The following is a 72,089-nucleotide window of genomic DNA, read 5'->3' as shown; positions in this document are numbered from 1 at the left end:
TTTTATATTTTTATGGAGTTGTCTATCGAGTGTGTAATGTGATGTTTACTTGCGATTGATTTTGCATTGTTGTGGTTATCGTACAGCTTAAAGTGTGAGTCGTAATAACCTTTAGTAAATACTCTTATGTACAAATATTTGAAACAGTTGTATTTTCCGTATACGTAACAACGATACGCCGAATCTATTTAAAATATGTTAACCGTTTGGTTATAACTATTATAATATATATATATATAACTATTGTAATGTTTGATTTCGCATTAAAGCACTAAATAATACAATTAGTTCAGTAGAATTTGACATAACAATCCGTTCGATGAAATATTTAGCATTTAAAACAAAAATAAGCCTTTAATTTCCGTGATTGCACTTATTATTAGTATTTCATTTTTAATTATCTTAATTAATTACCGCTAATTTCTTAATTCAATTGATTAAATTGCTAACAAATATTGTAAATCAAAAACGTTTAGTATAGCCTGACCAGGAACATAAAAACCCTGGCTTAGAGGCGCGTCAATTGCATTTGATAGTGCAACACTGGGTACAGTCGTACCTGTATTAAATTAATAGGCTAACTTTATGTATCAGGATTCAGGATTATAGGCTTATTTAATATTTTCATAAATTAACAAAAACGTATTATATTATAGGTAAACTGGTTTAAATAAATTAAATGAAACCATCAATCGAGCAAGTAGGATTTTCTTATTATTCATCAATAATCAAATTCTGAACTTGAATATTCAACTACAATGTCTGCTCATGAACGCTTCAAACTCGGTACTTCTTTCCCAATTCCATAAAANCATAGTAACAAATGCTAAGGCGGACGTATTCTGTCAGACTACAGCACTTTTTTTTATTGGCCGACACTTTTGATTTTGAACAAAAAATGTATGAATCGTCGATGAATTTCAGATCTCAAATACTCGACGCACAGTGGTGCTACAGCTTTGGTGCCATAGTAACAAATGCTAAGGCGGACGTATTCTGTCAGAATACAGCACTTTTGTTTTTATTGGCCGACACTTTTGATTTTGAACAAAAAATGTATGAATAGTCGATGACTTTTAGATCTCAAATACTCGACGCACAGTGGTGCTACAGCTTTGGTGCCATAGTAACAAATGCTAAGGCAGACGTATTCTGTCAGAATACGGCACTTTTTTTTGTTGGCCGGCACTTTTGATTTTGGACCAAAAATATATGAAACGTGGATGATGTCCTTTCTTAATTCAATTGATTAAATTGCTAACAAATATTGTAAATCAAAAACGTTTAGTACCTAACTTAAACATAACTGACGAGGGATTCTTAAATTGTTATGTAAATAGACTTAAAACTAACAACCCCTGCATCTTAGCATACAATCTGACTTTGAGGCCTCGAGTGTGGACCCGTGTATGTCAAAACGATGCCAGATGATCATGAAGCATGACACCCTGTACCTACTTAATTCGCTGTAAGTAGGAAAGATGACACAGATAATAAGAAGAATAAGACCAGAAGAAGTACTGTTGGAGCAAGACCAGTTGTCTTAAAATTATTAGGGTGCTTTAAATTTGGCAGTTGTTATCACTTTATTTACCGTTGTTTTATTTACCGTGTGCGGTCCTGCAAACGCACAACAAACGTCCGACACGAAACGTCTAAATTAAAAGCGCCCTTAGAGGAACCTTTTGTCCAGCAGGTTAAAGATGAAAATTTTAAAAATCTTCTCACCACTCATGAAAGCCATGTTGACGACCCCCTTCTGGTAGGTGGTCAACTGCAGCTCGCACTTGGCTGCGGGCAGCACGTATGCCACCTTCTCGGTTTGAATATCGTCGCTTAAGCTTGTGATAAGACGATGGTTGATGCTACTTTTATAGGAAAAAGAAAATTCTTCTCACCGCTATGAAGGCCATGTTGACGAGCCCCGCCTAGTAGGTCATGAGCTACAGCTCACACTTGGCCGCCGACAGCACGCAGTTCTCAACGCCAGTCGTAAAAACTGCTTCAGTGAACAATGTTCGGTCACACTGAGAACCAAAAAAAAGCCGGGGGCCACGGCATATTATGCTGAGTGGGGTCCCATTGCGATGGGCATCGCTGTGCGACAGGGTGGCACTGCTCAGTTTACTTTCTCTTCCATTGTGTGTTTTATGTCACCTCCGTCTTATTTGCTTTTTTTTTATTTACCTCTTTTGTTTTTTGTGATGTCCGTGGCAATAAATGTTTCTTTCTTTCTTTCAATGTAGGTAAAAATAACAAATATGGTTCTCACCGCTCATGAAGGCCATGTTGACGAGCCCCGCCTGGTAGGTGGTCAGCTGTAGCTCACACTTGGCCGCCGGCAGCACGTACGACATCACGCAGTTCTCGACGCCAGTCGTGAAGAACGCGCACGCGCACGCCCCCAGCGCGCTTCGGCTGAAGTGCCCGTAACCTGCAAGACGGTCACAACTACAACGAAACTCTAGAAAGTTGGATCGTGTATGGAAAGGAAATTCACAATTTGAAGAAAATTTGGGATAGCATATAACCCTAAAGCCCGGTTTGAACCAAAACGGGGCAGAGCAGAGGAGTTTCGGGTGAACGAATTTTTCTATAGAATTTGACAGCGTTGGCAGCACTGTGCGGAGCGAAGCTGTGCGGAGTGGAGAAGACTTGTGGAAATAATGAAATCCGATTGGTTATTCAAAACACTTTTCTGCTTCGCTCCGCCTTGGCGTGGAAACCGGGCCTCCAGACCTTCAAAACTAGTGAACAGGCATCTTTTGGACAAGTTTGCTCTACCATCGCATCAGAATCGCAGTGAAATTGTAAGAGCAAGCCCAGCCCAAACTAAATAAATAATTAGTAAACTAGAATAGAACTACCCCCTACTTCTCTTGTAGATCTCGTAAGAAGTCAAAAGACTAAGGGATCGATTTTTTTATAACAACTTAATCCTTTCCAATAGTTTAACGTGTGGAGTGTAGGACAAATTCATTAGTTGCCATTAGTGCTCAAATTGGAGAGGTCGTATTCTTGCAGTAAAGACAAAGATAGGATGATGATGATGATGAAAAAAATACAATATACATGAGTCCCAGAAGGTCTCCTTAACTCTCCTTTTAGGCTGCCGTTCCCTATTACTAAGACCTATTATTAAGAACGCTAATAATAGTAATTGAGAAATAGCTATCGCTAGACAGTTTGAATTTTCAAAGATTATATTAACATTTACTAAAGAAATAATAAATAGTTTCTTTTCCACACTCCACAAACACTTGCTCTTACATAAGTGTCGTAAACTTGCGGTCCAATAAACCGCTATACATAAAGTGTAGAGCAAATTGCCCGTTAATAGCCGCCATTGTTTTATAGTGGTTTTATTGCATGTGGGCAGTAGCAGACAAAAGGCGCTTTTTCAAAAATGAGGAAGAAAAAACGTTCATCTGGCTAAAATTCTAAATATAGGCTTTGTCAAAGTCAAACTTTAGGCGCTTTCGTTCGTTTCAGCCAAATGACGTCCACTGCTAGACAAAGGCCTCCCCAAGGTTTTCTACAGTGAACGGTCCTGCGATGCCCGCATCCAGGCTCTTTCCGCGACCTTTAACCAGATCGTAGGTCCACCTAGTAGGAGGCTAGCCCACGCTACGTCTTCCAGCCCGTGGTCACCACTAGAGAACTTCAGGCGCTTTATACGTCGCAAATAGCTTGCCCTACCACCACTTCAGGGCAACATAATTATGGGCTGGTGCTGAGAAGAAGTGGCGGAAGAATTTGATAATTTATACCTAAATTATTATTGTCTAATATTTATTTTTCAGTCATCGTATTACAGCGTTTAGTTAGATCGATGTACCTTTTTCCTTAAAAAATACGAAGAGGAAGTAGGTAGTCTAAAAGGTATCCTTCCGTTTGGCCAAATTACTTTTCGCCAAATTTCACTTCNTATCAACATAAATCAAACAAACAAAATTAGTTACACTATTTAATTCGAAACTTCACAGGATACATTCCTATCGATAAATGAGTAAACACGTGTTTCAGGTTATTTTAGAATTCAACCCCTAAAAGGGGGAAATTGGGTAAAAATGTCTAAAAATCAACATGAGTATTTATTACTGATACATGGCTTTGTCCGTTTTAAGTGACATAACATTTGTAACCTTGAAATTAATGGAAAAAAATAGATATTTTTTTACAGTTTTGGCAATAACCGTCAGTTTTATTCGTTAATATTATAAAATCAATCAATAAAGCACAAGAACAAGTGTAATACCTACAGTATTGCCACATTTATCAAGAGTGAAAACTTGACATTACTGTTGCATTTATTCAAATGTCTTTATTTTTAAAATTCGCGGCTTTTTATTGAACTACAGCCCCGTGTTTCACATAAAATATCATGCTTTTTATAAAATATCCCTTGAAAGTCGATAAATTGCTTTAATTAAATTCTGTAAGCAATTATTTGACATGTCCTTTAAAACGGACAAAAACAATTTAAGGGTTAAAAGCGCCCTTAGAGGAACCTTTTGTCCAGCAGGTTAAAGATGAAAATTTGAAAAATCTTCTCACCACTCATGAAAGCCATGTTGACGGCCTCCTGGTAGGTGGTCAACTGCAGCTCGCACTTGGCTGCGGGCAGCACGTATGCCATCTTCTCGGTTTGAATATCGTCGCTTGTGATAAGACGATGGTTGATGCTACTTTTATAGGAAAAAGAAAATTCTTCTCACCGCTCATGAAGGCCATGTTGACGTGCCCCGCCTAGTAGGTCATGAGCTACAGCTCACACTTGGCCGCCGACAGCACGCAGTTCTCAACGCCCAGTCGTAAAAACTGCTTCAGTGAACAATGTTCGGTCACACTGAGAACCAAAAAAAACCGGGGGCCACGGCATATGCTGAGTGGGGTCCCATTGCGATGGGCCTCGCTGTACGACAGGGTGGCACTGCTCAGTTTACTTTCTCTTCCATTGTATGTTTTATGTCACCTCTGTCTTATTTGCTTTTTTTTTATTTACCTCTTTTGTCTTTTGTGATGTCCGTGGCAATAAATGTTTCTTTCTTTCTTTCAATGTAGGTACAAATAACAAATATGGTTCTCACCGCTCATGAAGGCCATGTTGACGAGCCCCGCCTGGTAGGTGGTACAGCTGCAGCTCACACTTGGCCGCCGGCAGCACGTACGACATCACGCAGTTCTCGACGCCAGTCGTGAAGACTACTTCAGTGATAACAAAACAATGCAGGTACAAATGACTTACTTGACTTAAGGTCCTTTGTCCCCTAGATGGGGCAGAGGGTGTCCACAACAGTCCTCCATCGCGTTCGGTCTTGAGCTTTGCATTTGATTTCGCTCCAGGTCTTTTTGATTTTCTTCGCCTCCTCTGCTACACTGCGCCGCCAAGATTGCTTGGGACGACCACCTTTGCGTTTTCTAATAACAAATACCAGCAATTATAAGATGGTTCTCACCGCTCATGAAGGCCATGTTGACGAGCCCCGCCTGGTAGGTGGTCAGCTGCAGCTCACACTTGGCCGCCGGCAGCACGTACGACATCACGCAGTTTTCGACGCCGGTCGTGAAGAACGCGCACGCGCACGCGCCCAGCGCGCTTCGGCTGAAGTGGCCGTAACCTGCAAGACGGTCACAACTACAACGAAACTCTAGAAAGTTGGATCGTGTATGGAAAGGAAATTCACAATTTGAAGAAAATTTGGGATAGCATACAACCCTAAAGCCCGGTTTCCACCAAAGCAGGGCAGAGCAGAGGAGTTTTGGGTGAACGAATTTTTCTATAGAATTTGACAGCGTTGGCAGCACGGCGCGGAGCGAAGCTGTGCGGAGTGGAGAAGAGTTGTGGAAATAATGAAATCCGATTGGTTATTCAAAACACTTTTCTGCTTCGCTCCGCCTTGGCGTGGAAACCGGGCCTTAGACCTTCAAAACTAGTGAACAGGCATCTTTTGGACAAGCTCGCTCTACCATCGCATCAGAATCGCAGTGAAATTGTAAGAGCAAGCCCAGCCCAAACTAAATAAAGAATTAGTAGAGTAGAATAGGACTACTACCCCCTACTCCTCTTGTAGATCTCGTAAGAAGTCAAAAGACCAAGGGATCGATTTTTTTTCATCATCATCATTTTTCGTCCACTGCTGAACATAGGCCTCCCCCAACTTCCACATCGCACGGTTGGTAGCGGCCTGCCGCATAGTACGCAGAACTGACGGCCGATGGGGCAGCAAGGTTCTGGAATAGAGGCCACGTACCGGAAAACGCAGCGTGTGACGTCCACGCACAAGGTGGACCGACGACCTGATAAAGGTAGCAGGAAAGCGCTGGATGCAGGCCGATTTTTTTTTATAACAACTTAATCCAACAGTTTAACGTGTGAGTGTAAGCCAAATCCATTAGTTGCCATTAGTACTCAAATTGGAGAGGTCGTATTCTTGCAGTAAAGACAAACACCTGATGATGATGATGAAAAAAATACAATATACAGTAGTTCCAGAACTCTCCTTTAAGGCTGCCGTTCCCTATTACTAAGACTTCACCATCTGTCTGATAGCTAGTTGAAATTTTCAAAGATTATTATATTAACATTTACTAAAGAAATAACAAATAACCCTGCAGTTTCTTTCCCCCTTCATAAACACTGCGCTTACATAAAGATTCGGCCAAACCAACGCAATCAACCGGCGTGCAGCGATGGCGAACAATGCATTTAGGTCTGGTCGCCATCGCTGCACGCCAGCTGATCGCGCTGTGATCGCGTTGGTTTGGCCGAACCCTAAGTGTCGTAAACTTGCGGTCCAATAAACCGCTATACATAAAGTGTAGAGCAAATTGCCCGTTAATAGCCGCCATTGTTTTATAGTGGTTTTATTGCATGTGGGCAGACGCAGACAAAAGACGTTTTTCGGAAAAGGAGGAAGAAAAAACAAAACGTTCATCTGGATTAAGTCCTAAGTTGATATTTCAGTCAATAAATAAATCCCATTTCGCTTGGTAGTTCGCTTTGCATCATTCAAAGTAAGATGATGACACAGTGCGGCAAGATTTAGGTAGATTGATATACCTTTTTCGTAAAATAAAATGCCTTGAAGAAAAAAACATTCCACTTTTTAAGATAGTACAATAGGCGAAGTGATGTCTAATGCACTTAGGGACAATATTACTTCTCAAAAGTATCATTATAAAAAGCTCATAAATATTTGTGCAAACCTCGAAAAATCCGCTTCTTAGACGCTTAATATTATTTCATCTCACAATCGTTATGTAGATACGAATAGTTACTATTTGTTGTGTACTCTAACTATTCAAGAATGTGCACTTTAAAACGTGCTATTTCTAAAAAAAATTCTTTGTTATTAAACCAGCATGTTTCTTTACGCGGGTTCTTAGGAAATACACCGCTAACTATGTTTTCTTATCGTTACTGCAGTACCGACAGCAAACGTCATCGCCTGAGCTCTTGTTTGCTGACCCTACCCCGTGCACTTTCGTTGTAACTTGCTTCGGAAGAATACAGGTACAGACAAGTCAACAGAAAAGTTGAAAATAATTCGAAGCTCGATTAAACATTAATTCTTCTTTCTTTGTAAAATTCTAAAATTAAAAAAACATTTATGAGTCATTAATACGAAAAATACACTATTTATGTAATGCCACGGCTGTTATTTTGTTGTCCTAATAAACTACTGTAGATAAGTCACTTCTGAACATACGAAGCAGTAATCTATTATGAATGATATCACATCGAGGAGTAATAAATAAAATAACAATTCTCTAACTTTCTCCACAGGACAGGCAATGCCTAAGAGGTGGGGGTCAGTCTTTTTGTCTTGTATTTATTATATTTTTATCTTGTATTAAATATGGCAATAAATATTTTTCATTTTCACTTTAAGTGCATGCTAAATATGCTCCTTTATTCCATTTAGTCCTACCAGTAGTTCGATAGTCGAACTGTTTGGATTTTTTTTTCCAAATTGTTTATTTCAATTAATTAATCTATATGTAAGATTTTCATGTAATTACTTTGTATGTAATGTTGTTGGTATACCGTAATAAATAAAATAAATAAAATAAAATAAAAATTGTTATACCTACTGACGGATCGATCATTTTGGAAACGCGCATTTTATTCCAAATAGAACTACTATGAATATAATGGTATAGTCAATATGCTTTCATTTCTGGGAAAAGAGAGCCAGATATTAAATAACCCTAACTGGGTCCACATTGATCTGCTTGAATTGTAAGACCTAAATGCTAATGTGGTGAAGCAAAGTATTGAGTATTAGGATACTGAATTACCATTTAACTTCTTGTAACCTATCCCTTTGTACTTTGACAAAAACAAATCAGTCATGGCTGTTATAGTACATCTCAAAAGTCAACAATATTTATACAGGTGCCAGGAAGTCTTACATTCCACACATTTTGTCATAGTATTATTATAATAGGGCTTTTCATCAAAGATTATTTGGATTTAAAATTAGGTATGGCCAAAAATAGTCTATGTTAATTATTGTCTTGAACAATAGTTATTATTATAATAGGCTAGTGTTTATATTATAATAGGTCACAAATACGCCGATTGTTCTTTTGATAATAACAGTTTTTGTTAATAAGTATAACTAATTAAGTATATTGTCATCGCATGACTTGATGTCATGGATCAATCTAGAATCAACGTTAGAAATACATTTAGAAAAATGTATTCCGTATTGATTTTAAACATTTTCTTTCACATAAACCTTGTTTTAGTACTATTATAAGTTAGAGTATATAGTTTTGTCATTATTTTTTCTCGAGAATACTCATATACTTCACAATCTATTAGAACATCTTATAAAATAAATCATGGTTTTCACATGCTTTAATAAAGCAGAATCAAAAGGAAGTGCCGCCTTTGTTCAATGTTTCATTTCAGTTCAGAGAGTTCCAGAGGCTATCAAGTTAAATAAACACATCAGCTCTTACACAGTCGTATTAAGGGCGATTTTACACCAAAGGTTTTCTTATAAGCTGTCTCTACCCACATCTTGCAATCTCCATAGTTATTGTACGTACATACAATTCGATCGGTGAATAGAATGTTTTTGTACGGCACCGGCTGATATTGTAATTTACAATAATATTTGAAATTGCACTCGCTGTTACAATAACATCGTTAGGATAGGGTACTCGTAAGCTATTCGGCATAGTGTTTGGAAACAACGGAGTGTGTCAATATATGAATGGGGCTGAGTAGAGATGAGATGACGTTACTCATTATAAACATCATTTCCGGTTAGGTCGATCCATGCTAGACATAGGCCCACAAGACAAGATCTGCCAACTAAGGTCGTCGGTCCATCAAGGAAGTGGGTGTCCTATACTACGCTTGCCATGACGTGGTCTCCATTCAAGTAGCCTTTCCGGATACTCATTTCGTGATTAAACTTAGATGAGGGAAGGAAGCAGGAGAACCAAAGTAACCTACATAGCTCGCAGAATTGCTAAAATCAAGTGGCAGTGGGCGGGGCACATAGCTCGTAGAGACGATGGCCGTTGGGGCAGGAAAGTTCTCGAGTGGCGACCACGGGCTGGAAGACGTAGCGTGGGCAGGCCTCCTACTAGGTGGACCGACGATCTGGTGAAGGTCGCGGTAAGAGCCTGGATGCGGGCAGCGCAGGACCGTTCATTGTGGAAAACCTTGGAGGAGGCCTTTGTCCAGCAGTGGACGTCATTCAGCTGAAACGAACGAACGAGGGAAGGAAGACTACTTTTAAGGGTCCCTTATCCAAAGGGTGCTAACGGGACCCTTTTCATTCCGCGTCTCTATCTTTCTATCTGCCTACAACGCGGAAATCTTCGAGTGCGAATCCCACATGTACTTCACTGGTTTATTAAAATATGAAAGAAAATGATTGAACATTGTTTTTTAAAATTGCACGTCTTCATCTGAGAACACAATAATAATTGTATTCTATTTAACTATGATTATCTAGTCACAACAAATCGTACGGTATTCAGATCATTCGCATGATGCGACGCGACCGTGCGCACGCGGCGGTGACGTCACACGCGTGCTGCGAGCGCAGTCCACACGAGCGGGAAAATCACGTTTAGGCCTTTTTTGCCTACTGCGCTGGTCTAGATTTGATCTTAGAAGATAGATAACGCATAATTGATATCTAGTTTAGATAAGGCATAGATCTGTGCTGATTTGAACAATTGCCAATCTATAGATAAATAATTGTTAGTTGGTTATATTTCGCTCTTGGCAGCTCTGTAAAGAGAAATTGGCCTTTTTATTGTTTAGCAAAAAGACTAAAAAAATTAAAGATAATGTTAAATTGGATAGCCATTTCCTCTTTACTTCACATGACTATTCTAGCTAGAGGACAATGTTATACCTATTATGGCATTTAGTTTGCTTTTTGTTCAATGTGCATTTTTTTTAGATAAGTTGTTTTTTATCATAAGTCCGCGTACTCCTAATTGTAGTTACCGCCAAAGTATGGTCAATAAACGGAAACCAATAGTAAACAATCCAAACAATTTGTTTGTTTATATTGTCAACTTACCAGCGGAATCCAGCGCCGTCTCGTAATCCGCTACCTCCTGTGTCTGGCTGTCCGGTGCATCGCCCGCCGCTCGGTGTGCGGCTATGAAACAAGCGGATTTACTTATTTATTTAGATTACCAACAAGGAAACATTAGTCAAAATTTACAGAAAAAAAGCACTAGTTGCCAGTAATAACACAAAAAATTGCTAAAAGTAAAGTCAAAGTTCTGCCAGTTCTGCTCCTATCACGGGGATTGATGGCACCCTAGTGTCAAACTTTCTTTTATTCAAGACCACATTAGGAAGAATTACACAAAACGGCAGTACTATCTAAGATTTGAACCCAGACGAGAGTCCGCGAGAGCTCTTAAACTTATTCACGGGAAGGTCAAGTGAAAGTAAGTATGAAATAATGTATTAATAAGAATAGCTGAAAACATGCTGAGTTTGATATTTGTAAAGAGTTGCTATAAGTTGATATGACTTCAATAGAATCCATGTCACTGTGTTGTTGTAACCTATAATTTGATGAATTATCTTGTTAAAAATTAAATTATCGATCGAATTTAGAAAACAATTTCCTACCAACAAATTGTGACCATGTCAAATTCGTCAGGAAAATAATATAATTTTACAATTTTCCCTTCTAGAATCGTAATGAGAAATACCATTTTTGGTAAAATCTAAGTATCCACTAAAACTGTTTCAATTTCTTGGGCAATTTATAATTTTGGTCTAACAAGCAGTGTGTAACAAAATAAAATGTTTATTTAAATGAATTTAATTCAATCAGTTCTTTCTTAACTCTAAAATGTCGTTTGCAATAAATATTAAATGTCAATTATATCTGTATAGCCTGACCAGGAACATAAAAACCCTGGCACAGAGGCGCTTCAATTGCATTTGATAGTGCAACACTGAGTACAGTCGTACATGTGTTAAATTAATAGGCTAAATTTATGTATCAGGATTCAGGATTACGGGCTAATTTGATATTTTCATAAATTAACGAAAAATATTATTAAAGATAACCTGGTTTAAAAAAATTAAATGAAACCATCAATCGAGCTAGTAGGATTTATTTTATTATTCATCAATAATCAAATTCAGAACTTGAATATTCAACTGCAATGTCTGCTCATGAACGCTTCAAACTCGGTACTTCTTTCCCAATTCCATAAAATTCAAAACTTAGAAAGTGACAAAAAACTTTAAAATAGGTAGTTGAAACAGACTACAGCTAATTTTCATAGTGGACTGTACCATACGATAAACATGTCAGTCAATTTGACAACCTTTGTCGGAAACATTATTCAATGAAAATATTGTCTGAACCCTTAGTATTTCTCTTCGACAAATACATTAACACATCGTGAACCACTTTTCTTTCACGACTATAAAAATATTTTAGCAATTTAATTCACGAAATCAATTGCACACATTTAAAATAAAGTTTGTTTACACTTTGACAACAATAGACTGACATGCATGGTGACATGTGAATGAAGTTTTCAGTTACTGTTGCCATTAAAAGAAATTAGTACCATTAGTTTTCCGCAACATGGCGAGGGTTTTTATGTTCCTGGTCAGGCTATAATTCAATAAATCACTTTCGTGTTCTGTCAAAATGCTTGAGTAATTTATAAGATGTATAAAATAATAAGTATTAAGAAACGAATCGGAAATGATTATAAAATTTTTTTGGGAAATATGAATAAAGCGCAGTCTTCCTTATTTTAATAATGAATTATGAAATTATAAGTGATGTGAACTAGCGATACGACTCTATGTATTACTAGCGACTCGCCCCGGCTTCGCACGGTTGCAATGGAATTTCCCGGCTTTTCTCTTCTATAATATGCATGTTTATACTGTCTTATAAACCTTCCTCTTGAGTCACTTTATCTATAAAAAAACTGCATCAAAATCCATTGCGTAGTTCTAAAGATCTAAGCATACATTGTCATAGGGACCATAGGGACAGACAGCGGAAAGCGGCTTTGTTTTATACAATGTAGTGAAGTATCATAAAGTACGTAAGTACCTATTTAAAACTCTGGTTTGTACTCCAATTCAATTTGAGGTTTTGGTAATTAAAGGTAATAAAATATTATTTCATTCATGTTTATTGCAGTTATATGTGTTAATCGCATCATTCAATACGCCGCATTATAATCAGAATTTCTTAATTAGGTATTATTCAGCAGTTTTTATATATATTTATTGCTCTACAAACGTAAGACGTAACATTTAGTTTTTTAGATTTATAAAATTATTTTAAAAAATGTGCTGCTGTTGCCAATATTTATAGAAACAGGTAGTATACCTAACTGTTTAGTTGAATTGACATTTGAAATAATAAATTCTCAAACTTTTCTTTTTCATGAAAAACTATTACGATTAACTTTTAAAAGATTTGAAACGTGCGTTTTGAATTTTTTTTTTTCTAACATAAAAGTTTGATTGACAACTGAAAATTTCATAAAAACTATGTTATGTAGGTACTTAGTAGTAGGTAAAAAAAAGTTGCACATATTAAGCATCTATTAGTAATTACTAGTTATTATTAGTAGTATTAAGTAGGGTACCTACTTATAATATAAGTAAACAGAGTGTCCATTAATTATTTCTTACTGATTGCAAAAAGCATATTTTAATTAGACGTTATCACATACATAAAAGTTATGATATAGAAATCATTGATCCCTATCACTTGCAATAATTTTACCAATAGTTTTTCAGCTGATCGATAGGTAGTTTTTTCAGCTGAAAAGTTACGAATTATTTTACGTTCACGTTGTTTTATGCAATAAGAAAAAAATGAAAGGTCAAGGAGATAATTTAGTGATAATGAGCGTTTTTCTTGTCTAGAATGTCTTGAATAGTATTTTCTTAGTAACTTTGCTCGTAGTGTTCATTAGCTGATCGTATAAAAAGCCACTTAAGTGCGATCCTCACATGTGGCCGCCGATGAAAGTAATGCTTAACATTTAACGACGTTTTTATTACAACTATCTGTAGCTGAAGCGAATCAATAGTATTTTATCAACCTTTTTCATACAACTTACAATTTTTATATTTTTTTGTTACCTCACTTATAAAGTTTTTGTTTATACGTGATTTTAAATAAAAATAATATCTGCCTGCGATCGACGTTCAAATCTTAATTATTATATTCGATTATGCTAATATATTTTTTGGTTTCGTAATTGCAAATCTAAAAACTTGCCTAGTTACCGTAAATTATTATTATTTTGTTATTAATGATATAATTATTGTTATGATCGATTTTTCAATAAAAAAAAAAACAATAAAAATCGAAATAAAATTACTCACGACTGTTAACCTTCGGGACAACTTTGCACACCATTTTTAAAACTATTATGGCACAACTGGGGTATATTTCACTTTACTCTTACGTCTACCGCGTCACCGCAAAATACTCGGTGGACGCGCGCGATCGGTCTCGCGATTCGATTCCGACTGGGGGCGCGGGCGCTCGCTCCAGGCGAACAAACGGTACTTACATTGCAAAGCCTTAGCACATAGCTGAGTGTGGTCTTATCTTATTCCCTTTGGGTTAAACCATGTATGCTAATCATAGGTAATGTTACAGACTGCCCATTAGAGTCTACATTTTGTGACAAAATAGCAGCTATGGCAACTACGAGTACATACCTAAGAAATCACAGCGTTAAGCTTGATATCAATTGGCTAAACTTATACAAATATCAAAACACTGCCTACATCTATACTAATATTATAAAGAGGAAAGATTTGTACCTATTTTTGTATGTTTGTAATGAATAGGCTTAAAAAGTACTGGGCCGATTTAAAAAATTCTTTCACCAAACGAAAGCTACGTTATTCACGAGTAACATAGGCTAAATTTTATTTTGGAAAAACATAGGGTTCAGGGGCGCACGCGCGCGAAGCCGCGGGCGGAAAGCTAGTAATGTATAAATAAGTGCTTCCCATTTTTCCCTGATCTATGAACGCGGGAGTCCATTTCCTATTTAATCTAAGTTATTAGTTTGCCATTATAAAAATTGTCATTTCAAAATAATGATCGATGTTTTCTTTTATTTTAAATTCTATTTTGTAGGAAATCCTCGCCGGAAGTATAGATTCCCTATTTTCAGTTTGAAAATCTGAATTTCAAATAAACCACTATCAAAGTAAACACACTAAAATTATTTACTCTATACCTATCCATAAAAACTAACCCTTCTACTGCAAGTTTTCCTCACTATCTTATTTATGCTCAAGAGATTTGACACAGTGTAAATATGTACAAGCAGTAAGGCCCGGTTTTTTGATTCATAGTTAAAATAACCAATGGTCAAATTTGACAGATGTCAAATGACAAGTGGTTAAATATCAGAGAAAAATGTTTTTCGAACAATGGTTAGCTTGACTTTTAGTACATTTTGAAACTATTTGTTTACATTTTGTTAATATTTAACCATTAGTAGCAAAATTTAACAATTAGTTATTTTAACTAAGAATCAAAAAACTGGGCCTAAGTGCATCTCGTACCTACTCCGAGTAATTGAATGTAAGCGATCGCATGTAAAGATGTAAGTGTCCTTTTGGCACTACTTACTTTTTTCTTTTTATGCAAGACAAGGCAATTTGACTGCAATCGCACCTTAAAGAGCATGATAAAAGCCAAAATAGTGTCTTTCTTTTATTTATTTACTATAATTGTGTGCAAGTATTTACCTAACTTTATTTCTTTCAGAGTGGCATCACAGTACGCTCCTAGGATTGCTATAGAAAGTTTGAATTTAAAAATCTAAAGAGAATAAGACAATACAGACATGAAAGATGAACCGTATGGCTCACACTGTAAAATTGTTATCAGATCTCATGTAGAGACAAACTTCACTCAACACTCCCTAAAACTACACCGTAGTCAAAATGGCTCTCCTTGGGCAGCGCTTCGAGACCAACACTTGCCAATGTCGAGATGAAAATAAAAAATATCCTTGTACATTTTACACTGCGTCTATAGTACCAAACTAAGCAATAAACTTGTAGTAAGATAGTTATTTAATTTTTAGCATTAAGAGTTGCATCTCAAACTAATTTGAAAATTATAAATAACTTGAAAAAATCGAACTGCTCAAGGCAGGAATTGAACCCACGACCTTCCGCTTGCTTGTAGTAAGATATTACGCCTTTTTTTAACGTCAGGAAGTAATGAAATTGTGTTCTTCTGCTTACACTTTAGAAAGACATGCCTACTGTTCTACTCTTTGACTGTAGCGGGAGCGAGCGCTAATTGATCGCAGCGGTCAGGCTGCATTTCACTCCATGCGCGCGCGCAACCCGTCTTATAAAGCATTTCGCTACGAGGCAGGGCTGGCTTCGTCATTACTCAAATTAGATCAATATTATGAGAAAGTAGGTATTATTTTTTCCTTTTCAGAACTTCATAAGTAGTTTTTTTAATGCAATTATGAAATAACTTTCAAGAAAATTTACCATCTTTACATCAAAATCTACTTTAATTTCGCTTCTACTTTGCCCAAAAGGTAAAAAACTTAATTTGACGTTTGTAGAAAACTGTTTCTTTGCAGTAAAGTTTTGAAGGAGTTTATCGTCTTTTTGAATTGGTTAATGAAATTTCTTAATCTAACTAATCAATAGTAACATGGTAGAATGTCACCACGAATGTTGGTGGTGAAGGAAAGATTCGCCTAGCCATTAACACTGGAATGCTAATATCCTGAATTTAACGAAATTCTTCAATTAGGGTTGGGTAGATCTAGTATGGCTTACTATACAACTTGTCGAGTAGTTGTACAAAATAATGCAAATGTTGACAACCCTAAGTGCCCGTTCTGCGCCGGAGTGCCGAAGATCGCAACAACCGTCAAGCTTTCGTCAGATTTCATGACGCCATGACAGGTTTTATTGGAATACCATACCATAGCCTACTTATGCTTAGTTATCATGTCATGTCGCGATTTTTGCTGAGAGGCGCCTCTTCAGCATAATTCATTAACAAAAAAATACTTATGCATCTTTAGTTAAAATGATGCTGAATAAGTATAAAGTTTTTTTAACTTATTATCCCTATTTCTTGACTTTTATTGGTCAGATGGCGTGGTGTGGAAGTGGTCTCAGACCAGACCTCAGTTAAGTTTCCAATAAGTACTTAATTATGTTCAGTTTTCAAGTTTTTCCTAATTCGGGTTACTTTATTAGTCCATTGCTTGACACTGAGGCCTACTGCTCAACCATTTTTTTCTGGATAGTATTTATTATTTTTTGAATTTTCTTTTTATTATTTTTCTGGTGCAGCGTTGGCATTTAGTTTCATTACTTTTTCAGTCGTTTTTATAAACGCAGTCTACTAATTTTATTGTTTTAAGTGTGTAATGGTGTGAGTCACGTACCGGCCAGCTGTGGCTGTGGGTTTGAATCCTGCGGAGGACAAATTTTAGTGTGATGAGCACGAGCATTTTATTGGTCCTTAAATGTAGGTTTATCTTGTATTAATGTTATTAATAAATAAATAAATAAGATCTTTATTCTCACCATAATCTTACAAATAAGGTAGGTACTACATAGACTATTATAAAAAGAACATTTTGCCGATTATGGCGGGTTGACACCTTAACTAGGAAAGATCCTGTATGTCACTTCTATAATATCGCAAATAAACTAATATTGTCACGCCGCTATAAATCGTAATGTGACATGCAAAAAATTTAATTTGAATTTGAAAAATCCATCAAAACTTTAAATAAGTACACTTTTGTGGAAAAAGCATAAGACCTACAGTAAAAACTCTTATAAAACTCATTTATTTTTGCAAATAGGCTTTTAAAAAGCACTTTTACACGTCCCAAGGTGTTTACTCGTATCTTGATGGGCTGATCATGACGATGCCGCGATGATCCGTACAAGATTTTCTTAAAGTGATTACTAATTTGAGGTGACATGACAGTTGAAATTTCACAATTTCCAAACTACCCTCATTATCTCAGTTGTTTTATTCCAAATAACCAAATGGAAATATGATGTGATTAAGTTATTTTTAACACCAAGGTCGGCCATTTTGACAAAAAGAGCCACAACACACAGATAATGTAATTTGGATATTAGCTAACTAGAAGCGGAAACGGGCAAAAAATATAATTGTAGGACAAAGACGTCAGTGATTTAGCTTTCAAACAAGTCTGTCACATCCGTGGACAATTACCCACAGGTTGATATGAATTTTGAGAGTGATATCTAAATATTAAAAACATTATTACTTCAAATTGACTAGGATGAGTAACAAAGGGTAATATTTCATCCTACCTACCCTCTTTCTTTGTGTTGTCTTTTTTGTTTTAGGTACTCACACAAATAATTTTTCTTATTATTATAAATGTTAAATATTTTTGTTTTTTGTAAACCCTGATACTTTGTCAAAGCTGTTTACGTGACATTGGCGAAATCAGAGTTCTCAAAACCAAGTCGTTGCTATTATAAAAGAAGAAGTAGGGGTAATCTTTGGTTAAAATATTAGAAGCAGTGATCACTTAAGCAACCACTGTTGCAAATATTAAAAGCCTTCAATGTTTAAGGAGTTGGGTTTATCACAATTAATCCCCCCCAGGAGAACAGTTTAAAGCAATTTAAAAAAAACTTCATTATTTTAATTTAGCTAGTTGTGATTATTTCTAGTAGGTAGTTTAGTTTTTTTCTGTTTCATTCAATTTTTACGCATTATAATTGCCCGTTTTGTGTTAATATGTAATTGTGTTAATTATATTCGAGGCCGTTAGATTCCTTTAAGCATAGTTACATTAAAATAAATAATATTGCATTTCTGATTTATGATAAAACTAAAAGTTGTACCATTTTAAAATAATATTAAAGTCATTTATAAGCAATTGAATTTTTATTTTATGAAATGAGACTATCGCATTGCAGATATCAGTTAATATTAATCCAGAAAAATAAAGTAGAATGATTAACAGTTGGGTCGTAAACTCAGAAATAAGCAAAAATAAAATAGTCACCAGTTGGTCAACTATTATAAAAGTGTTGACTACATCCAGCTTTTAGGCAAGAAATCAATCTCATTCTTCTAATATTAAACCGTCCACCCATAAGGTGGACCGACGACCTCATAAAGGTAGCGGGATTCGGGAAGGCGCTGGATGCTGGCCGCCACCAACCGATCATTGTGGAGATCACTGGGTTTGATTGGAGCCTATCAGCCTAGTATGTTCAGCAGTGGACGTCCTTTGGCTGAAATGATGATGATGATGATGATATTAAAGAGAAAGAATGCAATTATATAAGTAGCTATTCATTTTCTTTCGTTGCAAATAAATAAACCCGACACTGCGTTTCTCGCAGCCTTTAATCGTTTCCTTAACTTCCAGTAAATCCAACCGGTCCTGCAAGTGGAAACTGCGTCATTTATTTTCCCTAACTCTCTAGCAGTTTCTAAAAATTATTGCTTTCATCTTAATCTACACTAATGTAATAAACCCCGGGACAAACTTGATCTTCATTGGTTGGGTTTTTATGGCGGTCAAGCTGTAGATCCTGGCTACACAGGAGTTGCAGGAGTGGACGAGAGGTGGGAACAGTCCCGTTAATGTAATAAAGAAGAAACATTGATTGTTGGTTCGTATTGAATAGGCTCCGAAACTGCTGGACTGATTTGAAAAATTATTTCACCACTAAAATCCGACAATATTTTTGATATACAGGCAGTACCAGGCAGTACTAAGTTGGACGTGGTGGTCATATTGTGTAACGTTTTTAACTAGTAGGTGCCTACCTACTACAAAACAAAACACATAGGCTGATACACAAAAACCTTTTTGTTCCTCACCTGTCATCCGCTTTGCAATGGAGAAAAGTCGAACCATAATTTCGAACTCCTCCTATGTTCTTCTGATTAATTTCATTGCAGTTCCAATGACAGTTTAACTTTCCCCCGGGACTAACTTGACCTTCATTGGTTGGGTTTTTATGGCGGTCAAGCTGTAGATCCTGACTACACAGGAGTGGGAACGAGAGGTGGGAATAGTCCCGTAGGCTGATAAGCACATTACCCTCTTTTGCGTCGCGCAGTCGGGTAAAAACAACGTCCACGGAAGCGCGATCGCTTTTTGTTTTATCAAAAAGTCTAGACAAAGTAATTACTAATTACCTACACATTTCTTATCCACAGACCATCTTCGTTGGCTTGACCTCTATCCGGCTAAAGTTAGAGTTGACTTTTCAATATAAATTAATGTGAAATTAGTTTCATGGACTGTGGTTCCGAAATTCGACTGTTTTTATTGTTCGTTGAGGAAATAGTTTTGTTTTTGTTTAGTGCAAGTCTTAATTGTGGTTAGACCACATCATTGGTGACAAGCTGCTTTATGTCGAACCTTTATGCCTTTGTCTCAGTAATTAAAATAAAACAAAAAAAATACAATTTTATTAAACCACCCGTAATTTAATTCAATTGAAATTTTGGCGTTGCATAGTTTAATTAATAATTATACGCAATAAAAACTCAAAACAAAATATTTTCATACTTAATTACCACAATTACAAAAAATCATCCATGAACTTATTTGTTTAACTTTTTCGTCTCTTTTTCCCTTATTTTATTTCAATTGCGTCCGATGTTTAATGAATAAAAACATAATTATCATGAATAATATTGTCTTTTACAAAGAACATAATTTCTAAATTCACTTTCGTGCGCGTATTTTGTTGCTACAAATAAAATAAATAACGCATTCCTAAACCATCGAGAATACAACTAAAAGAAAGCCTTTGAAATATCCCACCAGAACCAGTACATCCAGGCTCCTCAATTCCGGGAATAGCATAGGCAAGGGGCCAGGGGACATTTTACATTCATAATACCTTATTGAGGTCCCTTAGTTTGACAAATATCGCCATAAATCTCAGGTGATTGCCGATTCCCATGACTTTTTTTGATGTTGTCCTTCCACAAAAGGTTTTTTAGGGGAAAAAATCTTTTTGTGACAAAGTAGTTTAACAAAAGTCTAAGGGATGGAACTATCTTCCCACGAGAAAGCGCCATGGTTGTTAAAATTTTGGTTGGACATAAACAGGTCATTTCTTTGTGAATGATTCCGTATCACTACCCGTGATCACTTTTAAATAATCGTATTTGTTTACATTAGAAGAAGAATTGTTTTAAATGTACAAAAAATATTTTAAGTGCAAAATACATTGCTTAAAAAAACAACGCTGATTAAAAACAACAGATTACAAAACTCATAATACGCGTAGAGATATCTAATTTAATATCATAAATCATTATAAATCACTTTATGGATTCAAGCCGTCACTTTTTAAAATCGCGACGTCTTCAATCGCCGCTTCACACGTTAATGCATGCTTAATACAATTACAATTGATATTTAATCGGTATTTTATTTACTTAGCACAATGTGGAACATTTTTGTAATTACAATTTTTATACTTATAGCGAAATGTCACTGACTGACTCACTTATTACGGAATCTCAGAAACTTTAAAGGTTCGGCCAAACCAACGCGATCAGCCGGCGTGCAGCGATGGCGATGCGCACCGGCTGATCGCGTGTGATCGCGTTGGTTTGACTGAACCTTTACACCTACAAACTTAAAGATTGGCAAGTAGAACTTACTTGCTCATAGGGTGTAGACATCTAAGAACGGATTTTATGAAACTCCACTCCTAAGGGGCTAAAACGGGGTCCACGCGTACGAAATCGCGGGCGGCTGCTAAGTAGTAGGTAATACAGTTTAAAGGCAAGGCCCCTGACCTATCTATTGGTACTTAGACTCGGCAGGTGTTAGCTAAGAATAGCCAGGCAATCCCGCTAGGCATCTACGCAGCCTATAATTCAAACCACCTCGTAAGAACTAGAGTTAATGGCGGGAATGGACATCGCAAGTATTTATTAGCAACTATTTATACTAAACGGCCTACTATGAGTATGTAGAAAATGTGGGGGCTCAGGAAAATACACGCCATCGGATGGCGCCAGTTTGACGATTTAGTGACATAATATCGTACTTACGAATTTCACAAAAGTATTTGTTGTGCACATCGCCCGGCGAGCGAAAGGTCGTGGGTTCCATCAGGTTCCATGCCCACCTTTTCTTTTTCAAATTATTTTAAAAATAGGCTTCCTACTACAGAGCTTATACCTACTCGTAGACTTCCCAATATAACCTTAACCCTACCACTGCTTTGGGCTTGCTTTGGGACAAAATGTAGGCGCTGAGAAGATAGGTTATGTAAATCACTTGAATTTTAGAGAGACCTAAGTAATTTATTCATAAAAAGATATAAAACACTTACGTTTCTCGAGCACTGAGTCTTCTGGGTCTTACCCTTCATCCTTTTGCTCTTCAAAAAGATTTGCAAGCTTGAAAGTGTAATATTATGCAATTTCCATTATTTTACACGTGGATAAGTTAAGGTAAGGATTAAACCTTTGGTTCATTACCTAAGTCTATGCACTTCCCATATTTTACACAATAACTGCACAACACAACTAGTTCTTTAAAATAAAATAACAGTTATTTATTTTATTAAAAAATAATGGAGTGAGCTCACGAATGTAATGTAACATACTTATTTTACAGACACATGAATTTGACTCCTCATTTATGGAATCGGACACCAACTAGTCAATTGAGATACTTTTAATTGTTAACAAAACGCAGTTTCTCCTTGGAGTTTTATCGAAATACCCTCGTTTGACTTCACTTATGAAGTCAATTGAATGAATGATTTAGTATTATTGTTTCAAATGAAATAAAAATCGGTGTTTGTAAATAAACGAAAATGAGCTAGCATTTCATAATATTTTATAAATATTATTTAATTACTTATGAATTTTAAAATGGAGTCCTCACCACAATCCTCACTGAGTCATGACGGTTCATGAATGAATTCTGATTATCAGTTGTAACTTCAACTATTGCTTTTCACATTAATTGCTTATCTAAAAATAAACTTAATTAGCTGGACATTATTGTAAATGAGTGATTAATATTCGTTCGTTCGATTCAGCCAAATGACGTCCACTGCTGGACAAAAGCATCCCCGAAGGATTTTTATAACGACCGGTCCTGCGCTGCCCGCATCCAGGCTCTTCCCGTGACCTTCACCAGATCGTCAGTCCACCTACTTGAAGGCCTGCCACGCTACGTCTTCCGGCTAGTGGTCGCCACTCGAGAACTTTTTATAATATTTGAATTAATATAATGCAGGCCACTACCAACCGACCAATCTGGAAATCATTGGGGGAGGCCTATGTTCAGCAGTGGACGTCCTGTGGCTGAAATGATGATGATGATGATGACTTGCAGTCGGTGGAAGCCCACGAGGTGACCTCTCGCAAGTTTGCGGAGTGCAGCAGCCTCAGTGGCGTAACTTACTATTTGCGCACCGCTATACTCGCTGTAATGCAGGGCTGACACTTTTTTTTTTCTGTTATAAACATCTAAATTATACTATCAATACTCTATCTCAATAAGGTAACATTATAATGCTATTGTTTTGCAATATTCGTATTTTTCTCTTTCTTTCATTATTATCGACACAAGTTCCAATCATCTCATAACATAGGTACATTGTTAAAAAAGTGAAATAAAAAGTATTTTCTCTTCAAATATTGGCTTTAAAAGCGCCGAATTCCAGTATTACTTTAGACCTACCACTGCTTCGGGACAATAAATGGGCTGTGCTGAAAAGAACCAACGCGAGAAACTCAGTCTGTCACCATTGCCCTCAATATAAAGTTGAGTCCCCAATACATGGTACCTACTGCCCTTGCAATCGAGGCTTCTACATCACTTTCTCCAGCCGTGACCCTGCATGTTGCCAAGCCAAGCCAAGTTCAAGTATTTTCGGCGCAGCCCTACATGTTGGCGATCACAAAAGCTGTAAATCAAGCATCGAACGTCGCGGGGCGCGCCTTGACTTTGAACCTGGACGCTCGTGCACGAAAGTGTTATGTAATTTAGTGACGTTTTCCTTGTCCACGTTTTACTTGTTTTTTTTAATTGAGTGCAACGTTTATTTGCTTGGCTGCAGGCTAAATGGCTTTTTTGCTCTGCGCACTGCATTATTTCAGGCTAAGCGCAATATTACCAGCTAAATACTTGACTAAGTTACCAGGCACCCGGTCAAATATTAGATATAATCTAGGATTAACTAAATAAATATAAAATTGGAACTGTTTGTTCAATATGTTTATACTTAACTAAATAGATACTAGAAAGTTGCCAGCAAAGAAAGCTGGGTCAGATGCGCGTACCTAGAATGTGGTAAAAGACGATCGGGTTGCTTGCTAAGTGGATCGTGTTCTTTGGCTGAGTTAATGAGTTATTGAGAAAACTTATCTAGATAATCTTAGATACTTTTCTAATTAAAACGTAGCTTAGGTAAATATGTTTCTTTCCTCCATAAGTGTTACTTACCATTGGTAAGACTGCAGCCGAGGCTTCGTTTTCGTTTTCGGCTGAAAATCCATTTTCGGTCGGACACTACTTAAATACCAAATTCTATCTTGTGAAGGGTTCCTATTTAAAAAAAATACTATCTCGTTGAAGAGAGTGTGCATAGTGCTTTACTATGAAATAATTCTACCAACGTCAGGTTTTTTTTTATAAAAACCTAAAAGTACAGTCAAAATCAAAATCAAAATCAAAATCAAAATCAAAATCAAAAAATATTTATTCAGTTTAGACCACAAGTGGCACTTATGAACGTCAATAGAAAATAATAAAAAAAAAAGAAAAGGTAGCCCTTATGGGGCACTTTACATGTCTCCTTATCTTTTGGGCAGTAGCATGACAATCCCAGCTAACTTGCGGTTTCTCTATTTATTATGCTTTTAAAGCTTTTGTCGGCAACTATACCAGTGCTTGGGCTCATTCGCAGAAACTGAAGTGAGGGCAAGCAATTTGCCTGTTTGGGCCCGCGCCCAAACTTACACACGGCCCTACGCTAAGGGGCCATACACGGTGATAGTGTAAGCTCTCAATACTGTTGACTTGACAAACAAAATGGGACTTTATGGTGAGGTACTGCACACACAAGTCACGTTAAACATTTTTTAATAGAACTGTTGCCAAGTCATCTAAAAGGTGACCCGCCACTGCAGTGGTATAAGCGATCACATTGAATCTGTCATGAATGCAACTTTATCCACTTTTCTTGTTAGATCCACGAAGCCGAAGCCACTATAGCCGAACGGTGAAGGGGTCGGACTGGCCGACTCGTGATCCGGGGAACGCGGGTTCAAATCCCGCCGCCGCCTGCTTGAAAAAAAAACCTAACTGACCACTTCTATATCTTCCAAAAATCTCATCCAGATGAATTCAGTGTTGCATTTGAAGTTCCTATTTGGCAGGAACCAAAATTTTTATACGTTTCGGACAAAATATACTTTAAATTATTTCTCCCTCCATTCCCCACATGCCTTTACCCGTTTAATTCGACGTAACTCATTCCCGCGTTTCCGAGAAGTTGCTTATAACTCTCTGTCACTGCGCGCGCGCAGATTTGCGAAGCGTTATTAAAAACGCCACTCTTGCGCGGTTATTTTTAATCCGCTATAAATATCCCTTTGTTGCTATGCCAGGATCACAGTAAAGGGATAAGAAGAAGGTTTCCTCCTTAATTTTATACCTATGTAAAAAAATCACTCGTATATTTAAACCTTGAGGTTCTGTCGCGTCGTTTTTATTCTGCCTGGATATAGCGCCATCTTCATACTTGTTTTAAGACTTTTTTTTCATCGAGGACTTTTCACCAAGTTGATAAGTTATCGGGTTTGAGCTTTATGTCAAAACATTTTGCAAGAATCTTGCATTTAATCATTACAAGTGAAAGCTCCCAGTGGATAAGCACCTTAAAAGAATTAGAGACGATAAAAATGTATTATTCTTTGTTTTTTTTTTTGCGTTTATTGTCAGGTCTTGAATGTCTTTCCTCTTCTTCTCTTCAGAAAATCCATTTGCTGAAATAATTCGCTTCATATGTTTTGAATAATCCAACTAGGTATACAGTGAATATGAACATTGAACATACTGCATCTATGTTTACTATAGATGTAACTGTATGCAATGTAAAACAAGACAAAACTGATGAAGCTTATTGTTGGTTATTTTTATAAAGCTCTCGCGTGTTGAGGGCGGCTCTTACTTTTTACTTGTTCTTAATTTGCAATTATTTATTGCTTTCATCATATAAAGTAAAAATTCGATAAGGTATTTTTTATAAAGTACCCTACAATTCAGCATAATAACTGATCTTTCTTGTTTTTAACTCTTTGTAGTTAGAAAAATACTATTTTAACCACAGTTCACCATAAAATTTTGTAAAACAAAAATTAATTAATACATTCTTTTTGGTACAATATTCTTCCAAAACACAATCAGTTAAATACTGCAATTGCGTTCCTACGTAAAGACAATAAATAAGTAGTGGTAAAACTACTTAAATACAATAAGGGATAGAATTTTCAGAAGTTTTTGTCTTAAATAAGTACGTACTTAAAGTAGGAACTAAGTACTTGCACATGCGAATCCATATTGCTACTTTACTTACAAATATTAGCACCTCATCCCTGAACACAAAGGTCGCGTTGCACCCAAGACTTTGAACTCGACACGTCGAGTTGTTTGCGGCAATTAGCAGATTGCTTCTCGGACACGTGTCCGCCCGGACACGGCCACAGACTTCTAAACTAACTACTAGACACGCTGTTCAGATAAAAAGAAACCTATCACGACTTAAAAACACTTCCTTTCAGCCTTCAGCCCTGAAAAACGTTTTCAATCGGCTGTAAAATTCGATTTTCAGTCCGAATTTGCGAATAGTTCCCATTGTAAGGAATAGTCGAGTCGTTCATAGTTAGAATTTTGTCGGCTTCAATAAATAAGATTGAGTGGCACCACCTAACTTTAACGGTAACTATAACGATAACTGGTGCTTTTTGTGAGTTTTGACAGACAGATTTTTAACGTTTGTTAAAGTTAAATTAAGACAACCCAGCTTATGAGTTATTTTGTCAACTAAAGCCTTCGTGGACCTTACAGCACATCACATATTATTATGCTCCTCCCCGCCGCTGCATAACTACCCCACTTATTCGTCAGACTGTCTAGTAATTAACAAGTCTTTGTCTCGAACGTAGGTATTCTAAATGGAAAGTTTCAGGCCACTTAAAGATTACCTGCTTACTAGACTTAGGTATCAAGTAAACCTTAAATTAATAAGGTGCTTACTTTACAAATACACATAAAACCTTTTAAGATTCGCATTCGAAGCGTTGAAAAATTACGTCGACAGAGCTCGTCTAACTTTAATTGAGAAAATTAAACTATTACTGAGACCAATTTTCTCATTGGCGACCCGTCGCGCCTGAATCACTTGCCATCAAGTGGCAAGGCAAAAAAAAAAACTAGAAATCGCTTGATTGATGGTCTTTCATCAAAGAAGATGCTTCTGCTATTAAGTAAAAGCTATCTTTTGTTTTGCATTGGAATTGCAGAAAAGATTTGTGTGAGAGAGCTATTTTTAAACGTGAATTACAATGTCTTGATTCAAGTTAATATCTATCAGATTGATTCTATCAAGAAGGATCATTGTTATCTACTGAAACAAATTGCATTTTAATCAAATACATTTTATTCGCAATTTATTACGCCATTATTCAATCAATTAATTAGGTAAGGAGCTCCTTGTACAAAAATCATTATACGGATTTAGGATAAAACTATTGTATCCCAATTAATTACATAAATCATTACTACTTTGTACAAAATGCATACACAATCATGTTGAAAAATCATTTAGTATTTTACATCTGATCTTGCAGCTATTTTACATATTTATATTTTATACATAATCAGATATCAAATCGATAAAATTCTTCTTTACATTTTAAATTCTTTTAAAAACTTATACCTAGAGATATCATGCATAAAAATTGAGACCATTTTCGGTGGGGTTGAGATTTAAAGCCTGCTTTAAATACCACAAAAACCGTGACGCCATTAAAAATATAATAAAATAATAAACTTTAACAAATCACCAAATGTTCACCAACCATATTATTCAATTCAATACCAGTGTTTTAATCTGTGACAAAATAAGCCTTTTTTGTTTTTACCCACTAAATTACATACTTTTATTAATAAAGAAAACTTTTTAATTAACCAATATTTTAGTACCACAGTAACCTACATAAAACCCCTGATTCCTGGACTTTTTATGGCGAAAAAATCATTGAATCTGGTACCTGTACAAACCTAATTAAATTTGACTTCATCGACATTGAAAAGGAAGTGAAATTAGAATCAGCAAATTAATTAAAATCTGGTAAAATCAGTCAAATACATAACCCTATTGATGTTTAGTGTTGGATAGCAAAACTCATTGGTCGGGCTCCAAGGAGTTTTAGAAAACAAGATGTTAAAATAAAAAAAGCTACTAAATAATCAAAAGAGTTATGTTTGAACTAAATCAACGAGGTTACTCATTAAGATAAATCAACACGATAGTTTAGTATTTATTACAACAATTGTTTTTATCACAAAAGGTGCATGCATAATCAAAACAAAACGATAAGTTCGCTTTTGCAAAAGAAGCAATGATTGTAATAATCGTAAAGATAGAAAAGGCAGAAGAAAGAAGTGAGAAGAAGATAGAAGAAAGGAATGCTGATGAAGTCAAACTCAAATAACCAACTAAAGAAATATCTGAACTTTTGTCCATACCAACCTGTGGTACTAAAAATAGTTACACTACAAAGTCTTTCTAAATTATTTTTGTTCTAACTGAGCCTGGGTTTTAGCGCTGTGTCTAAGGAATACATAAAAACATTATTCAAATTATAATAATTATAGTTTCATCATGATTATGGTGGCAATATATTTCAGCGCCTGACTGTGTAAAAATACGTAAATCCTAATTCTAAATTTCTCTAAATCTGCTTAAATCCATCGCTGGTATGACGGAACTGTCGCACGGAACTGGCTCGTTTCTGGAAAATAAATAATTTCGTACTTACCATTTTTCTAAAAATAATTATTGGACCTATACAGTCACAGCATATCAGACTTTACGCACCTATGACTAATAACTACCTAAGTACGTGCCACACTAACCCTAGGCGCAAACCACCGTTTTTTAGTTGGCCGATAGTTGGGTCGGGCTGTTAATCAGTATGGAGATGTATGAAAGTGCGCACTTTACACCGATGTCCTATCGCCCGATTCTTCATACAATTTAGAATCGGGCCCAAATATCGGCCAACTAAAAGTCGGTGGTTTGCGCCTGGGCTTAATTTGATGCCGTCGCAGTCCGTACAAACGTTTCAATTGAATTAATTATGAAAATATAATCGTCTTTGTTAAACTAAAAGTTAAAAAACGTTCATCTCTTAAATTCCGATCGCTAGCATCAAGTTATTATAATGTTTGTGCGATTTCTTTTTATCAAAGCCGTATGTACTTACCCTGGAAGATCGGCTCTGATGAAGGCATTCGGTGGTTGCGCGAGGAGTTCGATGCCGTCGCGGTTATCACAAATGATCCTCGCCAGAGTCACCTTCTTTATCTCTGCCAGTTGGTCTGAAACAGATCAACTTAATTTAAGAAAGAGAGAAAAAATATTTAATTGGTACTAAAATAGAATGATACAAATTAACATAAAGAGCAAAAATAATAAAATTGTTGTACCAAATTGGTATCTACAGACACCATGAGAGAGGGACGCGTGGCGCCCAGTGAACGTTACAACTCACAACATAACAAAAATAAAGAAAAGAGAAGAAAATAAGTAGAAACAACCAGACATACTTTTCCAAGTCAGATTCCCTCATAGATTTTGAAGAAAGGAACCATTTTATAAGTAACTTTTTCTCTAAAGGAGTTTCAATCATTTTATTTTTATTTTATGTTAGGAAAACAAACAACTTTTTATAACACACAGAGTTAAATCAAACTTCACTTTTGCCAAAAGAGTTTACAAAAAGAAAATACATTTTTAGATGCAGTTAAATCATGATGAGTATTAATCATGAGACCAAAGTATCAGAAAATAAAACCCGGTCTGTGAGCACGTAGAATTTTGTCCAAAGTGACTATGCGACGGGCGCCCGCAGTGAGTGTGCGAGCGCGACAGCAACATAATTACGCGCGAGCGATAAGGATGGGTAACTTGAGGTCATTGGACAAAATTCTACGTGCTCACAGACCAGACTATAGCTATGATCTCAACAATATGCAGAACTTACATGGACTAAAAGCCCCAGGGTTGACATCAGGTCCGTTTTCGTAGAAGTACCTGTCCCCTCTCTTGATCTTTGAGAACTGGTCGGCCAGGATGTTCGAGAAGGTGACACCCACCACTCCGCCGCCGACGGCTTCTTCTAGAAGACCGCCTACCCACAGATCGATGTCATCGGGGCTTTGGTAGACTGATCCTAGACGTTGGGCAGTCTGGAACCATGAGGAGCAAATGTTATCGCGCGTGCAACTGTACCAAAATACCAGAAAATCAAATAAAGAAGAAAGGACGAAAGTCGTATAGAATCAACTTTGCATAATACTTGCATCAGTATACCAGAATCAGCACTCCCTTCGTTGATAGAACAAGAGAAGAGGTCAGATGGGCCAGATAACAAGGGTCATCTAAATACCACTTGCTATTTATTAATGCGTCTAAAGATGATTACTCTAAGGATAAGAAAGTTATTACCAAAAGAGTGCTGAAACGCCAAAAGTCCTGTGTGACCGGTCCTGTTCAATACCTTCTAAATACTTAGAGGCTTACGTCCTGCGTGATGGTTGAAGCCCACAAGGCCTCCAAGGATTTCTTCAACGATCGGTCCTGTGCTGCCTGCGACCTTTACTAGATCGTCGAATGCTCTTCAAATGTCGTTGAATGTGAACTGATGAAGGCCTTCTCCAAATATTTCCACAACGACTGGTCCTGTGCTGCCCGTGACTATTGCTAGATCGTCGGTCCACTAAGTAAGAAGTTCACGCCCAATGTAAGATAATTATATTAAATAATTATCTTACATTGGGCGTGAACTGGTTGAAGTCCACAATAGGGTCTAGACCCACGAGTCTTCGGTAGGCGTTGTAGGGCCGCACGCCGTAGTCGCGCCCGCGCTGGATGTTGATGGACGGTATACAACACATGCCTTCCCCACAGCATCTAGCTAAAGGGTTCCTCCTCTAGTTCAAGGAAAAATATAAATACTGGGCAATTGTCTTACGTTGGGCGTGAACTGGTTGGAGCCCACAAGGCCTCCTCTAAGGATTTCTTCAACGATCGGTCCTGCGCTGCCCGCGACCTTTACTAGATCGTCAGTCCACCGAGTGCGAGGCGTGCCTATATTGAGTGTGGACGGTATACAACACACGCCTTCCCCTCAGCATCTAGCTAAAAAGTTTCTTCTCTTGTTCAGGGAAATCTCATCCAAAAATTTCCACAAAACACCGGTCCTGCGCTGCATGCGAACTTTACTACATTGTCGGTCCACTAAGTGGGACATTAAGTAATTATCTTACATTGGGCGTGAACTGGTTGAAGTCCACAATGGGGTCCAGGCCCACGAGCCGTCGGTAGGCGTTGTAGGGCCGCACGCCGTAGTCGCGCCCGCGTTGGATGTTGATGGACGCCAGGTCCAGCCCGAACGGGTTGCCGCCGTGGAACAGGTAACGGGTTAACTGGGGAAATATTTTTTTTGTGGTAGAGGACTTTCAAAATGGTATGGTATAGAGCAGCGGTTCCCAAACTTGTTTTGTCTACTGCCCACTTTGAGAATAAATTCTTTTTAGCGCCCCCATTTGTAGCCGAGAGTCGAGTGCTCAGTCGGTGTCTAAGAGACCTCCTAGTAAATGACGCCTCCCAAGCCTCTACACAACGTCCTGATTTTTTTTCTGGGTCTCTTACCGCCCCCCTTTNGCCTCCCAAGCCTCTACACAACGTCCTGATTTTTTTCTGGGTCTCTTACCGCCCCCCTTTAAACCTGCAGCGCCCACAAGGGGGCGTTATCGCCCACTTTGGGAAAGACTGGTATAGAGTATGTATATGCTGTGCAATCTCACGAACCAACTTATTTCTCTCTCACTTTGTAAAACAAGCGTAAGATACGAAAGGATTAATTCGAGTGGTCAAATACAATATTGTTTTGTTTGAGAGTTTTGGGACCAACATTGAAATCTCAAAATATAAATTGAATCACTTCTCCATAGGCAAAGGTAACAGCAATGTCATCAAGTTAACAAGTAACCACATCGTGAACTTAGATGACAAGAGATGCTAATTGGCTAAAAAAATACTATTCTCTACTTTGGAAATTAACTGTAGTAACAAAACTCCTAAGAAGATAAATTATCCTTAATAAAAGAACCACTTACTCCTTCAGTAACAAATGGGTCCACGGACTGCATGGGCTGCCAGCTCAGACCAGCTATGAGGCGGTCAAAGAACGGCTTCAGACGCATGCGGGCAGGTTGGAACATCACCTCGGGGATCGAGATCGATTCGTAGATGGTGCCTGTGCTGGTGCTAGGAATCCTGAGAAATTTAATTCAAAATCATCATCATCATCATCATTTCAGCTATAGGACGTCGACTGCTGAACATTTCTACAATGGCCGGTTGGTGGTGGTAATTCACAATTCAAAATAGGCTAATTGGAATGCAGTAAATAGCGGTTCTAAAGATGATAAAATTTCAGCCCATACTGCCCTAATTGTTTTGGAAATTAATACTCAGAAATAGGCCTTAAAGAAGTAGGTAATAATGATAAATCTTCTTTAACAATTCAAAAATCTGATACTTTGTTTCAAGGGCGTGTTGTGCAAAAGAACAATTAAACAGCACCTAACTGACAAACTAAGGTACACCTGTGTAGACGCAATAGAAGAAGGATACTCACATAATCTTCCCATCGACGACGGAATGGCCGAACCTCATGGCAGCAGTAGCGAATTCAGCCGATAGCGCTGGGTTCACGTGAGGGTCGTACAATGAGGAGTAGCCTGGAGACGGGAGCAGACCAAACGCTTGGACTGCTTGAGGACCTGGTAAGAAGAAAGTAGTTATAAACAAAATTGAATATTGAATCTTTTATGAAAAACACCAAACTAAAATCGAGAGCAGTGAATCCAATAAAGATAACTGACAACCTTGGAAAGTAACCACTGCACCTTCTGTATAGTCAGTTAGAAGATCAAGCGAATATGGTGCAGATTCTGCGAAAATCTAGCCTATCTATAACTGTGAGTGATATGATCTGGTTGCCGTATTACAGTCTTTCCCAAAGTGGGCGATAACGCCCCCTTGTGGGCGCTGCAGGATTAAAGGGGGGTGGTAAGAAACCCAGAAAAAAAAACGGGACGTTGTGTAGAAGCTTGGGAGGCGTCATCTACTAGGAGGACTCTTAGACATCGACTGAGCTCGACTCTTGACTACAAAAATAGAGGGCGCTAAAAAATAATTTATTCTCAAAGTGGGCAGTAGACTAAATAAGTTTGGGAACCGCTGCCGTATTACCTGGGAAAAAGGGACTGTTAAGCAATTCTTACCTAACAGTAAAGGCAGCCATTCGCTATAGATGATGTTCTGGAACTCTGCCTGCGCGATTCTTCTGGCTTCCATGAAGATGCGTTCTTCATCCCACATGGGGTTGAGGCGGGCAAGCGCTCGAGCTATCCTGTTGTGCTCCCGGGTCCAGAGGGTATGTAGAACCGTGAGCGATATGATCTGGTTGCCGTGGTTGTCGCCTGGGGAAATGGAGAAAGATTTACCCTGATAAACATTTTACTGCAGTCAAATTCTTACATTTACCTACAAAAGATGCCGCAATGTTAAAAAATGGATTATGATATAAGCATACGTAGGTAAGTCGTTCAATAGACGTAGAAAACTTTTGGATTCACTTTTGGTATACTCGTAGATTGAGAAAATAATTAGTATTAGACACTTTCAAAAACGGCTTAAACTGTTTAATAAAAGGTTTAATATTCACGTAAGCACAATAATTTAAAACCTTCATGAATTACCTACTATATTACTAAATACATTTTTGTATGTATTCGTCCAAGATTTTAATACATAAACTACCTATGCATTTTTTTTGTTTCCAATATAACCAAAGGCACAATCACATTTCTTCCACCAACACATACTTACCAGACTCGAAGCAAGCCGCTCCCTCCTTCAGCGTGAGGCACTCTTTCCTCTCGGTCAACGGAGGTAACTCTCGACCATAGTCATTGAACGTCTTCAGGAGCCCTCCAGAGCCGCGGAGTATCGCCAGCCTCTCATCAGAGCTCCCGTATATGTGCGACAAGTCGGGAAAGTGGGTGACGCCATTCATCTGTGGAAACCACAAGTCGCTTTTGATCCCACACCCACCTTTATGTCAATTTTCATCAGCCCCCCATAGATTGACCCAACAGCTTAACATGTTTTCCGCATCAGGAAACTTTTCTGTTTGAAGAAGTCCATGTACTTTTTTATTTAAAACTAGCTGACCCGGCGAACTTTGTTGCGCCTTAATGGCAATAAATAAGCAGACTTTTTTTATTTCGAACGGGATAAAAAGTATCCTATGTCCTTCTCCTGGCTCTAAACTATCTCCCTGACAATTTTCAGCTAAATCGGTTCAGCCGTTCTTGAGTTATAAGTGAAGTAACTAACACGACTTTCTTTTATATAGGGGAGACTGGGGCTGGTCCTAACAAATTTTGATTTGAGCGTAATATTTTCTAAACTGCTTTAGCAAGAAACATGGTTTTTTGGTACGTGATGTCAAATTTAATGAGCTTTACGTAAAGTACAACAAAATGTATATAATAATTACCATATCTGAGAAAAATCGAGTTTTGCCAAACAAGTCACTTGTTAGATCTTACCCCCGGTTTGGGGTTGGTTTTAACATCGCTGGGGAAAGTTTTAACAGCGGGGGTAAGAAATGATTTATAGTTGGGAATGGGATTTTGGCTAAGATAACCAACAAAATAATAATCAATGTTTATTAGAAACACTAATAAAATTAAATGCGCTTCCTTACCGTTCATAAAATAAACAGAAAACTTAAATTTTATTAGTTAAATAAACTGACTCACTCAATCAGCGTTACTCAAATCAAAGAACAAAAAATAATTTTTGATCATCAAATGATCATTGAAATTCGGCTCCTTACCGTTTAAACATGTGTAATAAACTTAAAACTTACTAAATCTATCTTTATCAAATAAAATAACAAAAAAAATACTCCTCTAATAAATCAACATACAACTTTGGTTATAAAAGTCAGTCTTACTCAATGTTCGAGGCAAATATTAACGCGTTAGAACCTACCCCGTGCATTTTGTTAAAACCAACCCCACGACCTCATTTTGCACAAAATTATTGTTTTTCTTTTACCGGTTATATTTTCGATTAAAACTTTGAAATTAATGAAAAATACAATAAATTCGGATTTATGCAATACCAAAGCCAATTTTCTACGATACATATTTAAAGAGTAATGCAAAAAATTAAACACGTAAAAAAGTTCATTTTCCTGTGAAATTGGAGGCGTCTGACGCAACCTGCTCCCGTGACGCTTGGCCGGCAACTGACAGGTCGAGACACGTTCGCGCTTATTCGTAGGCACAAAGTGCGTTGGAATTAGCGTGGTAAGTCGAATAGGTTCTATGTAATTACGCTGTTAGTATTTACCCCTGTTAAAACCAGCCCCAGTCTCCCCTAACTATATATAGATAGCGAGATCATTATTCAGGGGTTTTTCTACTAAAAGATTTACTATAAGTAAAAACTAATAATTTAATAGCTAACTTGGTGATTTAATAAGACAAGTTTATTGAGAGACTTTGAAACCTCTGTTATTCTTATCGTATGTCATCTACAATCACTAGGACAAAATCAATGCCTATCAAGATCACTTAAAGACTGCACTGCATCTAGAATTTCCTGAGAGCAAAACATCAGCTAAAATTCTAGCCCCACCTGCTTAGCGTAACCAACGGAGCAGTCGCTCGACGGCGCCAATTGCGTTCGGACCATGTTCAGGCACTGGTGACAGAACTGGCCGTAGAAGTCGTCTTTTAGATGAAAGCCTACCATCATCACTTAAAGACCTCATAGCACTGCATCTAGAATTCTACCCACCTGCTTAGCATAACCAACGGAGCAGTCGCTAGCTGACGCTAGCTGCGTGCGGACCATGTTCAGGCACTGCTAGTAGCGGAACTGTCCTTAGAAGTCGACTTTAATATCATCATCATTTCAGAATCTGAGAGCAAAACATCAGCTTAAATTCCAGCCCCACCTGCTTAGCATAACCAACGGAGCAGTCGCTCGACGGCGCCAATTGCGTTCGGACCATGTACAGGCACTGGTGACGGAACTGGCTGTAGAAGTCATCTTTATATTCAAAACCTTNGTTACAGATAAAGCACCGAGGCAAAACTGTAGCAGATACCCAACAACTCGATTGTGTCCAAAAAAAAATTTTTGCTATAAAAGAATCTATTAAATTCCCAACAGAAAAACAATACACAATACGATTGTGTCAAAAAAAAATTCTAAAAACTAAACTCATAAGTTAGTTACTAAAGTAAAGAACCTACCTACCCAGAACAAAGAAAATCCTAAGTCCTACGACTGAGAACCTTGGCATAACTATAATTTCAAAAAAAAAAAAAAACTTCCATTAAAAGAAGGTAGCATAATAAAACCATTTTTGAAAAAAAAACTATGTGGCAAAAATATTTTCCAAAAGTTATATGAAAATTATTAATATTAATTATTAAACTACACCAAAGCTATACAAGAAGAATGGCACTTTACTAAAATTAATAACTTTTAATTGTTATCAAAACCATAATAATAAACAATTAAGTTATTCCCGTATAAAAATTAACAAGTTAGCAAGTGTACCCACAAACAACTCACTAGCCAGTAATAACATTATGACATTAAGTACCAAACATGAAGATACACTGCAGTATAATGCCTAAATAACTAATAGGAATATCTGCCTTAAGTTATAAAAATTAAGCCAAAAACTAATAAAAGTTATAATTATTATGCTATGTCATTCAAAATAATGTGTACTAGGTAACATGAAATAAAAGTTTATATGTCATAGTGACACAAAAGCAAATTGTTACCTAAGTACATAAACAACGTTAAAGATTTTAGTTAGCATTTTGTAACAAAATATCTGGGTAGGTACTTTAAAATACATTATGTACTTACTGTTGAGGCGTTCAGCCTCCTTGCTCCAATCTGTGCGCGGCGCGGCGTTTTATTTTTTAATTATTTAGGACTTCTTTTGTTTCTCTCTCTTGCTTTTGTCATCGTACTGAACTGTCATGATTTTCAATATATTTGTAAAACCGTAAAAGAAAGTGTTTTAATTAAATGGCACCATGTTCTACGAAACATAATTTGGTGGCCCATGAGGGGAAAAATCGAGACATCAAGTAATTTCATCAAAATATCAAGAAAAATCCGACGAAAGGAATTTGTTCAACGGTCGAATTTCATCATCATGCTAACTAACTAGTATGCAAAGGGAATTTCCACAAGAAGTCTGAGGTTGTCCAAGGATCTATGGAGGTAACGAGCATCGTCTGGCCGGGCCAGTGACGTCACAGGAGCATCACACCGCAGCGCAGATCAGATAGCTAAGTGCCCCATCCGCAACTTCCAATCTATAACATTCCAATACAATTTCTCGTTCAATATCGACAAATATCGTCAATCCAGTTTCAATCCACATTCTAACATACATTTCCTAAAGATTATTATATTTTTTTGACAATAGTAAACCTTTTCGAGTGAATATTTCACATTTTAATATTTCATTCCAATATTTGCAATACAAAGTGCATTAATTTCCAGTGTTTAATAACTGTTTTTAAGAGACAGCTAAGTCTTGCAATATCAGTAATTAGTGCCTATTTTCACGCATTTCGCTGAACATTCCAGGGTTACTTCGCTGCGCGGCACAGCTGTATTCCACCTGCATTGTCGAAGTATCCGAGTACCACCGGCTGCTGTGCTGTCGCGACCGGTTTCCTGGTTTGCAGTCAAAGCGAGGAACGTGAGCTTATCATTTTTCATTACATACTTTTTATTTTAATTGGAGTAATTTCACTTCGCGAATCTCACAATAATAAGTAAATATGGCCAGCTTAAAGGAATTGTATATTAAACGTAGCTCAATCAAAGGCCAAATAACTAAATTTAAAAATTTCTTGCTACAAATTAGCACTAAAGAGTCATTAACTAGTTTGGAAATATCCGAATTGAGTCTTAGAATCGCAAAATGTGAGTCATTATCGACAAAATTTGATGATTTGCAAAGTGAGATCGAGGTTTTAAATTCTGAAAACTTGTCTTTGGAATTAAATGAGCGGGAAAGCATTGAGAGCGGCATTATTACAAACATGGCCACTGCAAAGGGGCTCATTGAGCGCCAAGCTCAAATAGCTAAAGATTGTAGGCGTAATTCTGTCACTGCTAACGACACTCAATGCTCCTCCGGTCATCATGATTTTGGTATTAAGCTACCTCAGATACAGATTGCCAAGTTTGACGGTGCATATTTTAAATGGCTTGAATTTCGAGACACGTTCGAAAGCTTGATTCATAAAAACGATCGATTACAAAATATTCAAAAATTTCATTATCTTTTATCCTATTTGGAAGGCGATGCAGCTAGGATAATGTCTAATNAATGAGGGCTATCGTTTTTATACTTAACAGTTGGCACCCCTGGCGATTGACAGGACCTTACTCTACAGTTGCGCCATCTTAATGAGTGCAAATGCGATAGTCCTCCTACCACTTTAGCGCTCACAAGTTGGCGCCACTGTCTTCGCTACTAGCAAGTGACAGGACCTTACTCTACAGTGGCGCTAACTGGTGAGCGCTAAAACGATAGCCCTCATTGTCTTACGTTGGGCGTGAACTGGTTGAAGTCCACAATAGGCTCCAAGCCCACGAGTCTTCGGTAGGCGTTGTAGGGCCGCACGCCGTAGTCGCGCCCGCGTTGGATGTTGATGGACGCCAGGTCCAGCCCGAACGGGTTGCCGCCGTGGAACAGGTAACGGGTTAACTGGGGAAATATTTTTTTTGTGGTAGAGGACTTTCAAAATGGTATGGTATAGAGCAGCGGTTCCCAAACTTGTTTTGTCTACTGCCCACTTTGAGAATAAATTCTTTTTAGCGCCCCCATTTGTAGCCGAGAGTCGAGTGCTCAGTCGGTGTCTAAGAGACCTCCTAGTAAATGACGCCTCCCAAGCCTCTACACAACGTCCTGATTTTTTTTCTGGGTCTCTTACCGCCCCCCTTTAAGCCTGCAGCGCCCACAAGGGGGCGTTATCGCCCACTTTGGGAAAGACTGGTATAGAGTATGTATGCTGTGCAATCTCACGAACCAACTTATTTCTCTCTCACTTTGTAAAACAAGCGTAAGATAAGAAAGGATTAATTCGGGTGGTCAAATACAATATTGTTTTGTTTGAGAGTTTTGGGACCAACATTGAAATCTCAAAATATAAATTGGATCACCTTCTCCATAAGCAAAGACCAAGTTCAAGTTCAAGATCAAGTTAACAAGTGACCATACGGTGAGCTTAGATGACAAGAGATGCTGACTGACTAAAAACAAAAATTCTATGCTTTGGTGACTGTTTTGACAAAAGTCCTAAGAAGATTATTATCCTTAATAAAAGAACCACTTACTCCTTCAGTAACAAATGGGTCCACGGACTGCATGGGCTGCCAGCTCAGACCAGCTATAAGGCGGTCGAAGAACGGCTTCAGACGCATGCGTGCCGGCTGAAACATCACCTCGGGGATCGAGATCGATTCGTAGATGGTTCCTGTGCTGGTGCTAGGAATCCTGAGAAATGTAATTCAAAATCATCATCAAATACAAAAAAAAGCATCATCATCATCATTTCAGCCATAGGACGTCCAGTGCTGAACATTTTTACAATGGCCGAATAGTGGTGGTAATTCACAATGCAAAATAGGCTAAAATTTAAAATAGACTGCAGTAAATAGCGGTTCTAAAGATGATAAAATTTCAGCCCATACTGCCCTAATTGTTTTGGAAATTAATACTCAGAAATAGGCCTTAAAGAAGTAGGTAATAATGATAAATCTTCTTTAACAATGGGGATGTTGCCTGGGTCAAAAAGCAAGAGTTTTAATTAGTCCGTCCTTTAACTTATCAAAAAATACTCTACACGTATTTTTCACTTTTTCAAACTAATGAAAATTTAAAGAGATAAAGCGCCCCAAAGTTCATAAGAAGAGGCCCGTGACGTCAACGCTTGCTTAAAAATGCCGCACGTTGTGACGTCGTGCGCAACTTCAACGCACCATAACTATGTAATTATTTGTTAGATTTACAAATAAAAATATATGTGTCCAATATTTTTTGATATTAAACATTACGGACTAAAAAAATTTTTTTAGGCAACTAGCCTATTCAAAAATCTGATACTTTGTTTCAGGAGAGTGTTGTGCAAAAGAACAATTAAACAGCACCTAACTGACAAACTAAGGTACACCTGTGTAGACGCTATAGAAGAAGGATGAAACTCACATGATCTTCCCATCGACGACGGAATGGCCGAACCTCATAGCAGCAGTAGCGAATTCAGCCGATAGCGCTGGGTTCACGTGAGGGTCGTACAATGAGGAGTAGCCTGGAGACGGGAGCAGACCAAACGCTTGGACTGCTTGAGGACCTGGTAAGAAAGGAGTTATAAAAAATTGAATATTGCGTCTTTTATGAAAAACACCAAACTAAAATCGAGAGCAGTGAATCCAATAAAGATAACTGACAACCTTGGAAAGAAACCACTGCACCTTCTGTATAGTCAGTAAGATGAACAATCGAATAAAGTGCAGATTCTGCGAACATCCAGCCTCCCCAAGTCGTCTGGCCAGCATCCTCCATTTGCTTCTGGCAAAGAGGTCATTTTCCTATACTGGAGGAGACTATCCAGGGCCCTAACAGACTCACCTAACAGTAAAGGCAGCCATTCGCTATAGATGATGTTCTGGAACTCTGCCTGCGCGATTCTTCTGGCTTCCATGAAGATGCGTTCTTCATCCCACATGGGGTTGAGGCGGGCAAGCGCTCGAGCTATCCTATTGTGCTCACGTGTCCAGAGGGTATGTAGAACCGTGAGCGATATGATCTGGTTGCCGTGGTTGTCCCCTGGGAAATAGGCAAAATTTGTCCTCATATACAATCGCCGTAACGTAAATTACCTTAAATTAATTATCTTAAAATGTGAAACGTGTAAAATCTAATTAATTATCTATGTATACTTGTATAGTTCTACAACCACATTACATTCGTACTAACCAGACTCAAAGCAAGCCGCTCCCTCCTTCAGTGTGAGGCACTCCTTCCTCTCAGTCAGCGGAGGTAACTCCCGACCATAGTCATTGAACGTCTTCAGGAGCCCTCCAGAGCCGCGGAGTATCGCCAGCCTCTCATCAGAGCTCCCGTATATGTGCGACAAGTCGGGAAAGTGGGTGACGCCATTCATCTGTGGAAAACACAAGTCGCTTTTGATCCCACACCCACCTTTATGTCAATTTTCATGAGCCCCCATAGATATTGAATTGACCCAACAACAGCTTAACATGTTTTACGCATCAGGAATCTTTTCTGTTTGAAGAAGTACTTTTTTATTTAAAATAGCGAGAACATTGTTTAGGGGTTTTTCTACTAAAAGATTTACTATAATAAGAAGTAATAATTTAACAGCTAACTTGGTGATTTCATAAGACAAGAGAGGCTTTGAAACCTCTGTTATTCTTATCGTATGTCATCTACAATCACTAGGACAAAATCAATACCTATCAAGTTCACTTAAAGACTGCACTGCATCTAGAATTTCCTGAGAGCAAAACATCAGCTAAAATTCTAGCCCCACCTGCTTAGCATAACCAACGGAGCAGTCGCTCGACGGCGCCAATTGCGTTCGGACCATGTTCAGGCACTGGTGTCGGAACTGGCCGTAGAAGTCGTCTTCGGGAGCGGCGGCGATGGGCGCGCAGGCCCAGTGCTGAAGCTCCGGCGGGAGGAACTGCTCGCCGTCGCCGGAGCAGCAGGAGATGGCGCTGCCGTTGCCTGGTGACGAGAAGTATATGGCAAACACTAAGGGTGGATTGCACCATCTTACTTTAACTTTGATAAACGTCAAAAATCTGTCAAACTCCATACCAAAAGCAACGGTTATTGTCATTGTTACGGTTAAAATAAGGTGGTGCAACTCAGCCTTAACATTTCAATGCTAACCACCTGAGAGAGGCTTGTTTGAGAACTAGGTACNCTAGGTACGGTAAAATATAAGAAAGTTTTTATAGCTATTTTTAAGGGGGATGCACGCGATAAAAAAGTCTTTGCCTAGGCGCAGACCATCTATTTTTAGTCGGCCGATAGTTGGACCCAATTTTTAATTTGTATGAGGAATCGGCCGATACCAAATCGGTGTAGTGTGCGCACTTTCATACCATGTCTATACTGATTAATAGCCTGACCCAACTATCGGCCAACTAAAAGTCGGTGGTCTGCGCCTAGGCTTTTTGTGATCGAAACTCACGCATCAATGTATATTTACTCAGTTCTACTTAAACGTAACCCTGCTGACTACTGCTAATACTAGGAAGAACGGAGTGTGAGTAATCCTAAAGCCTGGTCCGTGAGCACGTAGAATTTTGTCCAATGACCCCAAGCTACCCATCCTTATCGCTCGCGCGTAATTATATTGCTGTCGCGACTGTCCGACGGGCGCCCGCAGTGAGTGTGCGAGCGCCACAGCAACATAATTACGCGTGAGCGATAAGGATTGGTAGCTTGGGGTCATTGGACAAAATTCTACGTGCTCACGGACCAGGCTTTAGAGTTGCTGATTGTGCAAGATCAAGTAACTAGTAGAGTGATCAGGCCCATTTAGAAATAAATTACGCCTTGTAATGCCAGACACTGATTCCATGGACATTATTGGTGTTTCACAAAATATGAATCAACATGAACGGTTCAACGAGTTTTAATAGTTAATGTGCTATTTAAAGATGCAGTACAAGAAAGTGTGTAAGTGCAAAGATTTCCTACTTTCGAATTTACATAACTTACCAACGAGTTATTGAGCCGATGTCTCAAACTGGGCCCATTAATCTCGATCATACGATTTCCTTGTGTAATTTGCAACTTGTAGACTTTTCTTGGAAATTATTTCAAGTAGGTATTTTTGTTTTCTCCTGGCAGTTAGAATTTCTGCCTCTGCTATTTCACAAGGCGATTATTAAATCATACTTATAAGCGATTAGATGTACAAGCAAACGGTTTTATAATCTATCTCGCGTAGTAAAGCATGCCAGTTAACCACAAACGTTTCATCAGAAAATTGCAGCTGTAAGTCGAATTTACGATAGGTCTTAATTTCCATATAATTACGGTACTTAGAAACATGGGACGTCGTTACCAGCCTTTAGTTGTAAATTATGAGGGAAATTTTATTATTTGCCAACATTGAAGACTATTTTGTAAGAAGATATCAATGATCCTTTGATGCTTCATTTGGAAAAAAATTCAAAGCTCTAAAATAAAATGTGTTTTAAATTATAAATTAAGAGCTTAATGAAGATATGACAGGAAATCATGGCTAGCTATTATTTGCTGCCTTGCTCAAAAGAGCTTGTTTAATTTTAACCACAATGGGGAAGCTTTTAGCCTGCATGCTATTTAAAAGCTTGAGCCTTGTTCCTGTGGGGTTTCATATTCAAAGGAACTGCCTTTGAGCTTACCAATAGTAAAGACGACTCCAGAGGTGGTGTCATTTGCGAACTGTCCGTCATGAACATCAAGTCGTGTGTAGGGCTCGGGCCTCGGATGGAGGACGTCCAAAATCAGGGCATTGCCGACGGTGGAAGAGGCGCAGGTTTCTATGGGATTTGATTTGGATTGTCTCGAAGCGCTGGTAGGGCCCAAAAGATAAGGAGACATGTAAAGTGTCCCATAAAGGCTACCTTTTCTTTTTTATTATCTATACTAATATTATAAATGCGAAAGTAACTCTGTGTCTGTCTGTCTCTCTTTCACGCCTAAACCACTTAACCGATTTTGATGAAATTTGGCATAGAGATAGTTTGAGTCCCAGGATAGGACATAGGATAGTTTTCATCCCGGTTTTTGAAACAGGGACGCGCGCGATAATGTTTTTCTGTGACCGACAAAATTCCACGCGGGCGAAGCCGCGGTCGGAAAGCTAGTTTACTATATTTTGACGTTCATAAGTGCCACTTGTGGTCTAAACTGAATAAATATTTTTGATTCCATGGTCAAAAGTAGCTGTAGAGCTTACAGATATTGAAAATGACTCCAGACGTGGTGGCATGTGAGATATATTATATGTACAGTCCGAACTGCGGTTGTATGGAGGGATCGGGTGAGGAGAGTCCATGATCAGGGCGTGTCACACGGTACGGCCCAGGTTCCTGTGGGATTTTGTTCTGAGGCGGTTGTAAAACTTACCAATAGTGAAGACGACTCCAGATGTGGTGTCGTGTGCGATGAACTGTCCGAACTGCATGAACATCAAGTTGTGTGTCGGGATCGGGTCGGGAGCGTCCAGGACCATGGCGTTTCAGACGGTCGGCCCAGGTTCCTATGGGATTCATCATTAGAAGCAGTTACAGAGCTTACCTATTGTGAAGACGACTCCAGACGTGGTGGCGTGTGAGATATAAAGTCTAAACTGCGGTTGTATGGAGGGATCGGGTGAGGAAAGTCCAGGATTACGGCGTTTCAGACGGTATGGCCCAGGTTCCTATGGGATTCATCTTCAGAAGCAGTTATAAAGCTTACCGATAGTGAAGACGACTCCAGAGGTGGTGTCATGTGCAATGAACTGTCCGAACTGCATGAACATCAAGTTGTGTGTTGGACTCGGGTGGGGAGCGTCCAGGATCAAAGCGTTGCTGACTAGTCGCGGGCTGGGCAGCGGGAGGCCGGTGGAAGACGCGCGCATGGCCCAGGTTCCTATAGGATTTAATTAATTCTGAATTACCAGCAGGCTTGAAACAATTGCCATTGCATTGCACTTTATAAAACGACTTTTATATCAAGCTGAGAAGATGTCTGGTAAGATAAAAATGAAGCAGAATGGCCTAATCTAAAGCTTAGAGACGAAACTGCATGGTGTGAACATGGTCTTTTAATGCCACTTAAAATACTCTGCCTGATATCTCTCACATATTTGGCAAGCTCGCGTATCGCATATTTGGTAGGCATAAATGCTTCTTCTTTGTCTTCTTCTCCAGAGGTGTGCTGGATGAGGATAGGAATAATTCAAACGACTGATTTTTTTCTCACGCACCACACACATTTTCCAAAACTAATATCTAAAACTTACCGTCACTGTAGTCTGGAGGCAGCAGCCTCTCATACCCTGAGTGCACGGCCCCCCAGCTTGGGTTTTTAGGGTTGTTGCAATCCCCCCCGATGCTGCGGTAACGGCTGGGTGGATTGGAGCACGTGGGGGGTGGTGGGCAGAATGGACCTGAAGGAGATTTACTTTTCATTATAAGGGTTTATCAAGTAGGCAGCAAGTTTTAATTGACTCAAGAATACGTGTTGCTCACATCCAAATGACATGGAGCGTGTTATGCTCGGATTTTCCCTATATACGTTCAGAAATCAGGAAATCCGACCAAGAACCAAAGTAACATCAACAAATGGAAAATTTAACACACTGCACAACATCAAAAATATTAAACATTTGCATTACTTATCAAAATAATAATAAAATTAACTATATTTTAGATAAGGCTTTACTAATTTACTTACTTAAAATTCATATTTCATTGAAATTGAAGTAGTGGCAAGATGATCACAGGTTAATTATTCTAGAATAAAGTCTTAATTACCATCAGTATGCTCAGTGAATCCCAGCGCCAGTTCATCATCGGACAGCGCCTGGCGCGCCTTCAACTCCTGCGCAGCGAAGAGGTTCAGAAGCCCACCGCGACCCAGTTTGTCTGCTCGCTTGTCGTACGTCATCACTGACTGGAGATGAAGAGATAGGAATGAATATGACACCAATCATTGCTTCAAATATAGGAACAATGCCCTAGTGATATGAGGAGTCAGACAATGGATTATTGCTCGATACGCGTCGCCTTTGTCGTAATGGCTCCAGTGTAGATATACTGTGGATCATTTTAGAATAAGTAAATTGTTTTCAAAATTGACGCAAAAAACAGAGGCGACTTTGATAGCTTGGCTTAATGCAATTAAAATCTAAACATGTATTTTCTTATCAAGAGATAGTAGATGATACTTTAAATCCTATTAAAACAAAACCGGCCAAGTGCGAGTCGGGCTCGCGCACAAAGGGTTCCGTAGCAGCAAATATAACCAAAATTACAGTTAAATCAACCTATCTCAAAAACTATAAGAGATACTTTGATCAAACCAAAAATCGTTGAAAGAGTTAATTAGCATGCATCACCTCTATTTTTTTTAGAATTTTATACCCCGTAGTTATAAAAATAGAGGGGGGGGGACATACTTTTTACGACTTTGAGAGCTGATATCTCAAAAACCGTTCACTTTAAGAAAAATGTTTTTTAGAAAACTTTATATCATTTTAAAAGACCTTTCCATTGATACCCCACACGGGTATGTACATCGAAAAAAAAATTTTCATCCCTCAGTTACATGTATGGGGGGCCCCACCCCCAATTCTTTTTTTTACTATTTAGTGTCATAATTTTGTAGCGGTTCATACAACACATATTCCCATCAAATTTCATCACTGTAGTACTTATAGTTTCCGAGTAAATCGGCTGTGACAGACGGACAGACGGACAGACGGACAGACGGACAGACGGACAGACGGACATGACGAAACTATAAGGGTTCCGTTTTTGCCATTTTGGCTACGGAACCCTAAAAATCGTAAAAAGATAAAAACTACAAGCAGGCTAATTTAAGAAGAGGATAGGCACTAAGTATTATTATTATTTGTGTCCTTCTTACCATGTGGTGCGCAAAACTCGAAGAGGTCTCGTTGACCACCACAGCATGATGCTAAACCAAACCCTCAGCTGTCGCGAGCCAAGCGGCCCGATTCTGTACGGCTAGCACGAAAAACTTTCGAGTTCAAATAAAATAGTTTGCGTACTCGAATCGCCATCAAAAGATTTAGTAAGAAAACTACAACAGCGCCCTTGTGAACGTGTCGTAAAGTGAACTTAGTAGGTATGAGATGTGGTTGGACGAAACTTATTTTGAGAATCAAAATTGTCACGTTATCGTTTAATTCGAAGATTGAGTATCGAATATTATCGAATACGCAAACGATTCGAAGACGAAAGTTGTTCATGCTAGAGGTACTGCTTGCACTGTTGGTGGGCAGTCTTCACATCGAGCTCGTTAATGGACCTCCATTAACGAGCGTATTAACGAGGTAGCCTTGCGTGCTCTCTGCTCGAATTTTGTTGTGGTATCTTCTCTATAATTTGTGTCCTTCTTACCATGTGGTGCGCGAAGCTCGGAGAGGTCTCGTTGACTACTATATCCCCGTGGCGAGCCAGCAGCCCCTCGGGCCTGACTAACCAAGAAGTCAGCTTCTGCTTAGACTGGTGATGAGCAGTCTTCACGCCGGATGGAGGTTGCCTTGCGTGCTTTGTGCTAGGAGTCTGTTGTGGTATCTCCTGTATTTGTGTGCTTCTTACCATGTGGTGCGCGAAGCTCGGAGATGTCTCGTTGACAACTACAGCATGATGCTGAGCCAGCCCCTCGGCCCTGGCCAGCCAAGAAGCCAGCTTCTGTTTGGACTGGTGGTGGGCGGTCTTCACGTCGCGCTCGTTGATGGAGGACGCCTTACGTACTTTGTGCTCGGATTCCGCTGTGGTGTCAAAGTCAATTATTTGAGTTATTTCTTCAAGATATTTTTTTAAACTTTAAAGTTTGTTAGCAAAGAATGGTTTGGATTTTTACCCGACTGCGCCAGAAAGAGGGTTATTTGATTTTGTGAACGTGAAAATCGCTGATCAATCTTGGAATAAAGCTGAAGAAGTAGCTAAATATATAAAAACTATTCACTGTACAGGATTGTAGTAAAAGAAAATTTTCATTACCTACACAGAGATAATAACGTCTTTTTTAATACAGGTATTTGACGGCAATCATTCTTGATGTTAAGTAAAATGCATAGTACATACATAACATAGTACGAAAAGAATAAACAAACTTAAATATTCCAAAACCTCACCAGCATGATGGCTTCCAGTGAAGCAGCAGACGCCAAGCGCCTTGGTCCCTTGGAGATGGCACGCAGGGTTGTGCGAGGCAGGCCTTAGGTGGGCGGGACATTGGACCTTGGGCACACACCGCCCTTGGCGCGGGCAGACTGCGCAAGGAACCTCTGACTTGTGCACATGTGCTGGAATTTGGAGAAAGTTGTAACTCAGTCGTTATTCTTACAGACAAAATCGCAGTTTGTGAAATATTTATTTAACTTTTACATAATTAATTAATCTAATCATCATTACTACTACTACAACATATACAGGGTGGAAACGATAAGTGATCTCACTCGATTATTTCTAAACTATACAAGATATGAAAAAACTAGTTACTGATCCTGAAAGTGCTTCATGAGCTCTATCAAACGGCATTCATAATATGTTACAGAATAAACTGGATCTATCCGAAAATTCAATGTTTCCAGCTTCCATACATTTGGTAAAGTCACATTATTTTAAAAACTACACATGATATCGTAAAACTGATTACTGATTCTAAAAGTGCTTTACAAGTTCTATCCAATGGTATCAATATTAGGTTACAGAATAAACAGGATCTATCAAAAAATTCAATGTTTCCTTCTTCCATACATTTAGTACTACCACAGTCATGACACTCATCTCTTGACAATATTATAGCAAGTAAAGCCTAAAACCAATGTTTACCATGAATAATTTTAAATAAGAATACAATTTACGAGTTTATTTTAAGGGTTAATAAACTCTTATGTGTATTTTTTTCATTGAATAATAATTTAATGAAAAAAAAATACCCTTCTAATATTGTGTGTCTGGCATACATTTAGTATGGAAGCTGGAAACATTGAATTTTCAGATAGATCCTGTTTATTCTGTAACCTATTATTGGTACCGTTTGAAAGAGCTCATGAAGCACTTTCAGGATCAGTAACGAGTTTTTCAATATCTTGAATAGTTTAGAAATAATCGAGTGAGATCACTTAACGTTTCCACCCTGTAGATAGTATTACCGTGATATAATTGAACTACATTACTGAAATAAAATCATTTTGAAAAACAATATTTTCCGAATAAGAAAAAACAAAAACGATCCGTCAGAAAAGAAAAAGTTTTTTTTTTCTTCTCGACGGCCAGTTAGGTACATTAAATAGGCTGCACTTGATTGTAAGTTAATTTTTGTATTTTCATAAAACCATTTAATTTTTAGCTTTTAATTTCACGACACTGGCCAGCTATACTAATACCGACTGACACAATAAGAAAAAAAATATTTTGAGTTTGATCCTATGAATCGCAAATAATGTACGGATTGGTATTCGATAAAAAATTGCCTGAAGCACGAAAAGTTAGAAATATAAGGTGTATGAAGAAATATTATTCAAGGAATAATCGTTATAAATAGGTAGGTACCTGTGTGAATGTTTATAGAACTGATTTTACTTTGACTGATATTGCTCAAGAAAACTATCAGGAGTAAGTAGTAGGCAGTTGTTGATTGATATTTGAATAAAAACATACCTGCAATGAAGTAGGTATGTAACGTAAAATAAATATCATAAAAGCTAGCTTTTGTCAACTTCGCACTAAGTATCTAGCATTTATTTTGTAGTTAGTACCTAAATAAGACAAATTCTACTAATCATCATATTTTCGTGATGTAGGTAGGATGTCAGTTTTTGGAAATTTTATCACTTTTTTTATTTATTGTATGATAAATCTTTCTGAAATAAAACTGGGTACATTACCTCCTTCACTGATGCTGACTCGACCTCGTACATTCCCATGTGCTTCACAAAAGATTACCACCGGGCACACCACCACGAGAGACAAAACACGCAAAATTATTTGTAACGGACTCATTTTTATTATTTAACTATTTAAATCCTATCTATCGTTATTTAAAATTATCTTTTTAACATTATTTCTGCGCACGCGTCCACTAACCCCCGTTGGTTGAGTTGAAAGACCGATTTGACATTAGACAAGTTGAATAAAAGTGTGGTTTACCCTCATTTATTTTTATAAAATTTAGTGACGTGCTTTGAATAGATTATTAATAGAATCAATATCAGTAAAATGAGTTACAAAACGATAACTTAGATTGTATTCATCATCATCATCATCATGATTTCAGCCATAGGACGTCCACTGCTGAATTAGGACTGTGTAAATATTCTGTATCATCGATTTAAATAGTGATCTTATAGTACTGACAGTAATGATCAAAAGTGTAATTTCGTTTAATGGCAATTTTAAAGAAAGTCATCATTATTTATTTATTTATTTTACTTTATTCGGAAAACAAACAGTATTAATTGACTTATTAACTATCTGAATATAAAGTTTTACACCAATCATGACAGACTAATTATTAATAGCAATTTANTCATCTGTGATTCGGACCGGACGCAAAAAAAATCAGCTGTTGCACATTTGTCGGCCATATTTCTCTTTATTAGAGGTTTAAAGTAGGGTCGACCCTGTTATAAGTTATGAAGCGGGTATTGAATACTTACAAAGCTTTTTAGCGGTATATGACGTTTATGAATAATACTTTTCGGGATTTTCACTATAACAAGCTAATAAACCTATTTTAACTTTTTATGAATAAGACCGTTAGTGTTTTACTAGCTACGGTAACACGCACTCTACGCTACAAATACACTGTAGCGAGAACGCCGTAGTAGCGTTCCTTACTACGAATGCACCGTAGCTTTGCTTGCTACTTACTACAAGTGCACCGTAGCTACGATAATACCGTAGTAGGGTATTTGCTACTGAGGTTCGTAGCAGGCAATCTAAATAGTCTGAATGAATTATAGTAGGATAAAGGACGTAGCACACTTATCAACCGGGAAAGGGATCGTAACCGTATCAACTCGAGGGGTTCATTATTTTTTGTACGAAACTCCATACTGCACGCACACTTTTCCGCACCGCACCGTAACGTAAACGCCTCGCCTCCCGGTTAACAGCGCGCGAAAAGCGATGACAGCTCGTGAAAGGCGATACGGTGTTGATCCCTTTCCGAGTTGATAAGTCTGCTATGACCTTTATTCCCCTCGAAACAAGAGCGACTTTAGCGGCGCAATAGTACTAGGCTGAAAGTGGCGTTACGTATTTTTTTTAAAGTTGGTAACTACAGTCAAATCTGGAATCTATTAACATAGAATTTGTTCCATTTACCAAGATTTTTGCTTAAATCATGAAAACATCCTTTATTTTGGCTATAAAGCCCGGTCTGTGAGCACGTAGAATTTTGTCCAATGACCCTAAGCTACCCATCCTTATCGCTCGCGTGTAATTATGTTACTGTCACAGACCAGACTACAGATTAAAAAAAGAAGGTTCTTTTATATCTAGTAACAGGATTTCAAAACAAAAAAGAAAGCATTTTTATTACCAAGTTACATTTTATTTCACCTATTGTATACAAATTCTTACAGCAGCAATACAACCAAATAAAAAGTTGGGTATTGGTTTGTTACAAAAGCTCTAAAAAGAGCTTTCAAAAGTTAATCAAACAACGCAGCGACCGTGTTTGTATTGTACCCGTCGATAAAGGGCACACATGAGTGGACCAAAAATTTAAGGGCACGCGAATACGGTGGAACGAATATTTTTTACATTTTTTTAGTATCTTTTTTTTTAGGGTTCCGTAGTCCTGACAAGGAACCTATAGTTTCGCTATATCCGTCTGTCTGTCTGTCCGTCCGAGGTTTTACTGGGAAACTATTGGCACTAGAGAGCTGTAATTTTGTGGAGGTATTAATCACGCCGACAAAACGGTAGAATAAAATTTTGAAAAAACATTTTTTTTAGGGTAGCTCCCCTACATGTAAAGTGGGGATGAAATTTTTTTTCTTCTTCTACCCCATCGTGTGGGATATTGTTGGATAGATCTTTTAAAATTACTTAGGAGTTTCTTTTATAATAATGGTGCTTTTTCTGCACTTTCAAGGAAAACTATAACGGTTAAGATAGATCAGTTAGTTTAAGAGAAATAGTAGTTTAACTCATGTATTATAAAATTTTATATCTAATAACGACGGACAACTACGGAACCCTACACTGTGCGTGGCACAACAGGCACTTGGCCAATTTTTATTTTTTAGTATCTTTGCCTAAAGTGACTTGTTGACCACAAGTTGTATTAGGCTGCTATGGAAAGGACTATGCTTGGTGTTACTTTACGAGATCACTTCAGAAATGAGGAGATCCGTAAACAAACTCGAGTCGCTGACATAGCCCGACGGATTAGCAAGCTGAAGTGGCAATGGGCAGGGCACATTGTACGCAGAACTGACGGATTAGCTAGCTGAAGCGGCAATGGGCAGGGGACATAGTAAGCAGAACTGACGGCCGATGGGGCAGCAAGGTTCTGGAGTGGAGGCCATGTACCGGAAAACGCAGCGTGAGACGTCCTCCCACAAGGTGGACCGACCGACTTGATAAAGGTGCGATTGTGGAAGTCATTGGTGGAGGCCTATGTTAGCAGTGGACGTCCTGTTGAGGCTGAAATGATGATGATGATGTAAGTATTAGGGTTAATATTAATGCTAGTTGCAATCTAAGTGCTATGCTTAGTTTAGCTTAGCTCCTATTATTAGCTGTTGTTATTTTTTATAGCTGTGTGCAAACTGCAAACTATGTAAATAATCATCATCATCATCATTTCAGCCACAGGACGTCCACTGCTGAACATAGACCTCCCCCAATGATTTCCACATCGCCCGGTTGGTAGCGGCCTGCATCCAGCAATAAAAAATAGTATTTTTTTCGGTTCAAGCACGAATTAAACTACGGAATCCTTCAACATATAACCAGAGGGTCCAATTATATGCCGGCATCTCAATTTCAGACCACAGACGAGTTTAATTACAGACATAAGAGCACTGAAATTTAATTAAATAGTACGTAATTTCGGCTCAAAGGCGATTTCTGAGAAGGACTCCGCAAAAATTTGGCTACGGTCTGCGTTGTAATGACCGTAATTTCGATAGAACATATAAAGATTTTCTGATGTTGAATATATGCTCCAAAAGACAGACTATAAAATGGCTTAGAGACAAGTTTTATACCAAATTATTTAAATTATTAAATAGGCAATAGTGATTTGTAATTTGCTACAGTACTTACTCTGTTTAAGAGTAGGCGCACACCGTTGATTTTTAGTTGGCCGATAGTTGTGCCCGACTTCAAATTGTATGAAGAATCGGCCAAATCGAATCGGCGTAGTGTGCGCACTCCCATACATGCCTATACTGATCAACTGCCCGACTAAACTATCGGCCAACTAAAAATCAACGGTGTGCGCCTACTCTTACTGTGTGACTCTGGCAGAGTTAATAAGGCTACCCTAACTTTACGTGGATGTCGTACAAATGATCATCAGAACGCCAAAACCCCGTCTGGCCAGCGTGGGGAGTGGAACGCAAAATTCTACATTTGTTTCTGATAAATTAGCGAGGGTCGAGCACCTGAAGTGGAGGTTAAATGACTTGATGATCGATTCATTTGTAAATAGAAATAATTACTACATAAAGTGATCAGTAATTTCATGTTACCAAGCCCGTAAGTGCATCAAATGAGAAATTATAAACTCATTCGAAAGAGTCATTTAAAAACTATCAACATTTTTCCTGCAGATTATTAAACTTAATACAATGCCGTCAAATTAAAATAGACGAGTATATTTGCTATAAAACTGTAACGTATAATATCGTAACCAACTTACCTACGCCATAAGCTAGGTTTAAGGCCGCCAGATGGCGGTCGTTAAACTAATGGGTGGGTAACCCACACGGGGACTAACGATGGATAGCTTTGGGATAACAAGTCTTTTATGTTATACAGAGTGTAAAAAATGCATCAGGGAGCATAAAACTACGAATACTGCACATGTATTGTAAAAAGCATCAGGGAGTATGAAATTGTACATTCTGCATATCCAACTATAGATTTACTAGCAGTAGAATAGAATAAACATTAATTACAATGGTCATCATAAAGACAAAAAGATAAACATAAAAACATAAAGAAGAGAAGAAAGCACAAAAAGTGTACTGAGCCCTGTCACTATTAACAAATTAGTGGTAAATTACTTTTAATCAAAAATAAATAAAAACTTGTGAAAAAAAATATTACGCAATTATGTTCTTAAGAGCGTTGTCAACTAGGTACTGTAAAAGTAGGGTAGGAAAGTTTTTATAGCTATTTTTAAGGGGGATGCACGCGATAAAAAAGTCTTTGCCTAGGCGCAGACCATCGATTTTTAGTCGACTGATAGTTGGACCCGATTTTAATTTGTATGAGGAATCGGCCGATACCAAATCGGTGTAGTGCGCGCACTTTCATACCATGTCTATACTGATTAATAGCCGGAGCCAACTATCGGCCAACTAAAAGTCGGTGGTCTGCGCCTAGGCTTTCTGTGATCGAAACTCACGCATCAATCTATAGATATTTATTCAGTTCTACTTAAACGTAACCCTGCTACTACTGATACATAGGAAGAACGGAGTGTGAGTGATCCTAGAGTTGCTGATTGTGCAAGATCAAGTGACTAGTAAAGTGACTACCCTAGGCCCATTTCTATATAAATTGCGCCTTGTAAGCCAGACACTGATTTCATTGACATTATTGGTATTTCACAAAATATGAATCAACATGAACGGTTCAACGAGTTTTAATAGTTAATGTGCTATTTAAAGATGCAGTACAAGAAAGTGTGCAAGTGCAAAGATTTCCTACTTTCGAATTTACATAACTTACCAACGAGTTATTGAGCCGATGTCTCAAACTGGGCCCATTAACACAGAATAAGTAATAGTACAGGTACAGAAGGATTACTCCGCAAGACGATTTAAATAAATGCGAGTCTTGCTACGACGCGATACAGTGGAATTCAGCTCGCACAGCACTACGTACCTACAATTTTATTCACCTACAAGTTTTGTCTCTTTCTATCGCGTGCCTCTGAACTCTTCTTACGCTGTTAGGGTTGCTGTCTAGTGAAAAAATAATTAATCTACTTATTTGTAATGAGGTACATATGTAGGTAAGTATGCAGTCATTATGGAAAACCTTCATAGTAGGTTAGGTTCCTATACTATCCTAAGAATTATTGATTACCTACATGGCCAACATACCTTTCAGCATCTTTGGGAAGCGAAAAAAAAAAGATAAATCCGGTAGATTACTTTTCGAATTTAAACACCCAAACGCCGCACAATATTTCTTTCTCTTTATGTCCATTTTTAAATAAAACTTCGATCATAGAATTATAATCATACTACAACGCACGCCAGCGTCCTGACGAGCGCGCGCGTGACACTCGACTGATATAATACCCGCCGGCGGGGCGCTTCGCTGTAGGTAATTATCGGATGTACCGCGCGGAGTGAGCCAGGCCTGCCATTAATCTCGATCATACGATTTCCTTGTGTAATTTGCAACTTGTAGACTTTTCTTGGAAATTATTTCAAGTATTCTTGTTTTCTCCTGGCAGTTAGAATTTCTGCCTCTGCTATTTCACAAGGCGATTATTAAATCATACTTATAAGCGATTAGATACAAGCAAACGGTTTTATAATCTATCTCGCATAGTAGGTAAAGCATGCCAGTTAACCACAAACGTTTCATCAGATAATTGCAGCTGTAAGTCGAATTTACGATAGGTCTTAATTTCCATATAATTACGGTACTTAGAAATATGGGACGTCGTTACCAGCCTTTAGTTGTGAATTATGAGGGAAATTTTATTATTTGCCAACAGTGAAGACTATTTTGTAAGAAGATATTAATGATCCTTTGATACTTCATTTGGAAAAAAAATTAAACGCTCTAAAATAAAATGTGCTTTAAATTATAAATTAAGAGCTTAATGAAGATATGACAGGAAATAATGGCTAGCTATTATTTGCTCAAAAGAGCTTGTTTAATTTTAACTACAATGGGAAAGCTTTTAGCCTGCATGCTATTTAAAAGCTTGAGCCCTAGGTTCCTGTGGGGTTTCATATTCAAAGGAACTGCCTTACCAATAGTGTAGACGACTCCAGGCGTGGTGTCATGTGTGAACTGTCCGAACTGCATGAACATCAAGTTGTGTATAGGGCTCGGATAGGGGGATGTCCAGAATCAGGGCATTGCCGACGGTGGAAGAGGCGCAGGTTTCCATGGTCAAAAGTAGCTGTAGAGCTTACAGATATTGAAAATGACTCCAGACGTGGTGGCATGTGAGATATATTATATGTACAGTCCGAACTGCGGTTGTATGGAGGGATCGGGTGAGAAGAGTCCAGAATCAGGGCGTTTCAGACGGTACGGCCCAGGTTCCTGTGGGATTCATCTTCAGAAGCAGTTATAAAGCTTACCGATAGTGAAGACGACTCCAGAGGTGGTGTCGTGTGCGATGAACTGTCCGAACTGCATGAACATCAAGTTGTGTGTAGGGGGGATGTCCAGAATCAGAGCATTGCCGACGGTGGAAGAGGCGCAGGTTTCCATGGTCAAAAGTATCTGTAGAGCTTACAGATATTCAAAATGACTCCAGACTTGGTGGCATGTGCGATATACAGTCCGAACTGCGGTTGTGTGGAGGGCTCGGGTGAGGAGAGTCCAGGATCAGGGCGTTTCAGACGGTATGGCCCAGGTTCCTATGGGATTCATCTTCAGAAGCAGTTATAAAGCTTACCGATAGTGAAGACGACTCCAGAGGTGGTGTCATGTGCAATGAACTGTCCGAACTGCATGAACATCAAGTTGTGTGTTGGACTCGGGTGGGGAGCGTCCAGGATCAAAGCGTTGCTGACTAGTCGCGGGCTGGGCAGCGGGAGGCCGGTGGATGAAGCGCGCATGGCCCAGGTTCCTATGGGATTTAATTAATTCTGAATTACCTGCAGGCAATGCATTTTTTTTTAAAGATTATTACCAATTTGTATTGCACAAATTACTAATAGGCTAATGCACTCGTGGTAAGCTAAATAAGCTTGTGTTACGAGAGGCTCACCACAATAGTCGAGCGACGGCGGTGGGATTCGAACCCGCGTTCCTCGGATCTCGAGTCGGCCAGTCCGACCCCTTCACCGTTCGGCTATCGTGGCATTGCACTTTATAAAACGACATTTATATCTAGATGAGATAAAAATGAAGCAGAGTGGCCTAATCTAAAGCTAAAAGAAACTGCATGGTGTGAAGATAATCTTTTTTAACACCACTTAAAATACTCTGCCTGATATCTGTCACGTCTTTTCTAAGATCGCGTATCTTAATTGGTAGGCACAAATGCTTCTTCTTTGCCTTCTCCTCTAGAGGTGTGCTGGATGAGGATAGGAATAATACAAAGGACTGATTTTTTTCTCACGCACCACACACATTTTCCAAAACTAATATCTAAAACTTACCGTCACTGTAGTCCGGAGGCAACAGCCTCTCATACCCCGAGTGCACGGCCCCCCAGCTTGGGTTTTTAGGGTTGTTGCAATCCCCCCCGATGCTGCGGTAACGGCTCGGTGGATTGGAGCACGTGGGGGGTGGTGGGCAGAATGGACCTGAAGAAGATTTACTCTTTATTAAAAGCGTATTCAAGTAGGTAGCAAAAAGTTTTAATTGACTTAAGATTACTTATACAAACGGTATCTGTGTTACTCGCATCCAAATAGGATGGTGCTTTGTTTTTTTCGGACTGAGCGTGTCATGCTCGGAGTTTCCCTACGTGATCGAATCAGAAATCAGGAGATCCGATCAAGAATCAAAGTAACATCAACAAGTGGAAAATTCAACACCCTGCACAACATTATTAAAAATCTCACACATTTGCAATACTTATCAAAATTAATAAAACTAGTGTTTTAGACTAATTTACTTAGAATTCACATTTCATTAAAATCAAATTAGTGGCAAGATAATTATAGATTCATTATTCTGATAAGAATAAAGTCTTAGTTACCATCAGTATGCTCAGTGAATCCCAGCGCCAGTTCATCATCGGAGAGCGCCTGGCGCGCCTTCAACTCCTGCGCAGCGAAGAGGTTCAGGAGCCCGCCCCGCCCCAGCTTGTCTGCTCGCTTGTCGTACGTCATCACTGACTGGAGATTTAGAGATTATCAAACATTGGAAAAACGCTCTAGTGATATGAGCTATGAACGCTCTAGGTGTCAGACAATGGATTTATTTCTGGTTACGCGTCGCTTCCATCGTAATGGCACCAGTGTAGATATACTGTGGATCATTTTAGAATAAATTGTTTTCAAAATTTACGCAAAAAACAGAGGCGACTTTGATAGCTTGACTTAATGCAATTAAAATCTAAACATGTATTTTCTTATCAAGAGATAGTAGATGATACTTTAAATCCTATTAAAACAAAAATCGTAGAAAGATAAAAACTACAAGCAGGCTAATTTAAGAAGAGGATAGGAGGCACTAAGTATTATTATTATTTGTGTCCTTCTTACCATGTGGTGCGCAAAACTCGAAGACGTCTCGTTGACCACCACAGCATGATGCTAAACCAAACCCTCAGCTGTCGCGAGCCAAGAGGCCAGATTCTGCTTGCACTGTTGGTGGGCAGTCTTCACATCGCGCTCGTTGATTGAGGTAGCCTTGCGTGCTTTCTGCCAGGACTCTGTTGTGGTATCTTCTATATTATTTGTGCGCTACCATGTGGTGCGCGAAGCTCGGAGAGGTCTCGTTGACTACTATATCCCCGTGGCGAGCCAGCAGCCCCTCGGCCCTGACTAACCAAGAAGCCAGCTTCTGCTTAGACTGGTGATGAGCAGTCTTCACGTCGGATGGAGGTTGCCTTGCGTGCTTTGTGCTAGGATTCTGTTGTGGTATCTCCTGTATTTGTGTGCTTCTTACCATGTGGTGCGCGAAGCTCGGAGATGTCTCGTTGACAACTACAGCATGATGCTGAGCCAGCCCCTCAGCTCTCGCCAGCCAAGAAGCCAGCTTCTGTTTGGACTGGTGGTGGGCGGTCTTCACATCGCGCTCGTTGATGGAGGTCGCCTTGCGAGCTTTGTGCTCGGATTCCGCTGTGGTGTCAATTTGTTTAGTTATTTTTTTCAAAATTAGTTTTTTCTAAATTTAAATGTTAGAAAAGAATAGTTTGGAGTTTTTGGATTCATGACGACAAAATCGCTAATCAATCTTGGGATCAAAGTGCAGATGCCTCGTTGACAACTAGAACAGAACTAGTTGAACAGAACTATTCACTGTACAGGATTGTAAAAGAAAAGTTTCATCAACTACACGGAGAAATTGACGTCTTTTTTTAATGCAGGTATTTGACCGTATTCACACTGACCTTAAGTTAAACGCATAGTACATACATAGGTACCCAGTCTGCCCAGTCTAGTAATAGAACTACAGTAAATAACTAGCTAAAGAGTCTACAAACATGATACCATAACTTAGTCACAGAATCCAGTTTTTAAACTACGAGCAAGAAAAGAAGAAACTACAAGTTTTCAAAATTCTCAAACATCTCGTCTTGCACTGTCTTACCAGCATGATGGCTTCCAGTGAAGCAGCAGACGCCCAGCGCATTGGTCCCTTGGAGATGGCATGCAGGGTTGTGCGAGGCAGGCCTGAGGTGGGCGGGACACTGCACCTTGGGCACACACCGCCCTTGGCGCGGGCAGACTTCGCAAGGAACCTCTGACTTGTGCACATGTGCTGGAATTTGGAGAAAATGGTCACACTATCTACATACTTCCTTACAGAAAAAAATCAAAAAACAACTTACTATTATTTTCATACTTTAATTTTTTCACAAAAATTTAACAATCTTGTCATAATTTTGAACTACGAGTAGTATTGCTCAAATAGAAGTATTTTTTGTGAAAAACAAAAGATACTACCTACGTCACTTAAGAAAATGCAGAAAACAAAAACGGTCTGCCAGAAAAGAAAATGGTTTTTTCACGAGGCCAGTAACGTCAAATGAGGTCGCACATCAAAATAATTCAGTTTATTTTCGTGTTTTCATAAAAACTATCTTAGCTTTAATTACCTACACAACACTGGCCAATACTAATACCGACTGACACAATAAGAAAAAGAGAAAAAAGTTTGATCCTATGAATCGAATAATAATGTACTTGGTATTCGATAAAAATTGCCTAAAGCACGAAAAGTTAGAAATGTAAGGTTTATGAAGATATTATTTAATTATTTATTCATTTGCAATAACATATTCAGCACATACAGGTAGGTATACATGCATTCATACATTGACCCTGTAAGGGTGTAGCAAAGTTACATTTATTTAATACCAGTTAACATCTACGAATTAAATTAACATTTACGAATACATTAACAATTACGAATGCTTAATGGTAATAATTAGCCTTAATAATAATTACATTATTTTATTGTACAATAATTATACATAATTNTATTATTGGTACCGTTTGAAAGAGCTCATGAAGCACTTTCAGGATCAGTAACGAGTTTTTCAATATCTTGAATAGTTTAGAAATAATCGAGTGAGATCACTTAACGTTTCCACCCTGTAGATAGTATTACCGTGATATAATTGAACTACATTACTGAAATAAAATCATTTTGAAAAACAATATTTTCCGAATAAGAAAAAACAAAAACGATCCGTCAGAAAAGAAAAAGTTTTTTTTTTCTTCTCGACGGCCAGTTAGGTACATTAAATAGGCTGCACTTGATTGTAAGTTAATTTTTGTATTTTCATAAAACCATTTAATTTTTAGCTTTTAATTTCACGACACTGGCCAGCTATACTAATACCGACTGACACAATAAGAAAAAAAATATTTTGAGTTTGATCCTATGAATCGCAAATAATGTACGGATTGGTATTCGATAAAAAATTGCCTGAAGCACGAAAAGTTAGAAATATAAGGTGTATGAAGAAATATTATTCAAGGAATAATCGTTATAAATAGGTAGGTACCTGTGTGAATGTTTATAGAACTGATTTTACTTTGACTGATATTGCTCAAGAAAACTATCAGGAGTAAGTAGTAGGCAGTTGTTGATTGATATTTGAATAAAAACATACCTGCAATGAAGTAGGTATGTAACGTAAAATAAATATCATAAAAGCTAGCTTTTGTCAACTTCGCACTAAGTATCTAGCATTTATTTTGTAGTTAGTACCTAAATAAGACAAATTCTACTAATCATCATATTTTCGTGATGTAGGTAGGATGTCAGTTTTTGGAAATTTTATCACTTTTTTTATTTATTGTATGATAAATCTTTCTGAAATAAAACTGGGTACATTACCTCCTTCACTGATGCTGACTCGACCTCGTACATTCCCATGTGCTTCACAAAAGATTACCACCGGGCACACCACCACGAGAGACAAAACACGCAAAATTATTTGTAACGGACTCATTTTTATTATTTAACTATTTAAATCCTATCTATCGTTATTTAAAATTATCTTTTTAACATTATTTCTGCGCACGCGTCCACTAACCCCCGTTGGTTGAGTTGAAAGACCGATTTGACATTAGACAAGTTGAATAAAAGTGTGGTTTACCCTCATTTATTTTTATAAAATTTAGTGACGTGCTTTGAATAGATTATTAATAGAATCAATATCAGTAAAATGAGTTACAAAACGATAACTTAGATTGTATTCATCATCATCATCATCATGATTTCAGCCATAGGACGTCCACTGCTGAATTAGGACTGTGTAAATATTCTGTATCATCGATTTAAATAGTGATCTTATAGTACTGACAGTAATGATCAAAAGTGTAATTTCGTTTAATGGCAATTTTAAAGAAAGTCATCATTATTTATTTATTTATTTTACTTTATTCGGAAAACAAACAGTATTAATTGACTTATTAACTATCTGAATATAAAGTTTTACACCAATCATGACAGACTAATTATTAATAGCAATTTATTAGAATAGAATAGAATAATTGTTTATTTGCATAAAACATGGTATACAGTTGTTACAGCTATAAAATACTTAAGTCCACAAGTTTTGCTACATCAAGAAGCATGCAAGTTTGAATATTCATACATAAAAAAGAAACAATGCCATTATAATTATATCAATTTTCAACAGTACAGTACAGTTTTACAATAATAAAATGTCCAATAAATTAATTAGGTATGTCAGCTATGTCAAAAATTACATTTATACATATTTTAATGTCATGAAATCCTTTATTTCATAAAAACTATGGTTCATAAGCCACCTGAGTCTATTTTTAAACATATTTATATTAAGATCTTTTATTTCTTTAGGGATTTTGTTATAAATACGGATCCCCATGCAAAGACAGCTATTTCCGTATTTAGTGGATCTCGGTATGTCTTTATGTATATATTACCTTGTCTTTGAGGACATCTTAATCGGAGATTACCAGATTTTTTAAAAAGTTCTGTATTTTTGTGGACAAAAACGGCTACTTCGTATATGTAGAGTGATGGAAGTGGCAGAAGTTGGAGTTCTTTGAAAAGTGGCCTCCTACATGACTCATCAGGACGAATTCCACATATAGCCCTGATGCATTTTTTCTGAGCAATAAATGCTCTTTTTGTGTCGGTACTATTGCCCCATATAATAATTCCATAGCGCAGAATGGATTCTACATAAGCATGATAAGTCATTATGGCGGTTTTCCGGTTCGTTACATTTTTTATTTGTCTAAGAGCATGAACGAATTTATTAATTCTGTTGCAGATATTGTCTAGATGAAGTTTCCAATTAAGATCTTCGTCTATAATTAGGTAGGTATAATGTCGTATGTAATTAACAATGATTTTTATAATTTTATCTGTTCGTTTGTCGTCTGTCTAATCATAGTGTCAGACGACGTTTTCAGTCCGTTATCATAATGCATCGCTCTTAATAAAAAGACAAACATTATGATATTTTATTACTAATTAACTAACCAAAATTTTCCAAATGCAATACAGTACAGGTTAGATAAGTGGATTAATCACACAAAACCAACTCATGGCAATTAGGTAGGCCTAATTCTAATTGTATCGAGGATAGTGTGTGTATTCTGTGAGGCCCGAACGTGTAACTGGAAGAGAATGCCTTATGGCACTAAGTTCGCCTTATGCACCAATTTATATGGCATTTAAAGTAAATCAATCAATCAATTTTATTTATTATACTTTAAAAAATATTTGTTAATCTATACTTAAAATAAATCTGTAGAGAGGTCAATTCTGTACATGAAATATTTTTCAAAATAACTATCAGGAGGTGATTAGTGATCGATACTGATGCCAAAAATGCAATCAGTAAAATTTTTGTCTGTCTGTCTGTATGTATGTTCCTTATAGAAACAAAAACTACTCGACGGATTTTAACGAAACTTGGTACAATTATTCTTCATACCTACTCCTGGGCAGGTTATAGGATACTTAGGAATTCCTTTTGTATGAAAAATCTAAACCGCTTAAGTTAGACGCTTGAAATTTGGCAAGCAGGTACCTTAGTAAATTTAAAGCTTAATTACAACAGGATATTGCAAAATTCTCACGGGAACGGGAGTTAGCGGGAAAAAACATTTGTATGAAAAAATCTAAACCGCGTAAGTTAGACGCTTAAAATTTGGTATGCAGGTACCTTAGTAAACTTAAAGCTTAGTTACAACAGGATATTGCAAAATTCCCACGGAAACTGGAATTAGCGGGAAATTACTTTTGTATGACTGACTCACTGACATACCCACGCACAGCCTAAACGGCTAAACGTAGGCACTTGACATTTATAAGGGACGTAGCTTAAGTACCGTAGAGGTGCACTAAGAAAGGAATTCCCGAAATTCCCACAGGAACAGGAATTACCGGGAAAATCCTTTTGTATGAAAAATCTAAACAGCTTATGTTAGACGCTTGAAATTTGGCATGCAGGTCCCTTAGTAAACTTAAAGCTTAGTTACAACAGGATATTGCGAAATTCCAACGGGAACGGGAGTTAGCGGAAAAAAAACATTTGTATGAAAAAATCTAAACCGCGTAAGATAGATGAAGGGGGTAAAACGGAATCCACGCTTACGAAGTCGCGGGCGGCCGCTAGTCTTACATAAAATAAAGATTTGACAACTTGTTTCAATGCATACCACCAGCAGGAACTTCTGCTCCATATACTTTAAGGAAATCTTCGGTACCACTCACATACAACACATTTAAACATAATTAAATGTTCTAAATCTTATCTTATTGATAATGGATTTATTTTGGCAAATAACCGTATATTTAAACTGCTCAGATAACATACTTTTATAATGCCTTATTTCGAGCTGATACTTGAGGTTGCCAATCAGAACCAACGGAAACCGGTAGTTTGAAGGAACTGAAATTTAAGTGAATTTTAATGTGAACGAATTCAGTTAAGAGGTATCTGAAAATATGGCGAAGCTGGAGAAAGTGCCCTTCGAGGAGGCAATGGATTTGACAGGTATTAACCAGAGTATGATAACTGGTTTACAGTCACCAGTTTCCAGTCTTCTTGAGCAATTTTGTTTAAAATTATTGTAAAGTCCAAAATTCAAGTGAAAATTCAGGTCCTAAGTACAGGTCTATTTTTCAGCTAAGAATGCGTAACAAAATAATTATTTATTTACTAAAAACGAACGGTGTGTTTGTTTCAAAATAATTTCAATCTATAAAAGCGAATGGTCACTGATTGACTGACACCATCACGAGAGATCTGACAAACTACAAGTGCTAGGAGTCTCAAATGTAGTCTAAAACCTTTTAGAACGTAGGTGCTCACTAAAACGGGATTTTGCAAAATTCAATTACTAAGGGATTTAAAAGGGATCCATGCGTACGTACGAAGTCGCGGGCGGCCGCTGGTATACAATAAACGACTCAACAACTTAATTCTGACAGAAACATTGGTAAATGTATCGAATCCTACCTGTCCTACAATAGCAAGGCAGGTCCTAATTCTGCAAAGAATCTAAATGCATTAATAANGCTAGTCTTACATAAAATAAAGATTTGACAACTTGTTTCGATGCATACCACCAGCAGGAACTTCTGCTCCATATACTTTAAGGAAATCTTCGGTACCACTCACATACAACACATTTAAACATAATTAAATGTTCTAAATCTTATCTTATTGATAATGGATTTATTTTGGCAAATAACCGTATATTTAAACTGCTCAGATAACATACTTTTATAATGCCTTATTTCGAGCTGATACTTGAGGTTGCCAATCAGAACCAACGGAAACCGGTAGTTTGAAGGAACTGAAATTTAAGTGAATTTTAATGTGAACGAATTCAGTTAAGAGGTATCTGAAAATATGGCGAAGCTGGAGAAAGTGCCCTTCGAGGAGGCAATGGATTTGACAGGTATTAACCAGAGTATGATAACTGGTTTACAGTCACCAGTTTCCAGTCTTCTTGAGCAATTTTGTTTAAAATTATTGTAAAGTCCAAAATTCAAGTGAAAATTCAGGTCCTAAGTACAGGTCTATTTTTCAGCTAAGAATGCGTAACAAAATAATTATTTATTTACTAAAAACGAACGGTGTGTTTGTTTCAAAATAATTTCAATCTATAAAAGCGAATGGTCACTGATTGACTGACACCATCACGAGAGATCTGACAAACTACAAGTGCTAGGAGTCTCAAATGTTGTCTCAAACCTTTTAGAACGTAGGTGCTCACAATGCTGGATTTCTATATTAAATCCTAATCCAAATTATACGGATTTGGATTGTCAACTGTCAAATTTTAATATATTTTTGGCCAAAATAACTGCGGTTTTTGATGTTTTTACATTTTTATATTGTTTATAAGACTATTTAAACAATAGTAAAGTGTAAATGCATCGAAAATTTTGGAAATATAATATAAAACTGAATTTAATTTGACAGTTGTAATCCGGATTTGGACAAGGATTGAATATGGGAATCGGGCGTAAGACGGGATTTTGCAAAATTCTATTACTAAGGGGGTTAAAAGGGATCCATGCGTAGGTACGTCCATCCTACGTACGAAGTCGCGGGCGGCCGCTGGTATACAATAAACGACTCAACAACTTAATGCTGACAGAAACATTGGTAAATCTATCGAATCAGCGTTGCCAGACATCCCGATTTTGGCGGGACGTCCCGATTTTTAAATCAAATTTAAATGTCCCGCGCGGTACAGGCTCTGTCCCGCTTTTCGGAGAGAGACACTCACTTCACCAGACTATTGTTTGAAACTCCATATTATTCTAAAGAATATTTTTTTTATTTCGATTTTTTGTTTTTTTTTTTCTTTTTTTATTCTAAAGACGAATTTAACGATAGAGTAAATCTGATTTAAAATATTATTTTTTTGTTAAAATACATTTTCTATGGCTACTTTTGCTATCTATTGTCACGTAAACGTAATTTTAAGTCAAATAAAAGGATAAATATTTGAAAACCTTTGATTATATACGTTTTTTTACTATGTCCCGCTTCTGACGGAAGAATCCCGCTATTTTCACTCAAAAATAACCAAAGTCCCGACTTGGCGAAAAAAAAACTGGCAACGCTGTATCAAATCCTACCTGTCCTACCAGCAAGGCAGGTCCTAATTCTGCAAAAAATCTAAATGCCTTAATAAGTGTCCACTATTCTTTGATAAGTTGATAATAAAATGGACAAGTTCCACCTTTCCAGGCTACGGCAAGTTCAACCTGCTAACCTTCATACTGTGCAGCAGCATCATCATAGGCATGGCGTTTGAGATCTTCTCGGTGTCTTACCTGGTCCCCGCCAGCGCCTGCGAGCTCGGGACCACCAGCTCGCAGCAAGGACTGATGGCCGCGATGCCTCTCATGGGTGAGTACCAACTTACTGGGGTTATGGGGAAGACAGGGTAACGTTGTTCAGAGGAAAGGCTATGTTTTATTTCAAACTCCTCCTCCTATTTTGTTATAATTAAATTCGTTACGGGTTCTAAGACAGTTAGCTTTCTGAAAGGACTACTCCACTTCCACTGATTGGGTTTCAATGGAGGACAAGATCATAGCTATACAGGAGTTACAGTGGTGGGATTACTCCCATTAAGCGGGTTGCTTGGTCATCCAACGAAAGTCGTTGGAGGCCACCACAATGAGCTGAATGGCATGGCAAATGGATGAATAGGTCAGATCTTTTGATGACGTGACGGACTTTGAAGTGACAACCTCATATGGGTTAATATAATTCCTGAACAGAAGAAAGTAAAATGGGAATGGAGGTTACGGAAAGTGATAAGACCCACGGGAATTTTTATCTCTTTCCAAAACAACGTATACCTACAGATGTAGGTATGATGAGATTGTTAACCGTAATTACGTTAGTAAATCAACGTATTATTTGTGCACATATATCTTTTAATCTTATCAAGTTTCATATTTATAATACAGCTGTTACAAGAAGAGTATTTTTCCTGCTATTTCTCTTTATTGTCATGGTTACAGTTGAGAGCCTTTTTTCATGCGTTTATCTATTACCCCCGTTCTAATAAATAAATTAGAATTTAGAATGTAGGTAGGTAGGTACTATTGTTTAATGTTTTACGGCTCTGGGTGCAAGCCCTTTTAAGCCAGTCTTTGAATAGGAAGGTACTAAGTATTCAGAATTTAACGACGATACTAATAACCTAATAAATTATGATTTAACATTAATTTCGGTACATAGATTCTTAATTTTTTATTGAGGCATGTTACGCGGCTGCTCAGCAAAATTGCTGACACAAATCGTCAAGTTAACAAAATAATTTTCAGCGGATACCTACCAAAGTTACAGGCATATTGACGAATACGCGTGTAACTTTTAGAGGCTCAAAGTAAGGGGGCTTAATTCTAGGCAAGGATCATTTTGATCACTAATCGCTCAATTTATGTCGTACTTTCCAGGCATAATCGCGACGTCCCACATCTGGGGCTACCTGGCCGACACGCGCGGCCGCAAGAAGGTGCTGTGTTTCTCCATGACCCTGAGCTTTGTGGCTGGTGCTGCCTCCGCCTTCTCTCCCGACTGGATCACCTTCAGCATCCTCAAGCTCTTGTCTTCAGGCTCGTAAGGATATGCCATTGAAAAGTTTAAGTTAAGCAGTACTGGTGGTGTTTTTGTTATAATAAGTCTTAATCTTTATTTAGTAAGTCGTTGGGAGCCTTCACCATCTCCGTGTAGTGTCAAGTAGGCTACTTGTTGCTTAAAGTTACGAGTAGCTAGGAGAAAATTGAAGATCCGTAGGTCTTTAAATGTAGTTGACCGTTTTGACTTCACATAATCACAAGCATCTTCTATAATTTGAAAATTATAAATAACTTGAAAAAATCGAACTGCTTAAGGCGGGAATTGAACCTACGACCTTCCGCTTGCCGGGCGACTACTCTTCCAACTGAGCTACTTAGACACTGGATCTTCTATAATTATCTATTAGGCGTTTAAAGGCCTCAAACTGGTTTGACAAATATCTTAAGCAGGCAGTAAGTTTCTCCACTATACCTGTACCAATGTACCTACCTATCTTTTTTTAAAGATTTATTTTGATTGACTTACTTGATTTATGGTCCTATGTCCCCTAGATGGGGCAGAGGGCGTCCACAACAGTCCTCCATCGCGTTGGGTCTTGAGCTATGTGTTTGATCTCGCTCCAAGTCTTGCCGATCTTCTTCGCCTCGTCTGCCACAGTGCGCCGCCAAGTTTGCTTGGGGCGACCACGTTTGCGTTTTCCTTGGGGGTTCCAATCCAGAGCCTGCTTGGGGATGTGATCGGGATCCCTTCGGAGAGTGTGGACAATCCAGTTCCACTTGCGGCTGGTCGATCGGAATTTCGTGGCAGCGTTCCAATAGCTCGACGTTGGAGATTTTCTCAGGCCAGTATATGCCGAGAATTCGGCGAAGGTAGCGGTTGACGAAGACCTGCAGCTGGTGCGAGATGACCTTGCTGACCTTCTACGTTTCACACCCATAGAGCAGCACGGATTTAACGTTGGACCCGAAAATTTTGATCTTGACCCTTCGGGTCAGTTTCCGTGACTGCCATACGGGGCGAAGTTGTGCGAAGGTGGCTCTAGCCTTGGCAATGCGCGAAGTGATGTCCTCTTCGGTACCTCCAGTCTCTGACACCAGTATTTATTTTGATTGATTGTTTTGAATAGGCCCTGAAACTACCGGACCAATTTGAAAAATTCTTTCACCATTACAATTCAACATTATTTCTAATGAAACGGTACGATGTTCTCCGGGTCATTTTAAACCAATTAATTATGAAATACCTACATTTACAGAGTGGCTGGAGCGTTTGCACTGTCGATGACTTTGCTGAGCGAGTGCAACCCGGTAGCTAAGCGCTCTGCTGTGCTCGTGCTCTCTGGAACTGTCTTCCTCGCTGCCAATGGGCTTATGGCTGGTAAACGATAATGAACTCTTTCAAATAAGTAGGAATGGCAATTAAATGTTTGTTTGAGGCAATGAAAATGTTTAAGTGAATCTTCGAGAACGGTTCTGCGACCTTTACCAGATTGTCGGTCCACCTACTGGAGGCCTGCCCACGCTACGTCTTCCAACCCGTGGTCAATCTTCGAGAACGGTTCTGCGACCTTTACCATATTGTCGGTCCACCTACTGGAGGCCTGCCCACGCTACGTTTTCCAACCCGTGGTCGCCACTTGAGAACTTTTCTGCCCCAACGGCGATCGTCTCTGCGAGCGCAGGACCGTTCATCATGGAAAACCTTGGGGGAGCCCTTTGTCCAGCAGTGGACGTCATTTGGCTGAAATGACGAAATCTTCGAGATACATTACATTACAGTCAAAAACATTTAACATTATAGTAAGTTTTACATTAATCATGCATTATGCAGTGTTAAAGAACTATTTTTGTTCACAGCGANTACAGCAATAGCCATACCAGTGCTCCCACTCAAATTCGCCTTTTACTGGTCAGTCCTCGGCATTTACTTCAACTCCTGGCGTCTCCAGTGCCTAATCTTCGCCACGCCCTGCGCCATCAGTGCTATTGGCCTTGTCTTCGCCTACGAAAGCCCCAAGTTCTTGCTGAGCGTTGGGCGAGAAGACGAAGCCTTGCATATCCTGAGGAGCATGTTTGTCATCAATACCAAGAAGAGCGGAGAGGAATACCCAGTAAGTAAATAGCTATTTTCTTACTTCTTTAATGGCATCGAGCGCTTAGTCACATTGCTTTTTAGACATAACTTGCAAATATAAATCATCTCCTCATCATCCAGAGAGTTTTGACCGTTCCAACAATTTACCAGACAGTAATTTTTAAGGGTAGCCAAAGCCGCGATGACCCAAACATCATGATGCACCAACGTTCTTACCATTCTAAGTATGTCCTCCTCCTGTTCTTAGTCTATTCGTATTTATAATATCATCTATTAGTACTGTTAAAATATCTATTTGTCCAAAGGTAAAATCTCTGGCACTAAACGAAGACGACGCCCCGGAAGCAGTGAAGGGCTTCTGGTCGTCCCTGGTTGCGCAGACCACGCCGCTGTTCAAGCCACCTCTCCTCAAGAACACCCTACTGATTTCTATCATCTTCGTTATTGTTTATATTTGGTAAGTTACCAAGATTGGTTGAGTTTTAATGTCTATTTAGGTCTATCTTGAATCTATTGTTCAGTTTCGATTCATGCTTGAGTATCGTTCCAAATACTCAAATTGTTGGCTTATTTCATCAGGATAAGTGTCACCTCTTGTTTCCACAATTGCAAAAAATCCTGTATCTCAAAAATGTACAACTTGCCCGCCACTAAAGGTTAAACAATAATGGTTGGTAAATCCTGCGGGATGGAAGTATTACAAGAACTTTTTTTAAAGTTTTAATAGATGGCCTTCTTCACCGTGGGCCACGGCATATTCTGAGTGGGGTCCCATTGCGATGGGCATCGCTGTGCGACAGGGTGGCACTGCTCAGTTTATTTTCTCTTCTATTGTATGTTTTATGTGTTACCTGTCTTTTTGTTTTTTTTTTATTTACCTCTTATGCCTTTTGTGATGTCCATTGTAATAAATCTTTCTTACTTTCTTTCTTCTTTCATTTATTAGACCTATGTTGTGCTTATTTCTGTCCAGTATAAACCCTTACATGGTGTGGATGCCGTACATCGTGGACGGAGTCATGCGGTCGGTGCAGCGTGGGGAGACAGGTCTCACCTTCTGCGAGCGACTCCGGGCCTCACAGAACATCACTGTTGAACAGGTTATTTATTATCTTTAAGAATACCTGCAAAATACTAACTTGTCTTGTGACCTGCTGTTATAAGAAGAATTTATATCTTTATGACCATTAGGACGCCTTCAAACCTGTGGCACCTTCAAACCACCACTGTGGCACTACTGCAGCGCTTCCTACGTCTCTAATCGCTTTCGCGCACAACATTATTGCTTTTCTTCTGGAAATTGTATGAAAACTAGTATAGGCGCGGCACGCCGCACGCCTTTAATTTGACGGCACTTTTAGGAACCTTTTTTTCAAAAGGACACGTAGGTATACGGTTGACAAGTACTACCTACTCATATGTTGAAATTGCAGGTAGAAGACAAATGCGCATTGAACGAGTTTGCAATGACCATGGTCTTCGGCATCGGCATGATCATGGCCGCCGGTAACACCGTTGTGTCCATTCTCGTCAGCTACATGGACAGGAAGACGCTGCTTATCATTATTCAGGTTGGTAATAATACTAATACTTGCTACAAATACCTACTCCAATATAGTTATGGTCCTGGGTGGCTAGATTTATTCACTTTTGTATAGCTTTATGACCTCTTCATAAATGGCGTCCTTTATTTACAAATACATAATTTTATGACACATTAAAACCTTCTCCAGAATCCTTAGGAAACAAGAACTACCAACAGAAAATTAATTACCATTTCATCTTGTGACAAACTAGGATATAGCATTTGAGTAGAATTCAATCAAAAACTTGAGCATATTACGTTGTTATGTAGTAATGTACATCATCATCAATTGAGTCATAGACGCAGACGCCCACTGCTGAAGAAAGGCCTCCCTCCCCCAATGATTTTCGTATTAACCTTCATAGATCGATTCACCTTAGGAAGTTAGGGCCCTCGCCCACGGCGACTTTACGAAACGGCATCGCTAGTAGCACTACAGCAGCGCGACTGCATCGTTACAAAAAGTCGCCGTGGGCGAGGGCCCTTTAGGCGCCTTGCTTTGTTTCGATGTTGAC

General features: G+C 38.3%; 4 protein-coding genes across 8 annotated transcripts in view; 1 reads left to right on the top strand and 3 right to left on the bottom strand.

Annotated features, from left to right (window-relative positions):
* LOC114358803 (uncharacterized) overlaps window positions 1-22,117 on the bottom strand; it is a gene marked incomplete at its 3' end in the record, with an annotated part of 34,600 nt that extends 12,483 nt beyond the window's left edge. The window contains exons 1-4 of the mRNA XM_028312848.1: window positions 21,881-22,117; window positions 16,951-16,978; window positions 10,563-10,643; window positions 5,460-5,621 (exon numbers count right to left, since the gene is read on the bottom strand). Coding sequence (XP_028168649.1) covers window positions 5,460-5,621; window positions 10,563-10,643; window positions 16,951-16,978; window positions 21,881-21,919 — 310 coding nt within the window. The remainder of the gene's footprint in view (window positions 1-5,459; window positions 5,622-10,562; window positions 10,644-16,950; window positions 16,979-21,880) is intronic.
* A 5,116-nt stretch (window positions 22,118-27,233) lies between these two features.
* LOC114358804 (chorion peroxidase) lies at window positions 27,234-49,879 on the bottom strand. 3 transcript variants are annotated; one of them, XM_028312851.1, is made up of 16 exons: window positions 49,651-49,879; window positions 47,893-48,063; window positions 47,354-47,526; window positions 45,542-45,680; window positions 45,028-45,174; window positions 44,481-44,654; window positions 41,548-41,744; window positions 40,971-41,157; window positions 40,623-40,820; window positions 40,200-40,344; window positions 31,975-32,134; window positions 31,222-31,281; window positions 30,628-30,726; window positions 29,838-30,042; window positions 29,058-29,172; window positions 27,234-28,583 (listed from the first exon to the last, which is right to left on the bottom strand). In XM_028312851.1, exons 1-16 carry the CDS (start codon window positions 49,763-49,765, stop codon window positions 28,514-28,516), a joined length of 2,355 nt encoding a protein of 784 aa, XP_028168652.1. In that variant the 5' UTR covers window positions 49,766-49,879; the 3' UTR covers window positions 27,234-28,513. The 3 variants fall into 3 exon arrangements, with proteins under 3 accessions (XP_028168652.1, XP_028168651.1, XP_028168650.1); XM_028312850.1 differs by lacking the exons at window positions 30,628-30,726; window positions 31,222-31,281; window positions 31,975-32,134 and adding exons at window positions 38,541-38,699; window positions 39,329-39,488; XM_028312849.1 differs by lacking the exon at window positions 30,628-30,726 and having other exon boundaries at window positions 27,235-28,583; window positions 31,123-31,281.
* Window positions 49,880-56,257: 6,378 nt separating this feature from the next.
* On the bottom strand, window positions 56,258-61,399 carry LOC114358801 (chorion peroxidase-like). Its single transcript, XM_028312847.1, has 7 exons — window positions 61,172-61,399; window positions 59,414-59,584; window positions 58,769-58,941; window positions 57,855-57,993; window positions 57,310-57,456; window positions 56,634-56,774; window positions 56,258-56,313 (listed from the first exon to the last, which is right to left on the bottom strand). The coding sequence occupies exons 1-7, from the start codon at window positions 61,284-61,286 to the stop codon at window positions 56,258-56,260; spliced, it is 942 nt and encodes a 313-aa protein (XP_028168648.1). The 5' UTR covers window positions 61,287-61,399.
* A 3,687-nt stretch (window positions 61,400-65,086) lies between these two features.
* The window catches only part of LOC114358808 (synaptic vesicle glycoprotein 2B-like), an 8,381-nt gene continuing 1,378 nt past the window's right edge, over window positions 65,087-72,089 (top strand). The window contains exons 1-8 of one of the 3 annotated variants that reach the window (XM_028312856.1): window positions 65,087-65,244; window positions 66,549-66,710; window positions 67,772-67,934; window positions 69,151-69,272; window positions 69,761-70,005; window positions 70,295-70,446; window positions 70,963-71,089; window positions 71,423-71,560. In XM_028312856.1, coding sequence (XP_028168657.1) covers window positions 65,196-65,244; window positions 66,549-66,710; window positions 67,772-67,934; window positions 69,151-69,272; window positions 69,761-70,005; window positions 70,295-70,446; window positions 70,963-71,089; window positions 71,423-71,560 — 1,158 coding nt within the window. In that variant the 5' untranslated portion in view covers window positions 65,087-65,195. Of the gene's footprint in view, window positions 65,245-66,548; window positions 66,711-67,771; window positions 67,935-69,150; window positions 69,273-69,760; window positions 70,014-70,293; window positions 70,447-70,962; window positions 71,090-71,422; window positions 71,561-72,089 lie in introns of all 3 variants that reach the window. The other 2 variants (XM_028312855.1, XM_028312857.1) reach the window with 2 other exon arrangements.

This window comes from Ostrinia furnacalis, unplaced genomic scaffold (genome assembly GCF_004193835.3).
Source record: "Ostrinia furnacalis isolate ACB-3 unplaced genomic scaffold, ASM419383v2 OfSCF4115, whole genome shotgun sequence".
In the NCBI taxonomy this organism is placed as follows: domain Eukaryota; kingdom Metazoa; phylum Arthropoda; class Insecta; order Lepidoptera; family Crambidae; genus Ostrinia; species Ostrinia furnacalis.
This window is presented reverse-complemented; position numbering and strand designations above follow the sequence as displayed.

Bases quoted from the DNA above. Each gene is read 5' to 3' on its own strand.
- LOC114358804 (XM_028312850.1), bottom strand. From the start codon at position 49,765: ATGAGTCCGTTACAAATAATTTTGCGTGTTTTGTCTCTCGTGGTGGTG. The intron at 45,681-47,353 runs GTAAGAAGCACA...CTTCATCTCCAG, and splicing joins CGAGCTTCGCGCACCACATG to TCAGTGATGACGTACGACAA. The intron at 41,745-44,480 runs GTAAGCTTTATA...TCTCGTCACCAG, and splicing joins TGGAGTCGTCTTCACTATCG to GCAACGGCAGCGCCATCTCC.
- LOC114358801 (XM_028312847.1), bottom strand. From the start codon at position 61,286: ATGAGTCCGTTACAAATAATTTTGCGTGTTTTGTCTCTCGTGGTGGTG. The intron at 57,994-58,768 runs GTAAGAAGCACA...CTAAATCTCCAG, and splicing joins CGAGCTTCGCGCACCACATG to TCAGTGATGACGTACGACAA. The intron at 56,314-56,633 runs ATGACACCACCT...AGTTCATCGCAC, and splicing joins GTTCGGACAGTTCATTGCAC to ACGACACCACCTCTGGAGTC.